Source organism: Equus asinus, chromosome 15 (genome assembly GCF_041296235.1).
Source record: "Equus asinus isolate D_3611 breed Donkey chromosome 15, EquAss-T2T_v2, whole genome shotgun sequence".
In the NCBI taxonomy this organism is placed as follows: Eukaryota; Metazoa; Chordata; class Mammalia; order Perissodactyla; family Equidae; genus Equus; species Equus asinus.
In genome coordinates this window covers 3095463-3166633 of record NC_091804.1, presented here as the reverse complement: position 1 = coordinate 3166633, position 71171 = coordinate 3095463, and the positions used below count along the sequence as shown (strand labels likewise).

Genomic DNA, 71171 nt, shown 5'->3' with positions numbered 1-71171 from the left:
CCCTGGGTTCTCAGCTCTGCTTGGCCCTTGGGGAAAAGCGAAGGGCACCTGCAGAATCATTCCACCCAGGGGAGAGGGTGCTGGGGTATTTATCCCCATCTTCTCAGGGAGGCCTGGCTTCCTGACTTCCTCTGATGGTAGAGGCTTGAGAAAGTCCTCAGGCAGGAAGGAAGCTGCTCCCAGCAGGAAGCTCTGGGTGCCTTGTGCGTGTGAAGAGAAAGTGCCAAGGGGAGACGTGTGGGGCACTGACTGACAGCATCACCTAAAAGCTGTCCGTTGAGAAGGATCTGCATGTGGAGATGCCAATATAGGCCAGAGAGAATCCAAATGTGAATTTCCGATGAGAAGTGAAGCAGCAGACGGTGATTTGGGGACTTCAACAGATTTGGCTAATATCCGCACAAGTCTTTTCAAAGTGGTTTCTTTTCCAAATAAGCCTTGCAGTGAGGACGCCTCCGTCGGAAAGAATTACTGGCATGTGCCCCGTCTGCCTTTCCCCGCAGCAGTGACCTGGCTGAGGCTGGTGTGAACTTCTGTGCCAAGTTTCTTCCCTCCATGAAAGTCCACTCTCTTGAACTAGAGGCTGTGGGATTTTGTCCCTGCCTCTTCTGAGAGGGATATTTCTCTAAGATTTCATTTCTTAAAGGCAACTTCGCTCTATTAAACAAGTGAGCAAGTCCAGCTTTCTAAAGACTAAACAATAAACTCTATCACGGACCAGTGTCATGAGCATTCCTGAATTTGAGCTGGAGTTTTAGCTTTAGAAGAAAAGCTACAGACTTGCATATAGAAAAAACAAAGAATAAAGAGAGTTGGGGAACTCCTGTGTCCTCACGGCCGGCCGGGCCAGTAGGGCAGGAGGTCTGGAAGCGGAGTCTGAGCGGAGGGAAGCATGCTTGTGTGTCTCTGGGCAGCCCCGCCTACCAGCTGCTGCCCGGAGCAGGGAGCGCTCAGAGTCTTTTAAGCATACACATTCGATTCCCAGTCTGTCTTCTGTATCCATCAGATCCCGCAGGTCTGAGAACTATTTTCCAGAGATTATGAGTAGAGCCTTGGAACTGTCTTAGACTCTGGGCTAGGTTCAAATTCCACCTCTGTCCGGTTAATAGTGGGCCCTTAAATGGGTCATTTGATCTTTCAGTCTCAACTCCCGCATCTGGGCAGTGGCGATGAGGCCCAGCTCACACATTTTTCAGGGTCAGATGGGCTAGGGAATGGGAAACTGCCCCGAGCACTGAAAAGCTCTTGATAGTGTTAGAGATTTGGTCTAGAATGACCTTCACTGTTATCACGGCTCTGGATGATTTTTAACCTTCCTGTGGCTCTGGTTGCAAAGTGTATGCCATGGCCTGAAGGCCTGCAGTAGAAGGCAGATAGCTACCCCTGGGGTCTCACGGCTCGTGGCTCAGGGTGACTTAAATGTTAGGGGCCCCACTGGATTTGGTCTTTCAAGAAAAGCACTGGACCATCAGGGGTCTTACATCTACTGGGACCTCCCACAGCCGTGCGACCCTCGGTGGCTACTTCACCCTGTGGAAGTGGGGAAGAAGTGAACAGGACAGGTCTAACTGCTCCAGCTCAGTGCTCCTAGGACCTACACTCAAGACTGGCTTTGACTCCCCCGACTCCCATTGCTCTGGTTGACTAAGGAACAGGGCGATAGATGCTTCATGAGCTGTGATCTTCCTACTACGTGCTAAGTACCCAAACTCAGAAGCCTTCCAGTTTTCTCAGCCCCTGACTCTGACACCTTCACCTCCAACCTTCCCCTTTAGGTTCTCCTGCCTGGGGGGCCCTGAAGGGGTTAGAAGAAATGGGCATCCCAATGGGAGGCTACTTCCCAATCTTGATGGGAGATCCTTTAACCTAAACAGGTTAGCTTCATTTTCAATTTAGGGTGAAATTCCAGACTGGTAAATAAAGAAAACAGGTTAGGAATGCAGCCCTTTGGTTCAGTTTGTGTCCTCGAGGGCTGCAGTGGCAAGCAGCGCACCGGCCGCTGGGAGGAGTGAACCAAGCGGGACACTATTTAATAAAGCAAAACAGGTTTTAAAAATAAACGTCATTTAGGATATGACTAATAGCCGCACACTCCCTAGATCTGTCTTTGTGTTTTTAATCATTCTGCCTTCAACTTTAAGACACATTTCCTCTGACCCACCTCCCACCTTGGCCCGGGAAAGCATCTGCCATGTGGAGTGATGGTGATTCCGGCAAGCGTGGTGAGTCAGGGACATATGGTGTCCCCAGCCTCTCTGTTTACTCTTGCACCTGGGCAGATTAGTCAGCCAGAGGCAGAGAATCAGCCTGAATGCCATCTGGCCTGTCCCTGGTGCAGCTGAAGGTGACAATCAGCCCTACATACCTTGATAGCTAGGTAAGGGCTTGGATCCTTCCAAGTGGGAACTTCAAGCCACAGCCCTGAACTGAAGGCAAGGCTTATGTTGTGTCCTTTCTCACTGAGCAAGGGGAGAGCCGCTTTCTGGAGGAAGAAGACTGGCCCTGAGTTGTTGGGGTTCTGGTTTATTCGAGGCTCCCATGCAACCTCTTCACAGCCCCGAGACACTAGCTGGCAGCCGTCACTCCTTCCCCCGCTGGGCTGCAGGTAGGCGGCCTAAGAGGCATAGGCACCCTGCATTTAAAGCTGGTGCTTTGTCAGTGGAAGATTGTAGACTTTGGCCCTGTGTCTGCCCACTTTTAACCTCAGGTTTGAAGTCTTGGGTAACTTTTTCAACCTCTCTAAGTCTTGCTTTCTTTGTTGAATGACAATGCTCACAGGCTGTTGCCGGGATGAATTTATCTGAGCTAATCTATGTAAAGCACCTGGATTTAGGAGGCGGCCATAAAAGTGAGTGCCTTCCCCTCCCCGGGCTGATCTGGCTTGACTCCCCTCTGCCAGAGATTCCTTGGTGAAGGGAAAGCTATGTCATTTGCCTCTAATCCTTGTGATGAAATAAAATTCTCATCAAAATAACGTTGATGTCCCATTGGCATGTCTGGGCCCCAGAAATCAGAATGTGGGCAAAACGAAACTGAGGCTGCTGGCTGAATGCAAGGTCAGCCAGTCTCAGTGGGCAGGGAGACAGTTTGGCACTGGGGGAGCCTGGCTTCTCCTCCCTGGAGAGTCAAATTGTCCCAGACTCTGGGATAGTGCCGGACTTCTGTGGGCCTTCAAGACAGATGCTTTCGACAAAATTCTCCTCAGTATCCAGCCTTCCAGGCTCATTTCTTGGAGGCCCCACTAATCCATAAAACTGACTGCACTCCCAGCCCTCAGCGATGGGAGGAGGCTGACTGGGCGACAGATTCCACACCTGGCCCCATATAGGGGGCTTTTCCATCATTCAGCTGAGGACAAGATATTAAGTTCCAAATTATGAAGCTATCTCCATTGGATTTCCACTGGCCCCGTGGATTTTGTTATATATAGGATTTGTATTTGTATCAGAGAAGAGTCATGTTATCTTAAAAAAAAGAAAAATTCTCCACTTGGAATAACTGTTCCATGTGCAGCCATTCGCTGCGGGTTCATGGAAGCTCCCGGGTGCACTGCTTGCTGCACAATTTCCCCGAGGCGTGATGCGGGGAACTTGTGACAACATCTGGCCAACTGCAGAGCAGTCGGTGAGGGCTGGAAGGGCGGACTTTGTTCGCCCATGGTGTTCCAATACAGATTTCCAGGCTTAAGGAACTGACTGTCCAAAAATCAAATTCATTGATTTTTCCAAAGGGCAAGTACAAGCAGATGGCCCCGCTAAAAAAGGTCTCCCTGAGGATTCCCAGCGCTCATTCTTTATTCTTTATGTTGAACAGATGCTCTTCTGGAGTCTGAAGGAAAAAAAAAAAACCCTAAGGTTGGCTACTGTGGGACATGCAGAGGGCACAGGGCATTCTTCTGTAGGAAAAGCTGACCTCTTGTTTGAGTGCTATCTCCCAAACCTCAGGGCTACGTGCGGCCATCTCGTGAGCTCCCAGGCCTGGAAGACCTTCCGGCTCTGACTTCTGGGACGTGTTTCCACAGCAGCAAAGGGTCGCCGTGACCAGGACAGCTCTGTCAATGCAAACTAGGAATGGAATCAGAGTCCAGAACAACACAAGGCTGGAGGCGTGCCCAACTGCATAAGCACAGCTTCTCCCTGTATTCACAAAGTGGGAACCATGGGCAGGAAATAACTAAAGGGCTTCAGAGTCAATAGGAGTGGGGTCCAGCCTCGCACTTAATGTTTCCCAGGCTCAGTTTCTCTATCCATAAAATGGATGCCTCTGTTGGCAGTGGGTTCTCAGTGGGTGTTAAATGTGTTGTTAGAGCAAGGATGGAGACAGCGAACTTGCTCCTATGGAGGAATAAAGAAGATGGGAAGTGTAGCCTGTGAGTTTTGGTGAGGATTCCCCCTGCCCCAAATCCTAGGGGCACTTTGCCATGTCAATGAGGGCACCAGGTCCCACCTGGTTGCATTCTTGAGCGTCGAAGCCTGCATCCCCCAGAGGGGACATTGAAACCTGGAGCACTGAGATGTTCTGGAGAAAGTACTGTCGATGGTGGAAATCCACGTTTGAGCTGTGGCCAGGGACTTGTTCTTTGCTGGTCCTGGCGTGAGACCTGGAGAGGGTGATGTTGGTGGTTACTTCTCCAGAGGGAAACCCTGGCCTCCAGAACCATCCAGACTCTTCCTGATTTCTTATCTCAAGGGGAACAACACTGCACATGTGTATAATTACTCTGGGGTCTAACTGTAGTCTAAATGAGTCCTGCTTTCACGGGAGAAGATAAACAGAGTCTTTCAAGCCGTGTTGGGATTACCTGGAGCTTTTGAATGGGAAACTGGCAGCTGCTCTTTAATCCTCACGTTGGCATTTGTGGTGGCTGGACTACTGGTGACACATGCCGCCGCCCTCATTATCCTGAAAAGACTCAAAGCCACACACAAGCAGGATCAGGGCACTGAGAAGGTCGTAGAAGGCCTATAATCAATTAATAAGTTAACTAATTAAGGGGAGACGTTTCTGCAAGAGTGTAGTTCAGCTGAGAGCTCAGCATTGGCATTACAGTGGTGCCTCTCTTGCTCTGTGGCATTAGGCAGTCCCCCTAACCTCTCTGATCATGCATTTCTTCATCTATAAATGTACAAATAACTCCTGGCAACACCTGCCTTGGCTATCTTTTGAAGATGTTGAGGATCCAGGAAGAAAATAAACCTGAAGGTATATTGGAAAATACTGAAGGCTATAAAATATTACAATAACAAATTGCCATGATTATTACATCCAAGGAACTCTTGCTGGAAGATGAGACACATCTCTCTATCTTATGGTTAAATGCTGATCATCATCTTCAAAGACATGTTTGTGCTCAAAAGTCACCCTGAATCAGCATATGGGTGTCCATTATAAAATTCTTCCAACTTTCCTGCATGTTTGAAAATTTTCACAATAAAATGTTGAGAGATCAAGAAAACCACCTTAACTGAACAGTGCGATCTCATACTTGTCTAAAGGCAGTGAATTTAGAGCATCTATTTTGGAAAAAAAGAAAAAAAATGGCAGCATTATCATCAAAATGCAAAGCAAAACAAAAAAGTCATAAATTCTGACCCAGTAAAACATGTTATAGTCCAGCAATATTCATTACAGTCTTGTTTATAATAGAATACCAATAGAATATAATTCCTCCAAAAAGAAAAATGTTTAAATTTGATATGGCACATGACTTTGAAGGAATTCTTTTTTTTTTTTTTTTGGTGAGGAAGATTGGCCCTGAGCTAACATCTGTGCCATCTTCTATTTTGGATGTGGGATGCTGCCACAGCGTGGTTGATGAGTGGTGTGTAGTTCTGTGCCAGGATCCAAGCAGCAACGCCAGGCCACTGAGGTGGAGCTCCAGAGCACGCGAATTTAACCACTGCAGCAGCAGGCTGGTCCCTGAGGGAATTCTTTACACCCTAATGGGTGTAAACAACAAGTAAAATATGATACAGTGACCTTATGTCTATTATAACGCTAAGTAAAACAAGCAACAAAGAGGCAAATTTTTGTATGCCCATTGCAATAACGTTAAATAAAAAAGAAGACAGAAAGACTTGAAGTTGAGGCACCCGAGAGATCGTGGTGAATGAATTAGGAGGTTAAGACCGCGGGAAAACTGTCTCTTTCTTTCATGTAAATTTTTCCTTTGATGTGATTATACTGCATTTATTTTTGAAAAGACAGATTTTTATTGTTTTCATTAGTGTAATTCTTTGATATCGAAAAAAATAAATGGAGGGTTTTATACTCAGGGCGCTCTGCCTGGCACTAACCTGGCTTTGAAAGAAGACCTCGCTGGGCTGCCAAATGCATTGTTAGCTGTGGCTGCAGCCGTGGCTTTGAACACAGTGGCTCCAGGTTAAGGAGCGCCCGCTGGGCAGCCCTCCCAGGCCCTGGCTCCAGTCCATTCTTGCTCCCAGTCCCGCAGGGAGCCCATGTCGGCCAGCTTCGAAGCTGGGTCCACAGAACCTGTTTTCTCAGAGTGTGAAGTTTATGTCAGAGACCACAGACTTGGGTCGGGGGAGAGAAGTTTCAAAACGACCCCAAAGATCAAAATGGTCCCCCAGAAATGTGTCAGGAAGAGCTGGAGCGCACAGGCTGGAGGCTGGGATGTTGCTGATAAGGAAACTGGCCGCAGTGAGGGCGTTTATTTCAGAAATTGAGCTAGCCATCAGGGCCCCAGCCTTTGGTGAACCAGCTCTTTGCTTCCACTTAAACACCTTCTCACAAAAGAGCCATAATTGCCCTTTGTTCCTCGGCAGCAGGAGTCAGGGTCACATCTCAGAAGCTCACATCTAAAGCTCCTGGTTTCCCAGCCAGGGTCGGGCAGGACTGAGAGGTCATAATTCAAGGGCAGCAGTGTGCTGTGCACTTCGCCAAAGCTGCAGAGCTGGAATTCTGCCTCTGCTCTGCTCCCAGGTGGCCGGTGGCCTCAGACTCCCAGAGTCTCAGCTCCTACTCCAGTCTCCCTGGGGACGGGTCCCAGGTGCCCAGTTTGTTTTGGAGAACCTTAGATCCTTTCCAGGGCACTTAGATCAGTGATTTAGCAAGGACTCTTCTTGAAGACCTTCTAGGCATAAGGAGCTAAGGCGGGAAATATAAACAGGGTACATCCTGGCCCTGAAGGGATGCACGGAGGCACAGTCTGTGCAATAAGAATAACTAAGACTTGTTGGGTCTTACTACGCACCAAGACTAGTCTGTGGGCTTTCCCTAAATTAACTCACTGAACACCCGCAGTGGCTCTGTGACACGGCTGTTACTATTACGTGCCTTTCATAGAGAAGGACACCGAGGCCCAGGGCAGCCAGCACAGGCAGCCTGGCTCCAGAGCCTGGGGTCCTAGCCGCTTGTTCCCCGGGGTGTCTCTCCTGCAGTGACAGGTGTCACCTCTGGCCCCTTGGGGCAGGGAGGGAGGGAAGCTTCCGGTGTTTTGAAGTTTGCTTTTCCACTGTGGGCTCTGCCAGTGCGGCCAGAGGAAGGGCCCCGTGGAGGCAAGGCTTCATGCATGCATTGACTCCAAAGTCTCAGATTAAATGTATATCATATTTTGTAGTATATTTTATATTAAATAGATAAAAAATATCTCTTTTTCATTATAAAAACAGCATAAGCAAACTACAAAATTTTTCTTAAAATTTTGAGAAAGGAGAAAATCTCTGCCTGTGGTCGCAGTGCCCTGACCCGATCTTAGTGATGTTGGGGGCCTTTTCTTCGCCTTCTCCCCAATATGTAACATTTGCAATAGTACAACATAGTGATTTGCCTCTATTGTGTTTGGGCCACTTAAATTTATAGCAGGTACAATGTTGCAACGTTATTTTTATATTCATCACCTTAAATGTATTCCTTCCAGTGGATATTCAATAAACTTGCCCGTTATCCTATTTTTGAGAATATTCTTTATCATAAATAACATTGTGATGTATATCTCCATGGCTAAAGTATGTTTCAGATATTATATTATTTCCCAAGCCTGAATTCTCAGAGATGGATTTACAAAATCAAACAGTGGGAACATTTTTTGATACATACAGTATATTGTTCCCCAAATTATCCTAGAATACTGAATGTTTTACTTGTCAACATTTGATCACTTGTCAGCAGAACTTTGAAGATGAGTTAAGCATATGGCGACGAGAATATTAGGAGAGTCCCAGCTGAAGGAAGGGGGATCTTGAACAGAGCAGGGAGCAGGGAGCTCCTGGGAGCCCCGCGAGGCAGGCAGCACGGCCTGGGAGAGGAAGCAGGGGAGGCAGAGGTGGATGAAAGGACTTCCTCACTCTCGATGTCGAAGGACTTGGACTCGGTTCTGGAAATATCGGGGAACCTCTCCAAAGGTGCTAACCAGAGCTGTGGGCTCAGACGTGCAGGTGGGAGAGATCCCCACGGCAGGAAGCCGCTGGGAGGCTGGAGTGGGTTGTGGTGGCCAGAAGGCAGTGCTCGCAGGAGGCAGACAGATGAGCAGGGAAGTGAGAGGATGAGGAACCATGGTGCTGGGGACAGGGACGGAGATGGCCTGGATGTGGGATTGGTAAACCTGGGCTGTAACCGGGAGGGAGGGATTCAGACATCTCCCAAGTTCCTGGACTTGATGTCGCCCAGCTTCAAAAGGGCCCAGAAAAGGGAGAGAAGGCTTGAGGAAGGGTGTGGGAGGAGGCGATAGGCTAGCCTGAACTTGAGGCACTGACACGGAGGGCAATCAGAGAACTGCGAGGAAGGATCTGAGCCCAGGAGGGACCCGGGGAGGGGCTGCACTTGAACGTCGCCACTGTTCAAGGCTAAGTTGAAGGTGTGTGAGTGAGGTAGGCAGCCAGGGAGAGGCGCCGATGTGGGCGGAAGAGAGAAGACCGACAGAAATGGGGACATTCGGGGACAACAGGTGACAAGGATTCTGAAAAGGGGGATGAGAACGAGGAGCGGTCTGGAAAATGGGAAGAGACTATGACCAGCCAAGTCCTGGGAGATTTTTTTTTTAATTTTAAAATAATTTTTAAAACATATCTCTTGCAACTGTAGGAGTGAAGAAAAAGGAAGGAAGGGTGGCGGAGGGAGGGGACGAGAGAGGGAAGGGTTAACCACATCCAGTATTGCAGAGATCAGCTACCATCCCGAGGAGAATGGTATTTGACGATGAATTCACGACTCCCTCTCAGCCTTCTCATCTGTAAAATGGAGAGTGTTACTCTGTCATTACAAAGTTTTTGTGAGGTTTGGTTAAAAAAAAAATTCAGCTGTGAAATTTCCTATGGCCAGCATCCCCCAAAGTGTCTTGTGTGGACTACTCCTCGGGATGTGAGTGGTGAGATGGACAGGCGTTTTCGAGGTCTGAGGGAAATAGGATACATGATGTGGAAGACATGAGGCAGCCTTCCTGGCTGCAACCCTCTGAGCCTTTAATGGACTCACCTGCTTAGGGAATTTGCATGCGAGAGAGGGGCACAGTGTTTCCCAAACGTAGTGGTCGCGGAACACTTTTCACAGAGCACCTTAAAGGATCCGTGCAGACAAAACTCACCTGGGGAAGGTCAGTACATTGCACCCATCTTACCAAGCTGGGAAGATTGAGTGTGACAACTGTGCAGAGTCCCTGGCAGGACGTAAGACAATAAAAGCAGGAGAATCATTCTAGAAAACTGAAGCTAAAATGCATAAAGAAAATCTTAGGAGACAATTTGGGCTCCTACGTTCTGCAGCCTCTTCTGAGGAGTCCCTGTGACATGGGTTCAGTTGCCAGGTCTACAACTTTCTGGGTGTGTGATCCGGCAGGAGTCACCCTCTCTGAGACATGATGAAATCATTTAAGCTAAGTGTATGCTATTAGTTACCTCCTGCTGTGTAATGAATTACCCCAAAATTTAGTGGCTTCATCAACACACATTTATGATCTCACAACTTCCATGGCTAAGAAACCAGGCTTAGCTGCATTCTCTGCTTCAGGGTCTGTCACAAGACCGCCATCGAGATATTGGCCAGAACCAGGGTCTCCTCCGCAAGCTCAGCTGGAAAAGGAGCTGCCTCCAAGCTGACGGCCGTCGTTGCTGGTAGGATTTTGTTTCTTGAGGGCCTCAGTTCCTCTCTGGCTGTTGGCCAGAGTCACCCTCAGTTCCTGACGGTGTGGGTCTCCCCAGTGGCAGCTTGCTCCATCAAAGCAGCAAGACAGAGAGACTGCTAGCAAGATGGAGTCCCGTCTTTGTAACTTAATCACGGAAGAACCAGCCCCTCACTGCCTATATTCTACTTGTCAGAAGCAAGTTAATCAAAGGGAGGAGATTACACAAGGCCAGAAATACCAGGAGGTGGGGTCACTGGACGTCATCTTAGAGCTGGCATGCCAAAGAGACAAGCATTTTCATTTTGTAAGTTCTCCTATAATGGTTGATTATTCTTACTTTAAAAAAAATCCTGCTAAAATTGATTAGTCAGTAATATTAGCTGATTATTACCTCGGAGAGCCAAAACATCTAGAAAATATCCCAGTGGGGGCAGAAGAAGAAAAACACAGAGCACAAGATTCATCAGGGGCTCACTGCGGTACCCCACGCCTTTAAGTGATCTCAGACCACGGAGGGTCCAGAAAGCTGCTGCCCCGTAGTGCTTACTCTCAGGAACCAAAGTTCTTAGAATTACGCCACCAGCCGCCTCTTTTTGAAAGATATAAAGATCATTCACTGTTGCACCATTTTACACATAGTCACTCATTTAATCCTCAGAACAACCTGTGAATTAGGTTCTATTATTCTCATTTACAGATGAGGAAACTGAAGCACAAACAGGACAAGGCCAATCATCCTAGGGCTAGTGAGTGGTAAGCTGGGGATCCCAACTGTCCGCGTGACCCCACACTTCCATCTTAACCTCTCCAGTGCACGGCCTTTTAAGAGTGGGGGGCATTGTCTCTGGTCCCTCACTGTGAATTAATTAAGGACAGACCAGGCTCCAGACCAACACTGGAGATTTGAGGTCGAGGAAGCGTGGGAGGTGGGAGGGCAACAGCCGGCTTCCCTCCCCCGTGGTTTTGGCGAAGTTCCCTGCATCCATCCTGCAGATCTGTGGGCAGCCGGCAGTCGGCCAAGACTGGCTGGGCTCCTGCTGACAGCCGGAGGGGATTGGAGCCCTAGGTATCCCTCTGTGCACTCCGATGAATTTCCTGGCCTTTCTGACCCCAAAGTAAAAGAAGAAGATCCTTAAACTAAAAGATCTCCATGGCCTTTGCTGTGATCAAGGGTCCACAAATGAATGGACCTGGGTGACCTCAGGCAGAGTCGGGGAACGAGCAGGGCCCCAAGCTGGAGAGATCACAATGGGCCTTTCACGGCTGGAGATTTGTGTGAGTGTAGCCCAGAGTTTGGAGATCTCACAACAGGCACGCATGTTTCTGAACTTGGGCAAGCCAGGCCCCTACCACACGAGATTTTGGGGAGATTATGAGATAAAGTACACTCACCTGGGGTATCTGGATCCACCATGGGGGACCACCGGGGTCCCCTTGCCTTCTCCACCCTCATAGAGAGAGGCTGTTTACCTCCTAGGAAAAAAGAAAAAGACTTTATCTCACAAATGAATCCTGGTGGTCACGGGAACAACCCATGGATTTACTAAGAATGTCACCGTCCTAACAGGTGAGTTTAGGCAGAGACAGAATTGAACTCATCATGTGACTGAGGAAGGAGCTTGGAAGAGGCGCTGAGAAAGTGGGACTCCGGCCCCAACCACCCACTTCCCAGAAAACGAGGGCTAGGCAGGAGAACCCCCAGCAATTCTGCCACCGTTCCTCACCCGGGGGCCTACTCACTCACCACGGAGCCAGATTAGCTCTGCCAGGAGCCCAGGTGGTGGGGGCAGGGAGTGAGGAGCAAAGCGCTCTCCAGGGACCGTGCTCGTCCCCAGGCCTGATGCTCCACCAGCCGACAGAGAGGCGCCTACAGAACCAGAACCCAGCTCCCACGAGGAGCCTGCTGAACAAGGCTCCGCGCTGGGCTCGGGAGCATTCTCCACGGCACCTTCAGGAAGAGTAACACAACATCCGCTCACACTCGCGTGTGCCACACACATCACCTTCACCACCTTCCACACTTTGAGATTGTTCCCCTCAACGATGCCAAACATCGCACTGACTTCTGAGAGTGACTCCAGTCCCATCCAGGGCTGCAGTGGGGTTATTCGCTCAGCATCTGGAAGCAAGGAGCACAATCCAATGGAGGAAATTACCTCTCCCCTCCAAATGAGCTTCCCGGCTCAAAAACGGCTGCCCTGATTCTAAATCAACATCTTCTCTTCGGTATTGATATCTCTGAGGAGGAAAGAACAATTTTAAGAAGTCTTATGACCCTGGGAGTCTGGGCTTAATTCCAAGTTCCTCGTTGCTCAGCTGTGTGATCCCAGACTAGATGCTCAACCTCTCTGGGCTTCAGTGTCATTCTGTATAAGTCAAGATCATCGCACAAGCCTGGCTGGCGTGCTTTGAGCACTGAATCATATCAAGTACGCAATGTGCCTCACTGTTGACCCTCATTTCTGGAGCATTTCTGCAATGATTCTCAAAGGCACGCTTGTCTTGCCCTGACCAGTCAGATAAGGAAGTGCTCAGGCTTCCCAAGTCCCCCTTTTTCACTTCCTCCCCAGTATCCCCAGGTGACCAACACTTCGGTTCACTCGAGATTCTTGGGGGTAACCGCTAACATGGCCCAGCCCTGTGGTTGCCAAGCTACTGGCCTGCTTACCCCACAACTGAGCCTGAGAACGTGATTGGCTCCATGTCAGCTGTCCTGTCCTGTGTCTCTGTTCCATCCTGTGACCTTCCAGTGAAGGTAGACTTTTCTAGTAAACCGTTTGTGTGCCGGGTGTCTACTTCCCCTGTCCATGCCTCCCGCAGGTTGTTGTCCTTGGACTGGACTCGTGGCCTTGGATCCTGACTCTGCTCTCCCTTATCTTGCTGGTATCCGCTTGGCTTCCATTTCCAGCCTCTGATGCTCAGAGCTGACCCCCGTGGGAGATTTCATAATTGTGGCTCAGAGGATTCAGAGACTCAGAAGAAGGAAGGGTCTCAGAGTACAGATATTGTCTCCAAGCCCTTAGTACCGGAATCCTCTCTAAAGCCAGCCGGCCAGCATACCTTTATTGAGCTCCCATTATATCCGAAACTGTAGTAAAATTAATAAAACTTCAAGAAAGTCATCCTCCAGTGAAGGATACAAACACGGAAACACATACACACATGCGAAGCAACTGTTCCCGCTGGCGGCTGTTTACCCAGGCTACGATCGAACATCCCCTCCTTGCTCTGTGATACGGTTTAGTCCATCATCAGGGGTTGGTAATTGCAAAACATTCTTTCTAATGTTAAACCCAGTCTCTTCCCTTCTATCTCCACCAACTGGATTTAGAGTTTAAGGCCAAGTCAATCTGAGATCAGACTTCGTTCTTACCAGCTGTGTGACCTTGAGCGCGTCTTTCAACCTTTCTGAGCCCCAGTCGGCTCAGCCATAAAGTGAGGACAGTGACGCCTGCCTGGAGGTGTTGCCTGCATGAGATGGCATGTTTTGCTCTGTCCAACTGCTTTTAACAGTTCTCAATACAGATGTCTTCTCTGCTGTCTTTCCTAAACTAAGTGTTCCTCTGACGGCTCCCTCAGTTCTCGCCCCCCTCCAGCCTCTGCCCCCAGCCTCCCACCCCCAGCCAAGATGCCGCTGGCCTCCTGGTTGTCTACCACAGTGGAACCTTCTCAGCTTCTCTCTGGATCTTCAGAAACAGTCCAGCACCCTTGCTTTCTTCACAGGGTCTCTTCACTTGGCCTCTCCATCACCATGTTTTGGGGATTTTCTCCTTTCTGAAAGATCCTTCCCAGTATTTCGCGTGGCCCATCTTCCTCAGCCCTTTCTCTGTCACCTGTGACCGCTCCTTGGCCCCTCCCCTCAGCCCTCTGCTCTTCTTCTTGCCAAAATGGCGGCAGTAAAGGCTGTCAAGTACTTATCTGTGCCAAGCCCTGCTCTCAGCGCTGCGCATTTAATTCCCAAATCAGACCACAGATACTTTGACTCTCCTTTCACAGAGGAGGAAACTGAGGCTCAGAGTGGTTAAGCAATGTAGCCAAGGTCAGTCAGTCAGAGAAGGCATGTGAACATAAGCTGTCCGGCTGGTGCTCAACCAGTCTGTCCCCACGGAAGCTTCTGTCCACCAGTCTGTTCACATCCGCCATGCCGGCTTCTCCAGGCAAGACCCTTCCTTTAGGCTCTAGATCTAAGTATGAACTGCCCACAGGGCTTCTCAACCTGATGGCCCACTGGAAGCTCAAGAGGAATGTGAATTCATTTTCTTTCCCTGCAAACCGGTTCCATCCTGTCTTCTCCTGTCTCACTCAAGCCCCCCACCTGGAAGCCGTCAGCCCCTCGCCTCTGGTTCGCCTGTCACAGCGACCAAGCCAGCGCTGCCTCTTGACTGCCGCCCGCCCTGCCCTCTGCCCTTTGTCCCCTCTGCCCTCACATCAGTTCCTGCAGGCTTCATCTCTTGCCTGGATTTCTGCAACTCTCCTAACTAATTCCCCTGACTCTATCAGACCGCCTGCGATTTGTTGTCCTGTCCGGCGCCCAAGTGCTTTTTCTTAACTTCTGTATTCCTTGCTTAAGACCCTTCCCTGGCTAATCATTACCTCAGAGATAACGTCCACATCCCCTAGCGAGCAACCCCAGCCCATTTACCATCTGTCCCCACGGCCTCTCAGGTCTCCTCCTCCGACATCCCCTGCTTCACCCTCTGCTCCAGACTAACTGGATCGCTTGCCTTATGAGGGTAATTGTAAAAACGATGTAGACCATTGAGTGCTCACTGGGGGCTACACAAACGTATCTTTTCATCCTAACATCTATTGGGGGTGGAGAAATTATTAATGCTTCACAGGTGAGGCAACTGCGGTTCAAAGAGCTTAAGTCATTTGCCCAGAAACTGGCTTGTTCAAGACCGGGTCTGTCGAGGAGTTCCAACACCGTGCTCCTTGCCGCTGCGCTCTGGGAAGCTGGCTGACTGCGCAGGCTGGAGCCTCGCTCACGCTGGTGACTCCTTCAGGGCTCAGCGCCGCGGTCAGCTCTCTGCAAAGCCATGGTTGGCCTCTGGCCCCCAGACTGACTCAGGTGGCTTGTTACTCTTTTATCATATTTATCAATATTTTTTATCAATATTTATCATATTTCTGTCAGTTGAAGACTCCATCATCTATAGGATGCATCCCTGGCTTACTATTATCTCTGGAGGAAAACAAAAATCCCGCCATGGTAAATGGACGCATCCTCCATCCCATCTCACACTGTCTACACCGTACACACACACACACACACACACAAGACAACTCGCACGCAGATAACTAAGCTCAGCCTCCACCAGCCTGTCCACACTGATTCAATTTCCAGCTCTCCTGGTTCACCTTCTGCGGGTTATCTCATGGGGATATTCCCAATGCCTGATATGTGCTAGAAGCTCAATGAATGAAACTGGAGAGGATAAATAATAAACAGCAAGAAGAATAACTAGCATTTTTCGAGCATATAACAAGACATCACGCACAGAGCCAGGCATTTGGCTTGGATTATCTTATTTCAATTGCTCACAAGAAAAACTATGAGATAGGAAGTTTTCTTATCCATATTTTGTGGATGTGGAAACAAAAAATCAGAGAGGTTAAGCAAGTAACTGAAAGTCCTACAGCTAGGGTGATAAAGGATTGAGATTTTAAACCAGTTTGGCTGATATCGAAGTTTGATTTCTTAACCCTAAGCTGCCTTTCCAAAGAATGAAGGCTCTTTATTGCTCCCCAGAAATGATGTTTAGTTTTTCACCTTTCTCGCCTTCTTGCCCCTACTTCTCGGCCAAACCCACCAAGATCATTGTTATCCTTCTTTCTTTTGTCAGTATCTCTTTGTAAAATCACACAAAAACTTAACCATTCAAGCACAGCTTGTCCAGTATGGAAAACTGTAGGATTAGTCCCTCCTTTGACCTGGATGCCACAATTTCAACCTATTTTAACAGCTGAGACACACTGTCCATATTTAGTGAACATATAATCCACCTTAACATCTAGATCTTTCTCACAAAAACTAAGCCAGTCTTGTATTTCTTGTACTTCTTTCAGTTAAAGACTCTATCATTTGTAAGACGCATCCTTGATTTAATATTATCTTTGCAGGAAAACAACTAAAAAAGCTCACCATGGTAAATATACACAACTTTAATCTATATCTCATACCATGTATAAAAGCAAATTCAAAATCGATCATAAACCTAAATGTAAAATTATAAAACTTCTAGAAGAAAACATAGCAGAAAATCTTTCCGACTTTGGATTAGACAAATATTCCTTAAATATGATACAAAAAATGCAACACATGAAAGAAAAAAGTTGATAAATTGGACTTCACCAAAATGAAAAACTGTTCTTAAAAAGACACTGTTAAGAAATTAAAAAGCAAGCCACATACTAGGGGACAGTATTTGCAAAACACATATCAGATAAAGAACTTATCTAGAACATGTAAAAGACTTCCAAATTAAATAAAAATAAAACAAATAATCCAATAAAAAATCTGAACAGGGCAGGCCCAGTGGTGCAGCGGTTAAGTTCGCATGTTCAGCTTTGGCAGCCCTGGGTTTGCTGGTTCGGATCCTGGGAGCAGACATGGCACCGCTTGGCAAGCCCTGCTGTGGCTTCCCACATATAAAGTAGAGGAAGATAGGCACGGATGTTAGCTCAGGGCCAGTCTTCTTCAGCAAAAAGAGGAGGATTCGCAGCAGATGTTAGCTCAGTGCTAATCTTCCTCAAAAAAAAAAAAAGTTTGAACAGGCACTTTCTCAAAGAAGACATATGAACAAATCATCATAAAAAAGGTGTTCAGCATCGTTTGTCACTAGGGAGAGGTAAGTTTAAACCAGCATGAGATACCAATATGCCCATATTTGAACAGCTAAAAATGCTGACAGTCCCACGATGCGGTGCTCTCGTGCATTGCTGCTGGGAGCGCAAGCTGGTAGGACAACTTTGGAAAACAGTTGGGCAGTTTCCTAAAAAGTTAAACATACACTTACCATGTGAGCCAGAAATCTTCCTCCTAACCATTTACCCAGGAGAAATGAACACATATGTTCACACAAAAACTTGGACGTGAATGTTTATAATGGCTTTATTCATAATAGCCCCAAACTGAAAACAACACAAATGTCTTTTAAATGATGAATGAGTAAACATTGTGTGGACATCTCTGCAGTGGAATATTACTCAGCAGTAGAAAGGAACAGACCATGAATACATGGACAACAAGGATTCATTTCAAATGCATTGGTTGAGCAAAAGAAGCCAGACACAGAGAGGCTACATAAATTTACTCCCATCTTTATTGACATTCTGGAAAAGGCAAAACTACAAGGATAGAAAACAGATCAGTGATTGCCAGCGGCTAAGCAGGAGGGTTTGACTACAAAGAGCACAAGGGAACTTTTTTGGGGGGTGAAACTGTTCTGTACCTTGATTTTGGTGTTAGTTACATGACCGTATGCATTTGTCAAACCTCCTGGAACTGTGCAATAGGAAGGACATAGTTTAGCGTATGTAAATTATACATTGATGAAAATAGATTCCTGTGTAGTGCAACCCATGGTGGAGGAGGAACAAGGCAACAATTAGTTGAACCTTTGTCTGCATACGGGTAGATTTTCTATTTACAACAACCGTACCTATTAAACAGCTAGTTGCCTTTGACACAGAGTGTAGGATGCATCCAAAGACCAGAAACAGTAAAAGGTAGAGGAAAGCCTCTTGGAACCAAGGAAATACACAAGGTCATGTGTGATGCTCAGCGTAGACTTTCATCATGGAAAGGCCCAGTGTATCAAGATCTTTTCTGACTCTGAGACTACGTAGTAGCCACTCCTCTCCACTCGGCATCCGTGACAGTGGAGAGAGCGCCCCGTCTGCTTCTTCCCCCATCAGGATACGAAAACCTCAGACAGGATGGCACCCGTGGCGAGAGAGCAGAGACATCCACCTATGCAGACATTTTCCAGCCAAAGTTCTCCTTCAGGAATTTCCCAATTGATGGAGAATAAACACAGAGTCTGGGCTTCCGTTTCCCAAACCTTAGCACCATCAGTTGGGCCTCCCTTGGTGCCTAAACCCCAGCTTGGCATGGCGTTTGCCTGTGCACGGGTCCAGACCTGGTCTTCCCTCCCGGCCTGAAGTGGAGAACCAGCAGCATCCCAAGGATCCAGGTCAGAAGCACAGTCTGCCCTCTGGACAGAGTTGCCCGGCTGTATCCCAGACGAAAACAGTCACACCCAGTATTTCCTTCTTAGAGACTGAAAGGCCACAGACTTGAACTTAGAAAATAGCTTTCAGAGAATTATATCTTCAGAGGCCTCTTCTTCTTAAGAGTTTTACAGACGTCATTGCCCTTCATGATTAACATCGACATCAGCCCCGAGAGGAAACAGACGCTGTGCGCCTGAGGCGAGGCCCTGGGCAGGATCCGGCCTCATCTGTGGATGTCGGCCGGGGAGGCGCAGCCTGGATCCACTCACGAGGAAACAGAACAAGTGACAACGAGAAACGTTATTCTTCAAAACTCTCAATATCATAAAAAACAAATAAAGGCTGTAGAAATGTTTTAGATTAAGGGAAATCAGAGAGACATGACAACACGTGCTGAGGGGGGAAAATGCTAAATAGTACGTTATTAAGTCAAAATATTGATAAAATGAGGACACTGATGGTAGATTAGAAAAAAATATTATCAATGTTAAATTTACTGAGACTGAGAACTGTACTACAGTTACATAAAAATCTCTATTCCTAGAAAACACTGAAATATTTAAGAGGAAATAGGAAATATTTAGGAGTAAAGAGCCATGATGTGTGCAACTTACTCTCAAATGGTTCAGAAAAGAAATATTATTTCTTAAAATTATTGTCATTGTCAATTATTATTATTAAATTGTAGTTATTGAAATCATTATTATTGTCAAAACTATTTCCAAATAAAAAGCTTTTAAAAATGTACTCCTTAAAGCATATCATTTTAAATGTACGTTAACACTGTGTGCATTGTTCAGTTACAGAAAATGAGGAGGAGAAAGAGTGAAAACCGTGCTTTCTGGGCCCCGCAAAACCCTCCATTGCCTGGATCCCTATGAAAATGTCAGTTCTAAATATCACTTGGCAGGTGTTTTTCCCAGGCTTTTTATTGGGACAGACGGCAGGCGCACTTTCTCCTTCACACAGTGTCTTCCGGGTGTGCTAAGCCCCTGCAGACACGTGCCTGCCGATCATTTCCAGCACGCGATCTCCATTTCCCCTAGAGCGTCCAAAGAAGCACTGAAGACTTACTGCGTTCGTGTCAACATTGCCCATTTTCCACCTTCGGGTTTGGCCAAGGCCTTTGGTATAAAGTCAGTGATCCTGTTGGTCAATGACCTGGGCAGTCCCATGACTTCCTTCTCCTCTTTCACACAGTCATTTCCCTCCTCACTGCTACTTGGAGCGGTGGGGAGGTGCACAGATCAAAAGGAGGCAGGAGAAATCACCCCTAGTCCCTTGCTTTCATCGTAGATTTGCAGTCCTGGTGGACGTGCTGTTAACACAGGAAGAATAATACTTGGGCTCAGACGAAGTTTGGGGATATGGATAAAATTCTTGTAGCAATTACCAAACCTCAGAGGATTAACACACTAAAGTTTAATTATCACACTCACGAAGGTCAGTATGGATTGGATGGTTATCCTCTAGGTGATGACTCAGGGATCCAGCCTCCTCGACTTTTGTGTCATTGTCATCTTCAACGCATATTATACACAGTTGCCACTGCACGGGAAGAAAGAGTGGGTGGCGTGTGGAGACTGATGCATAGATCAAGAAGTGGCTTATGTTGCTTTAGTCCACATTATACACTCAACAATCAATCATAGACATCGATCCTCTTCTGCCGAGAGGTGGGGCCTACATACGTTCCCTCCCTTGAACCTGGCTGGACCTTTATAACTACCTCCACCAGCAGAACGTGGTGGAAGTGCCAGTGCATGACTTCCAAGGTCAGGTTATAAAAGGCAGCATGGCTTTGGCTTGGCTCCCTCTCTCTGTGTCTCTGAATGCTCATCCTTGGACTCTAGGCCCCATGCTGTGAGGAAGCCCAGGCGACATGGAGAGGCCACATGTGTAATGTTCCAGCTGACAGCCTCAAATGGTTCCCCAGCCAACAACCAGGATCAACTGCTGGACTTGTAAGTACATGAGCTTTCAGCCTTCTAGAGGAGGTCCTAGACACGAGGGAGCATAAACAAGCTCTCTTCCTCCACCCAGTTGAATTCCTGACCTGCAAAAACAATGAGAAATAATAAATTATTGTTATTGTTTTAAGCCACTAAGTTTTGGGGTAACTCATTACACAGTTATAGATAACTAATTCAGTGAGCATCTTGCTAGCCTCTGCCACAATTCTCTAGCCTCTCTGTGTGGAGTTACTCATTAGGATTCTCAGACTACCAGCTGGGAGGAAAATCATCACAGCCACTGTCACCACCACCATCACCATCAGTCATTGAGTCCATCAGGGTCTCGGCAAGAAATGCAGACGCCATACGGAAAAGGGGAAATTGTGGAGAGTTTTGTAAAGGTGGTTAGGGCAGGGTTAAGTGGCACACACTGGGAATGGAACAAGAGAGGGTCATCAATTCTGGTCCTGAAGGGGCAAGGGGGACACTGGTTCCTGGAATCTGGTAGGAGCGCTAAGTATAGAGGAGGGGTCAGGTGAAAGGGATTATGACTTTTAGAATGCAACCACTTCAAACTGAGGCCCAGTAAAGAGAGAGCTGTGGGAATAAAGACCCAAACTCTCTCCTCTCGCTCTCTGATTTTCCACTGATATTTTCTATTGGCTGAACCCAACAGGAAGCCACAGGGCAAGGAACCTGGCTGATACAATCCATAGGGGTCAGCCTCCCAGGGGACAGAGCCCGATGAGAAAGGTGGAGAGTAGAGCTGGAGGGTGAAATGCGAATGAGTATCCTGCGCATTCACCATCATCACCACCACCGCCACCATCATCATCACCATCTTCGTCATCATCATTTTTACAGTACTTTATAGAGTATAGCGCATACTACTTCTGGATTTACAAAATAATCCCTCATTCTTTCTCTTGTAGCATCCTCAGAAGGTCACCTTGCAGGATCCCCTACATCTAGCAGAGGGCTTGGTGCATAACTGGTGCTTAGCTCAATCCCACGCATATCTTAGAATGTCCACTCTGTTGCAGGACCTGGGCTAGAATCATGCCTATGGAGGAGAAAATTCTAGGACAAATTTGTTAAGTATCATTCGAAAGACACAAAGTGTTAGGAAGTATTCATCAGAAAAGCCTCATGGAGGTGGTGGCGCCCAAGGGTGGGCTTCGGTGATGGGCAGGTCTCCACAGGTGTGCTTGGAAGGGAGAGAGCTTCCATGTCCTGGGAACCACATGAAGGAAAGGTTTAAAGGTGAGGAAAGAGAGAACATAATCTGGGAACAGGAAACATTTCCATTTTGCTGGTGCATAGAACTTACAGAGATAAGATGTAAGTCATGAAGTTGAAAAAGTAAAGCGGTCATATTGTGATAAGTGTTGAAAGCCAAGATGCATTTCAACTCAGCACGTTAGGTACACGGGAGTCCCTGATGGCTTTTGAGCAGAGGAGGAAAGTATTGTAACTTCTCTTTCCAGCAGCAAGTGGGATAAATGGGGTGAGTGCACACACAAGGTGGGGAGACTACTTATGAGACTACTGCCCTAGTTTCAGAAACCAGAATCTTGCTAGGAGAATGGGGGCAGAAACAGAGGAAACGGGTGTGGTGAGAGGTTGACACTGTGAGAACCAAGAGCATTAACAATGGCTCTTCCTACAGCCAATCACTGCTGGCCGTGGGGGGTGCCATTTCTTCAACATCACAAGTATTTATTGAGTGACTACCCTGTGCCAGGTTCTGCTCTTGACCTTGTGCACACAACAGGAAGCAAGACAGACAAAGCAGTCTCACTAACCCTCCGATTCAGTAAGAGAAGGTAGTGCCACCAGCACAAGCAGAAAATTCAGGAGTGAGAGATGGCACACAGCTTCTCCTCTGCCTGGAATTGCTTTCCACTCTTCTCCTTTGCCTAGAAAACTCCTACTTATCCTTCAAAACCACTTCTTATACCCCAAGAATTTAAACACTTATCCCTCACTTTTCCATTGTATTTTGCTCATTCCTCTGGAATCTCCCTTCAGAAACAACTAGGATTGCAAGGGTTTAAGAAAAGCTTTTATAATCACAATAGCTTGTGAAAGGTCTCTTGGAAGTTTTGTTAAAACTATTAGGTCAAACCTTTAGCAACGCTGCATTGGTAAGTCAAAATCTGCAAAACGGCAGGAATTTATTAAGGTTGAAATTCATTATTGGTCCTGACAGTTTGGAAACAAGGAGAATGCTGTGCACAGGCCACCACGCACTTCCTCATCCTTCCGGCCCATCCATCCCCCCATCCTTCCCCATCCATCGCCCCATCCCTCCCTCCCAACACTTCCCCTGGGGCGTGTTATGCAGTGCCCGGCTCGGGCTCCCTGGGTGATGCCTCTCCTTCAGTCCTCACTCACTAGCTGAAAGCAGTGGTGGGTCCAGCGCAGACAGCTTTGAGGTCAGCACGCCTTTGAGCTCAAGGTGACTTCAGCTGGAATTGAGGCTTTTCCACTTAAGGCCTTGGACAAGGATCTCAACCCTGCAGAGCCTTGACTTTCTTAGCTGTTAAGGAGGAAGAGGGTTCCTGTGAGGATTAAATGGTGCAAAAATTAGAAATCTCGGGCTCCCACACACACCACTACCCCGCACCCCCAGCAGGTGTTTAATAGGCTTTATTTTTTTATTTGGACCGAATAAGATTCACACACGAGGGCTCCTGCTGCGCTTGGCTTTGCAGTTCTTCATCCTGTGGCCGTGCGCAGGGGTGGCATTTCTTGCAGACCGTCTCTGGGGGAGACTTGAGACGGTGAACCCCAGGAGGTCCTCAGGACGACTTGAGAAGGCTCCTGCCTCATTTCCCCAGCTCCACACTCGCCCCTCTAATCCATCTTCCACACAGAAGTATCTGGGATGCACAGTTGAACTCATTATTCCCAGCTTAACTCCTTTCACTGACCCCCACGGTGCCTGCTTTAACCCTACACACTGACATCAAGGCCCCATCTCCCTGGGGTCTTTTCTCAAGACTAACCCTCCCTTCATGAAATGCTTAAAAGATGGGCTCTGCTGGGTAACTTAGGCAAGCCGTGCAGACCACTGATGCTTCGTCTTCCTCCTCTGTAAAATGGGAGTGACGACGCCTCAGAGGTTTCCATGACTTAGATTAAGTGAAAAAACAGCAGCATAATGCCTGAAACAGAGGAAACGCTCCATAAATGGCAACTATGTGACTGTTGTTGGTGCTATTGAACTGCGTGGGACCCCTGCACTGGTGGTGCCAATTCCTGCACCTGGTCATGGATCATGCCACCCATCTCTCGCCGTCACTTGCCTGGCTGTCTCACTCTTTAAAAATCACAGGCACTCTTCCAAGACCCCCTAACCTGAACTAAATGCCTCCTTTAGGTTCTCTCAGGCATCCTGTCACTCCTCTGATCTAGTACATTTCATATTATAATCAAAAATACCTGTTTGTATATCTGCACCTCTCCTCCAGACTAGAAACACCAGAAGGTGAAGGAATGTGTCTTACACATCTTGGGATCTCCATCATCCAACGAATTGACTTGTATTGAGGGATGTGGACAGACAGTTCAGATAAACAGACTGGCAGGTAGTCAGATAGATAGACAAATGGACAGATCATCAGACAGACACACAAATAGTCAGGCAGAAAGACAATCAGACAGATTCTCTTTATCTATATATCTATAGATACAGATATCTATACATATCTATAGATATATAGAATAAATAAAACGTATACATTTCCATTTTTTTCCAAATAAATCATACTACCTCCTAGGCCACAACATTTTAATAAAGATAAAATTAAGTTAAAACAGATCATTGAACTGACACGTATGCATGAATGTGTGTATGCTAAGGGCCCCATCTCTTTAACTAAGTTGGTGATACCAACAACCTCGCAAGGGAGATGTTGATATTCTGATTTTGTACTTTATGAAACAGTTCAGAGAGTTAAGGAAATGCTTAAGGCCACACAGCCTGGTACAGAACTCGAAATTAGTTTTTTAAAATTTTCTCTGTATATGGGTTGAACTGCGTCCCACTCAAAAAAGATCTGTTGAAGTCTCAAGTATCAGAACCTCAGAAGGTGACCTTATTTGACAATAGGGTCTTTACAAAGATAAGTTAAAATGAGATCATTAGGGCCCCTAACCCAGTATAACTGATGTCCAATGGAAAGCGGAAAATTGGACAGAGAGCACAATGTGAAGAGACAGAGACACAAAGAGAAAGCCACATGAAGAGTGATGCATCTACAAGCCAAAGGTTGCCAGCAAACCACCAGAAGCCAGGAGAGCGGCAGGGGACAGATTCTCTCTCGCAGCCTCAGAAGGAACCAACCCTGCCCACACCTGGATTTTAGACTTCTAGCCTCCAGAACCGTGACACAGTAAACTGATGCTACCTTAAGCCATCCAGATTGTGAGACTTTGTCACGGCAGCCCTAGGAAATTAACATGATGAGTTTCCAAAGATGCCATTCTCATCTGTTGATTACACATGAACCAACAAATGTGGAAAAACGAGGACCCAAGTCACTTTCTGCGGGCTTGTCTTCCTCTCCCCGAGTCAGGAACTCTGTAGGGAGAAACATCCTCCAAGTCATAGCACAGTTGCTGACACAGTGTCCAAATATGTTTGATAAATGAAAAAATGTTGGAGTAGTAAAATTTTTCTTTCAGTTTTAACGTTTGGAACATATAAAAAGTAAGTTTAGAAATTACCTTTCGGAGCAGATTTGACAAGGGGAAAGACAGCTTAAGTGAGTGTGTTGGAGAAGTGGGGGGTGGAGGGCTCAGACTTGGGTAATTATGTGCAATGAGCCACTTGTCTTCCCAGCACCCACCCACCCAGTCCTCCCTGTGGGTCCCCACACCCACCCCAAGTTGCCTAGGCCAGTGAGCAACGTCATCTAGAAAGTTCCAGTACATGCAAACCAAAAGTGTGCCCCAGTTATTGATACTTTTTAAGCCAGGAAATGCAAGTACCCAATCTGACAAGTACGCTTACTGCGAAAAAATGGCTGAGTGTTTGAAAGTGGGCATCTCCCAGGAAATCTGCTGACGTGTGTGAGCATGCAGGCATCTCCACACCTGTGACTGAGGGGGAGCCGGGTGCGGTTTAGGACAGGGTGGGGAGAAGAAGATCACAAATGATCCATTTACTCAACAATCTTTACTGAACACTTTCTGTTCTCAACACTGAGCTGGGGACTGAGAGCCATGAGGTAAGTGAGACAGCCCCAACCCTAAAATGCTTATATTCTCATCCAAGAGAGAGGAAAACCCTATAGATGAAATTAACAAGTTAATTGTTATGGGCTCCAATGGCCAAGCATATTCAGATTTATCCAGCCAGAGTGCACATCTGCGTTGGTTTTATCTCCATTTTAAAATGCACAAGAGAGGTTGAACAGTGGTTTAAAGCCACACACCTTACAGGGCTAGCCAGCTCAGAGTCGTCTTTCCACTATGTGCCAAGCTAACAACATCAGACAATGGAGTCTCCATCCGTGACTTCCAGTGAGCTGGGTCCTGAAACATAGGTAGGCCTTGCCTCATCCGCGTGAGGAGGGAAGTAGGAAGATTCAGAACTTTGGGGGAAGATGTTGGCAGTGAGGAGGTTAGTGCACAGTTTGCGTGGCAAGAAATGAGACTGAAATAGTAGTTTGAGATCAGATGGGGGATAGTGGAGAAATAAGTCTAGAATTTCGTCTTGCAGGAAACAGAAGGAGTGAGCACAGGGACAGAGCAGCTCCAGGATACTTTCCGGATACCAGTCCACAGAGCAAAATATGCTGGGAAACACTGCAAGATGGTGAGACGGAGGGGCCTGAGTGAGAGTGTTGGAGGTGAGGAGGCAAAACGGAGACATTATGAAAGAAGAGCTGACAGTAAATATGGTGCCTCAGGAAATATAAAAGGGGAGGGGGAGGGAAAGGCTTCCTTTCTTAGAAACACTGGATATGAGGTAATGATGGAACCTCGAGGTAGAGATATCTGGCAAGCAGCTGAAGAAGCAAGACTAAAGCGCTTAGGAGGAAGACGAGGCTAGATGCTGAGCAGAGAGTCCACACAAAGATGATGGCTGCAGTTAGCAGATGAAGCCTCTCAGATGGAATAGTCAAGAGAAAGGCAGAGCAAAGAGCTGAACTCTGGATGCACAGAGTGGCTTCTCGCGGATGAACAGAAGGAGCGTGAGCAGTTAGTTAAGGATGTGGTTACAAAATCAGAAGCAAGTCAGTAGTTGCATCATCATGAAAGAGGAGGGAAAAGAGAATTTCAAGAAGGAAAGGCTGATGAATGCTATCTACCACTGCCACGGTCACAGAGAGATGGCCATCGGGTTTGTGATTGCGAGTCCAACCTCTGCGAGTGCTCTGTCAGCAAACAAAAGAGCAGGGAGTTGGGAAGGGCATAAGTCACAAGGCAGTTGCAGCATCACCTAGAGAGGACTTCTTCAACTGGGTTGGCAGTCGCCACTAGGAGGGAACCTGTGGAGAGAAGAGGAGCAGAGCCTGTGGCTCGAGTGGATGAGAAGGTGCCACTCCAGACTCCAGTCTCTCTCTAACATTCTAGTCCTGAGAGATTTGTAATGACTGGAAGCCCCAATTCTTTTACTTTTTATTTTGGAAATTTTCAAACATAGCAGAAAGAATAGTATCCACATCCCTCCGCTCCTGCAATTACCACCCATGATCAATCCCGAGTCACTTTTTCCTCCACCCATTTTATTGCTCAACTGGCTCATTAGGATGGTAGTTCTAGACATTAAATCACTCCTTCCTTCACTGATTCCTTGAACGCTACTTCAAAAGATAAAGACTTTCAAAAGTATAGCCACATCCCACTGCCACGTCTGAAAAGTTAACAGTAACTCCTGAATAGCCCACGAGTGTCTAAACTTCTTCGATTATCTCGCACTATTGGTGGGGGAGAGGGAGTTGCTTTATTGAAACCAAGATCTAAACAAGGTCCACACATGGCATTCAGCTAACGTACACTTTCAGTCTCTTTTAACCTCCAAGTTTTCCCTCTTTCTTTTTCTTCTTGGGGATTATTTGTTGAAGAAACAAGGTAATGAGTCCCGTTCCCCACCCTCTGGATTTTACTGATGGTGCCCAAATGGTGCCTTTTGATAGGTTCCTCTATCCTGTCGACTACGAGTTAGTTCCAGAGACTTGATGTAATTCGCGTTTTATTTTTGCCGAGAAACGTTGTGTTTCCTATTGCATCACATGAGTAGGTATAAATGTCTTTTGGCCTCTCTTTTTGTGACGTTCAGATTGACGTGTGGGTTCAGAGGGGGTCTACCTCATGCATCCACTGTAAATTCCTAGTACCTTTCACCGCGTTGGCAAGAAAATACAAGTTCTTTCTAACAGAAAAATCTAACTTATTTTGATCAGCAGAAAAATTAAAGACTCTATACACAGTAGAGCAATACATATAAAACATTAATATTTCTTAAATATAAAAGCTATGTGTCCACATCCGTGATAAACTACAGTTGCTTTTCTAAAATGAAAACAATGTTCAAAATGTTGTCCGTCACTGACACTGAAACGGCAGGTATGGAGTGCCTCCTAAAAAGCACATTGACAACTGAGGGCAAGGGGACTTGTGCGAACTGCCACCTCTGCGGACACTGACACAGACTTCTAGAAACCAGCCATTGGTAACAAGACAGGTAGTGCTGGAAGCTGATTTTCCTCATCATAAAGATTTTCCTTGTCATAAAGGCCATACACTAGGGTGCTGGCAGAGAGAATGGAAAGTAGTGATAAATGTGACATTTCGAAAGAAGAATTAACAGGATTTGGTAAATAATTAAAGAAAGAGAGAGTTGAGGTATTGCCAACACCTTGACCAACTGACTCGTAAGAAACAAAAGAATGTGGATTGGAAATTTCACAAGAACATGAAAAATGTCCTGCTGGTTTAGGCCATTGGACATCCCAGCTGGTATTGCTTTAACTTCACAGATAACTCGTGTGTTCAGATAACCCCAGAAACATCCCTAAGCCACCAGAATCCACCCTTTCATCTCTAGATATTTCTTAGAAAACTGCTAATAAATAATAAGGAGACCCATTGCTAGAGAATGTTCTAAAACACTGAGTCAAGTGCCAAACGGCATTTTAAGGGAATAAAATATTAACCTACTTATCTGAAAAGTACCCAAATGCTTCAGTTCCTGCGTAATGAATTGGTTAAGTAAATACACTGGGGAGGGAGGGAGATGTCAACCCCCCTGCACATATAAAGAATTCTGTAGAATAAGTAAAAATTGTGGGTTCTTCCATGCAGTCAATGTTATTAATGATTCAGCATATGGCAGAGCCTGGGGGGCTGGAAGCTTGAGGACAGACAAAAGAGGCAGGGGGTACACCCAGCAGCCCACATCTGGGCCCTGGAAGGGAAGGAGAGGTAAGGGGAGGAGGCGGTGAAGCCCAGAAATGAAGGTCTAAGAACCACTCAGTCCTGGGACGGGCCCCAGAAATGCTTATGAGAAGCAGTATACCAGAATAAAGCACGCAAATCTCAGCAACTTAGTTTAGGATTTCAATGGAGAATCCCCTCCAGCCCATCACTAAACCTATTTATCAGCGGACATTCCCAGACCAAAAAAAACTAAAACCTATCTGCCAACCCGTCTTCATACAAAATTACCTTTGATGCAGGACAAGGGTCTCGCCACTCCCAGCTACCTCCCTAAGAAGAGACCCAACCACAGACACCGGCATTTGACAAGGGACAGCCCACACAGGAATGCAGAATTAGGTGTCAGCTGGGATGATTGTGCGGGACTGCTGGTGCCTGGAAAGAGCCTTCCCCAGACAACCTAGCCTTCTCAGCGGCCTGCCGGCTATCGAGGGGCCATGGGCTTGGTCCAGGAGGTCCTCGGGGTGTGATGCGGAAAGAGCCAATATTTCCTGTGAACAGGGAATGCTTTAAAGTGATGAGAAGAATTTAGTCATCTCTTCTCTGTTCAAGAGGAAATCAGCTGAGGTCTCTGGGGCCAGAGTTACAGGGCAGAAGATCTTGGTTCTTGTAGGAAAGCAGGCTTTGCCCAGGAGAGGCGGCGTTTCCAATGCAGAGACGGGATGGAAGAAATGTGTGCTGAGCCGAGAGCAGCGGGCGAACAGACGGGGATCCTGGCACCTTCCCCTGGCGATGCGTGAGTCTCACTTGAGACAAACTCCTGAGATAATCATAAAAAACCGCAGCAACCTTGTTGATGTTGGGATTTGCACTGAGATTCCAAATCGAGAGGTAGGGCAGGAGAAACAGGTTTGGATTTCTTTCACAGAGCAGGCAAAAGAATGCGAGGACTTCTCGACCAATTTTGAGAGCTAACTGCTGACTGCTTATTGGCTTTGCTCACACCCTATTCTGCCCCATGTTTCTATAACAAGAAAGGAGCCCAGAGCACTTCACTGGCATCATTCATTTCCAGGAAAGCTTTGCAAAGTGAATTACATTGTTTTTTGCTTTGTTTATTTTTTTTTTACAATGGTCTGTGAAATTGTTCAGTTTTACCCTCTGATAGAGAGAGAGAGACTGAGGCCAAAAAAGATGAGTTGGCACCTCGAAGCCTTTCATCCGCGTTAGAGGGCAGCAAGGATGAAAATGCAACCGCCTCGAGTCAATTCTGCATCAGTGTATCGATCAGCGCAAGAAATAAGAAGATGCTTTGGAGAACACGTAACAAGCAATCTTAGAGGCATGAGGTCTTCAGAATTATGATTTGAACAATACAATGAAGGAGACAGCTAAATGGTTCTCCTGTGTTGCTTCTCAAACATGGACTGACTGGACAGTACCGGCGGGCACATGGAGATGGGTGGAGGTCACCTCCCTCAGCTGGAAACAGGAAGGGGTGTGTGTGTGGGGGGGGGCGGTCTCAGCAAGCAGGAGTGAGGCACAGGGAAAGACGTGGCAGGGAGGAGGAAACACTGACTCAGGGAAGTACCATTGGGCTGGCCACTACCATGGGCAGCAAGGGCTCCCGCCTGCCAGGACCACATGGAAAGCTGAGTGGAATGCCTATCAGAAGAGTCCTCAGATGAGAAGCATGTCCCCCTGACCCCCGGGCTTGGGAATTGCCGTGAGCAGTGATCTGACACATTCAGGCTTGCACACCCAGGCCAGGTGGGGTGGCACCTCCCACAGGCAGAAATCAACATTCTGTGTCAATGTCAAGTGCATCATGGCCCTTGGGGACTCTCCATGGTCACAGCAGGGATCAGAAGTGAGGTGAAGAAGCCATGAGACAGGGCTCAAGAGGAGCCCAATACATCCCCAAACCCAGGAGGCCCCCTAAGTCTTCACCCAACAAATTGTTTCACCTTCTTACATCATTCTGGAAGGCACTGACATGCCAAGTTTGCCCTGCACTCTTCCCGCCTCCCATCCCACCTTCCTGCCCTGCTCTTTGTTGCTCTTCGCCTAGCAGAAAGCAGGGAGGGCCTGCAGGCGTGTCCAGCTTGTGGACCTCAGCCAGGCAGGCTCTCAGGCACCTCCGAATTGGTCTCCAAAGATGTCCGTCTCCTCTCACCCCTGACAGTGAAGCCCAGTGTTAGGATGCCAGAGTCTGTCTTTTTTGGACACAGCAATATGGACTCAGTATTTTCAGAATCGCTGTCCTTGCGGCTGTGATTCACACAGACACATTTCCAGTTCATTTTCTCTGACTCCAGAGGGATGGGCATTACCAAATTTCCCTTCTCCTCTCAGACATATTTGGAGGAAGGGAGTTTGAGCCGTCGGTTTCCCTCAGGTAATTCCCCTGAAGTGGAATCTCCCTAAAACAGCACTGGTGGTCCACTGACCGACCCCACAGGAAAGGATGCGGGAGAGAGGACAGCAGCTCTTTCCTAAGAGGACGTGTCCTCGTGGGGCCGAGGCAAAGGGCAGAGGACACCGGCTCCAGGATAGGAGCAGGTTGGCTCTGCTCTCACAGCCCGTGCCGCCTCAGGACCATGACTCAACTGTTTCTTCGTGCATGAGGCTTGTTACCATGTTGGGGGGGGCCAGGGTCAAGATAAATGTTCCCCAAAGTATGTCAGCGTTCACATTTCACTCCTAGGTTCCATAAGGTGGGTGACGGTGACAGTCACTGCGGGGAGGGTTTTCAAAGAGCTTCCCACTTAATCCTTTTTTTTTTTCAAATCGTTTTTGGCCCTTTCTTGGGAAAGGAATTAAGAACGCATCTCTTTGCAAAACTCTCCTTCCCCAAAAGATACATCACTAACGTGATCTGGGACAGTCAGATCCCAATTCAGAGAATTTAGGGTTCCCTCACCTTCCTACTCCTTTGCCAGCAGTAAAGTTGGGAGCCCCTCGGAGATGCCAGCCTTCACTGTTTTTCCTTCTGAGAGCAGTGACAGATTAAGTTGCTATTTTGTTTTGTTTCGTTTCCCATACACAGGCCTCTGGGGCCCTGGAACCTGGGCTGCTGGCATTTTAATTAACATTAATGCCTGGGCTGACCCCTCATCCCGCCCCCAATGATTTTTAGTAGGGAAAGAAACTAGCAAACCCCAGAGAAGCCGCATACGACTGTGTGAGTACCTCCTGGAAAAGCTAACTCTCAGGACGTTAGCCCAGCTCCCTAAGCAGGACTGTCCCCACCCCACCACCCCCAGCCAATTTGGAAATTTTCAAATAGAAATCAGTTGGGGAGGGGGGGATGACACAGTATTTCTCTTTTTAATAAAAAAAATAAATACTTCTGGGGCCTCTGAATGAGCTCAGAGTCTCCATTTTCTCATTACCAGGGTTATTTCTATTCTGAGATCAGTATGACCAGGATATGTTAAACCGTAATTTCACAACAACAAAAAAGCTACACAGCAAATGCCTTCGAATTCCCAGAATTTGGCAGTGAAATCAACCTGATATTTAAATCAACATGGATATCCTTCTGTCCATCAAAGCAGAGTCATAGTTTCCCTAGAGATATTGTGTTTCTTTTTTCTCTTCTAGTAAATTTCTATTTTTTTCCCCAACCTTCATGACTTTAAGCATTTTATCCGGTTTAAACGATGGGGATTTAAATTGCTATTTTAGTAGAAGAGGCTTGATGAAAACCCGTGTCCTCATCAAATTACTGGACGGTGGTTCCTGGCCTCTGTTTACATTAGCGTCAAACTTAATTTGAATTCTGCATAACTATATCTGCTTCACTAAATGCATTCACCGGGAACACACCACAAATTACTTTGCATTACGGGCAGAGTCTCTTTGTCTATTGCAAAGTGTTTTGAAATTAGCACCATAAGTAACTAGCTGTAAGTGTCACTCGATCTCCTTAATGCCTCATTAATCAAACCCGGTGGCAGCTGGTGTGATGTCCAAGCCCTCTCATATAAGATTGTATCACTTACTCCTTGCTTCTGACCACAGTCTTTTGAACCTGTTTCATTTTTTGTGCATGTGCCCTCACTGCAGCATTCCTCCTGCCTCTGAGGCCTCCCAGCTCACGCGGCTGTGCATTGCCTAGTGTTACATGGGCATTCTTGGCAGAAATTGACAATAAAAGGACATTTCCTGTCTTGGGGAAAAATCTATGATCTTGAGATGAGGAAATTCAGTTCTGAGTTATCCACAATGATTCAACATGATTTTCAGATCACTCTTAAAATGCCAAGCTGGAAAAATTTCCCTGGATAAGTTTTTCTTTATGTCAAGAGTAAGAGAGAGAAAAGAAACACATTTATCCAAGCAAACTACAGTTTTCCCACTTGGCCCTCAATTTTCATAAAGATGGGATCCATTTAGTCTAAGCACTTCATCAGGGGAATAAAAGTGTCCTTTATTATGCGATAATATTTCTGTACTAAATGCAAAATGTTAAAATCTGTGCTTGCAAAAGAAATGCAGAACAACTGTACTTGATAGTTTTATTGCAATCTTTATAGAAAAAAGGGTTATCGTCCAACCATACATGTTTACATAAAGTCATAGCAAAAATGACATATTTTTGGTGGGGTGATTTTTCATGGTGCCATAAAATATTTGCCAACGTCTAAATAGCACTGTTCCCCCATATTCCATGCCCTCTCCCTGTGTCACACATAGGCCAGAACACACACACACCTACACACATGCATCCACACTCACACACCCAAACCCTTTAAACTGAATTTAATACTCACTGGCATTAAAACTACATAGCAGCTCTACCGGACAATGGCCACAGGGACAGTCACAGGATGTCTTGAGCCCGGCGCAGGCATGACGGCTGGACGATTCCGGGCAGGGAGCCCCTGTCCCGGCCGTGCGGCGGGCGCGTGGCCAGCCCCCGCGCGCAGAGTCAGCAGAGTCGCTGCCTAGCGAGCCCGGAGACCGACAGGTGCTCTTATCTCCCGCGGCGGCGGCACGTGAGGTCGGCTCCTTGCAGAGCAGGGTCTCAATGGGAGGCCTTTAGCTTCGTGGCCTTTCCTTCTGACCACCCAGCAGGAAAATATACAGAAGGGTTTTTTTCTGCGAGTTTGTCATTGTTAAAAAACCCACAACAGCATTGAAACTGTGTATTTCGCTCAGGTGGGCTTCTGGCCTCTGAATGTCTAATGCAATCATAGTAAACCATTAATTTTCTTTGGTGTTAAACTTTTTGCCTTTTCACCTTATAAAACCATTCAGGCTAAATAAACCTTATTACAATGGAATTAAGCATTGTAGCCTGGTTCCCGAAACTGACATTGGTGGCAAAACCCGCTGAATTGGAACACACACCAGGCAGTACAAACTTGTGCTAGATTTTGACTTTAAAATCAACTTAATGAAAACTGTACTTTGTGCTGATTTTTACCTTATTATCGCATCTACTTTCTCTTATGGCGTTTAAAATAGGCCCTGACTGCAAAAGAACAAATGTGAAAGAACATTTTGGTTACAATTCAGGTGACATTTACTCTGATTGGGGGTGTAATTTACGGCAATTATGCAAGTACCTTTTATGTCCCACTTCCAGTTCATCCTGTTTTGCTCTGATTTCAGCAACCTCTCTTGATTAGGATTCTGAACAAAATAAGTATAGAAAGGAGGAGTCCAGGATGACTTTCAAAAGTGACAAATCATCATTGAACACAGTTTTTAAATTGCTAATTGAAAACATTTCCCTCTTTTCAGCCGCCAGAGAGGCCTGATTATTTAAGCGACGAATTCTGCCTTAGCCACCCCCCTTGCCCGAACCACATAGCACTCCTCCTTTCCCTCCTTTCCCCAAAAGGCAACATTTTGGCCTGGCAACCAGTACGAATCGCTGAGCCCTTCCATTTAAATGCCCCACAAAGATTGTGTCTGATCACTGCCTGGGTTTAAGAAAGAAAGAAAGAAAATCAGGAATCAGACAGAGGCGATGTCCCAGTCCTCTCTCCCCTGCCCCCTCCATTCTTCCATTCTCTCCCCCACCATCCGCACATGAAATAAAAGAGAGCTGAGCCAAACTGGTTACAGTAAAGGCACCCCGAGATCTGGGGGATAAGTCTGCCCTTACTTAGCTCACGCTGCAGCTGTGCTCTTATCTGGCCAAAAGAGACAGGGGACAACAAAAGACCCCAAAGAACGGACGGTGGATGCATGGGAAAACCACTGCCTCGGCATTGTGGTGCCCTTCTGCTGAGCAAATAGTTCAAACTGTTCATTCCCATCTTCTATTCTCTCCCTGGTACATTGTTTGTGCCCTTGCATTTCATTCTGCAAGGAAGGTTGCCTTCTGGGCCTATAAGCAAACAGTCCAGAAAAGAGCTAGCCATCCTCTTCCCTTCCCCGGAGAACTAGCATTTTTATTTCGGCTCCAAGCTGTCAAAGACCTGGAGAGTTTATGTCAGTGTCCTGAATTAATTGCTTTAAGCTGGAGCAAGCGCACGGGCTACCAAATGTCCAGAAGATGTTTATTAATAACGTTTCCTCCAGGATTCTGGCTCGGAGCTGTCCCTTGATGGTGGCCTTTATCCGGCTGCTACCCCGTCACCCCTGGCCTCTTGGTGTTCAGGGGGGGTCACTTCTTTCATTCATCGTGAAAAAATTTAGAATTGCCCGGGGTGAAAAAAATATCCACCTCTGTAAGAGGCGGTGTGTGATGGACATCTTTGTTCTGGCCCAGGGAAGTCCCAGAGTTAGAGAAACCACGTGGTGACACTGAAGCGCGCTGGGGGAAAGAAAGCCGCAGGGACCCTCCTCTGTGGAAGCATATTTAGTCGATACAATTAGCAAAGGGACAGAGGGAATCTGCCCAGTCCGCTCCCCCTCCCACCGCCTCTCCCAAAAGAAAATTCAGTAAGGCTGACAGCATGTTGTATTTGGAAGTTTTCCTGGTACCAAAAAAAAAAAAAAAAAAAAAAGCCTCTTTAATAGAATGAAATAATAAACCAATTTATATACCGATATAAGACCAGGATCGTGAGTGCCATTGTGTAATTTTCCACTTGACTTTTCATTATCTACCTGAACAAAATCAATCTATATGTATGGGATCAACATACAATTCCGGAGATAAAAGCTGAAAATAAATGTGCTTTGCATATCCTGGAGATAAAAGACACAGTCCTCGTACTGCCTTTTCTTCTCTGGCAGATGCATTTATAAAAGTGTGTCAAGGAAAAAACAAGACATAGTGGTGGCTCTTGAGCGTTGACTCCTTTGCTGGAAATATTGATCCCACAAACGAGCAGTGGTTAATAAGCGCCCTGAAGACCAGAGAGGTCTTTTGCCCTGGTTTATCTAGAGTGCAGGCTGGGTCAAGGCTTCTCCCAGCCAAACCTCCCCACCCTGCAAAAAAAGCCTCCCCCTGTTAACATGGATTTAAGGCTGAGGACTTCAAGGGCCTTCTGAAGCCTCTCCACGGAGACAAAGCACACTGAAAAATCACATTTTGTTAGAAACCCCGTGCAGCAAATGGCCAGCTTGTGAAGGACACTCAGTCTCAAAAAGGGAGGGAGAGGTGCCCTGCGCCCTTTGGGGTTGACATTTCTTACTTTAAACGAGTTGAGTTCCATCCCTTTTAGCCTCTTCCTCACCCCAAGAATGAGGAATGGTACTCAGAACAGCACTGCTCTCTGCATGCTGGCCATGCTGGTCCTGGGGACTCCCTTCCTTTTGGAATGTCAGTCAGCACTGCACATGTGTGCCAATGTGGGCAGATGGCAGAGGCATTGGTGGGTGTGCCTTGGGCTGTTCGTGTCCTGTTACGTTCAGGGCTCCTTGGGGGAAAAGTGAGCCTGCTCTGCCCATTCGGGGGCTCACAGCCGTTTAAACGTCGGCCACTACTCTCCTTTCCATGAGGCAGGGGCTCATCTCCCATGTTTTATCAGCCAGCAAAGAAAGCCCTACAAAGGGTGGGTACTGGATCATCTTTTGCCCCAAACAATCACTCTGAATTAGTGGACTTTTCCTCATCATTGAAAAGTAATGATGTCTTAGGCCAGTTGCTTACTCTTAGTTGAGAGATTCATAAGAATTCACCATTCACCATTATTCATTCATGGTAAGCTTTGGTAACTTCAGGGGAGGTTAAATGTCCACTTGGGCAATGTAACTGTTACAACCTCAATTTGTCCAGCAGGACAAGTCAACACTTTTATATTTAAATGTCTTTGTGTTGACAAATTCTAATAGTTGGTGGCCTGGTGGTTTGGTACAAGTCTGCGCATCTCAACTCTTATGCGCCCTCTTTCCTTATCCTGAGAACTCCATGTTCTCGCCCAGCACACATCTGGACGTGGACCATTGCCTCTCTGTTAACGGGCTGCTTTTGTGTCTCATTCCTCAGTTGATATTCATAGGAAACTCTGAGGAAAGCATCCAGGAGCAATCTGGCAGCAGGGGTATGCCCTTTTGGGACACTCGTGATGGTCAAGGGTCAGCGTGGAGAGAAGCTCATGCACTTTCAGTCACATGGGGCCTTAGGAAAACAAATGTCCTGCCTCCATCTCATCTTTTTGTTCCAGCAGCTGTGAATAAGCAAATTTAGAGAAAACATAAGAATGCAGTCAAGAAGAGTTAGGCAGTCATTAGAATTTTGTTGGAAAATTGAACTATATCCTGATGGCATGTTTTGAAAAGTCCCTGTATTCCTCATGACAAAATTGACACCTCCTATGCTTAGAGCACCAGCCTCAGTGAACTCAAGGTATGTTTTATCCATGGTTTAATTACTCCATGATTTAAACACTTAATTAGCATCCTAGAGAACCAGTACGATAACACATCAGCTTCATCCATCACACAGAAAATCCTTTAGGAGTTCTGTACCCCCTGCACTCCATGAGGGAAGAGAACACGCCAGAAAAGGGTGTTTCTACTTCCACAGACACATTTGCTCATGCTGGGAAATGTCATTGTTGAGAGACATTAGAACCATCTTCTTAGTCAGGGACACCATTCCATGCCTAAGCAGAATGCTGACACAGAATCAGACTGCAACCCATGTTCATAAAATAAATATTCACTAAACAGAAGAAATTGAGGTTTTTTAAAAAGTATTTTTAGTAATTATGTCAAAGTTGAGGTATCTTTATGTCATTTCCCACGGAAGAAAAATGGACAGTCAGAAGTCCAGTAAATGTATTTAGGTGCATGCATTCAGATAAACAGAATAAGATGGAAAGTTATCGTCAACTTTTGTTAGTGCTGGCATTTTAAAAAACATATATCAGCAGTTCAAAATCTTTAAAGAAGGAGACAAAGGGTGTGAATGAATTCAGGAATGAGAGTGAAAATATGCACCTATTGGTCTTCTTGGCTGGGGATAAAGTAATGGACTAAGAAGCTGTTGGCTTACTGCAGTGTCGACTACCTCCGAGAACCTGGAAAACTGAAGGAATTATATATGAGTAAGTACAAGTTGGCCTGATAATGTTTATCCACCTGGGTATGCTAAGCTTACTTTCCTCTCGAAAATTGCTTCATTCTTCCCTAAAGGCGCACAGCATCTTTAAAAATAACCAAAGTGCAGAGTGTTCTTGATCTCCATCAATACCAAAAGACACAACTGCAAAGCCCGGGTGCGTCCTTTCACACCAGGCCTGATGGAGAAATAAGGGACTCATTTTACAGAGGGAGAACTGACATGTCATCCCTGCCCCACGGGATAGTTTGCCCTTTCATAAAGGCCAAATGGGAATACTTTTCACAGTTGTTTATTTATTTATTTTTTGGAGGGTGGAGAGAGCTGGGATGGCAACTGGATGAAACAGGGCTCTAATCAGAATCTCTTGCACACCCTTCTAGAACCATCCACTCAAGCGCAGTGAAGATAAAATTCCTCATTCTGGCTCTCTGAATTGTCAACACAAATCCTTTCAGAAGAGGGTGAGAGCTAGAAATGGGTCAAGAGAGGGCTTTGCTTTGCCTTTAAAGACGCCACAAACTTTCCACAGCGCTCAAAATGTCCTTCGAGTGGTCCTAGATCAAGAGAGTTATTTTTTAAGATGAAAAGAAAAATAACCATAACTTATTATCCATGGTGACAGTTTGAAAGGTGAATGAAATTTTCATTTTGAATGCATACTGTCACCATGGAAAAATGCCTGGCTGATAATACCATAGAATGCTAGAGAGAGTATAGCCATGCTGTGAGAGGCACATACAGTTTCTTCTATGTTCTGTAGTCCACAGCAAGTGGTTGAAAACATTTTAAATGTGGAGAACTAAGTGAAAAGTCTCTAAAACTAAATTAACATTTCATCCGTAAAATGCTGCTTTTATCACAGGAAACACGCAAGAAGATGGATCCCCACTCATTCCACACGCGTTCCAACTTTTCGTGACATGAAAATGTTTTCAAATATGTTTCTTAAGTATATCCTTATTATTTAACACTAAGAACTATGTGTTTTTATCCAATTTTTTCTGTCATGCTATTCTACACAAAGAGCATCAAATACCAAGGAGGGACACAGGTTTCTTTGAAAGAAACATGAAAACAGTTGCTCTGTTACCAAATTAGGTCATGACGGGTTTATGACAACCTCCTTTAAAATAGCACGTACTATGCTTCCATGGATGGAGGGTTGGGCATTCTGTTCTGCAAGTGACTCCAGCTGCAACAGTGGCAATTGTGTCAAACATGTGGGTATAAGGTAGGACTCTTTAGAATACAGTTAGGGTTCAAATGTACTTTATCTTCTTTTCTAGAAATGCTACCAGACAGAGATGAGGACTCACAGCCTAACAGAGGATGTTCATTCTCAGTGAAGCCAGGGTGTTTGCTGAGAGTGTCATTTGAAAGGAACTGTCTGTTCTCTGCAGAAATGACGATTTCATGTCTCAAGCATCACTTAAATGTTCAAAAGAAGTATGTGGAGCCCAGCACAGGAAAGTGCTTTTCTTTCCCAATCCTCTCACACTTTTAAAACGGTTACCATTGGCTGTGGACTTAAGAAAATCAGGAAAAGCCTCAGAGCATCTTTGTACACTGACAGGTGAATTTACGAAGCCAAAGAACTTTGCTAGAAGCCCATTTTTCTTTCCTTTCTCCTTCTTCCAGGGGCCAGGGAAAGAGTGAAAGGACAGTAGCAAGTACCCTGGGAGTCTTTTCACTCTGAGGAAAGATAAGCATCCATTTTCAAGTAATTTGAAGAGTGAGAATTCTGGTACTGAAGAATTTCAATGGTGGCTTTTCTGGAAACTCAAGACATTCGAACAGCAAAGACTGAGATGCCATTTCTCTACAGTTGTGTTTCTTTTTCCTGTTGAGTAAAAAAGTAAAGAAAAGCCAAAAAAAGAGAAGGCGGCGAGCAGATTATTAGATATTTTGCTTGACATTACACAAAGTAATTTCACATTAATGAAGAAATACTGAATTTCAATATTTTGTGTTCCTTTCCTAACTAAAAAGTTATGTCATGCCCCCAAAACAGGCCTGAGTTGATGTGAGATTTTATACAGATTTTAGGTCAAGTAAGAGAAGTCTGTAGAAATATACATCATGGCTTGGGGTGGAATGAATTAATACGTCGATTCCAGTGTGTGTGCAGCTCATTTCTGTTTCCGTCTTTCTCTTGGTTTGTGCCTCTGCAGCTCCTGTATCCACACAGAGATGGCTACATTCTCATAGTGGGCGCCAGAGAAGGTCACACGCTTTACATCAATGGCAATTAGTTCCCTTCTTAAAATGGAAAAAGTCATTAAGTTCTTGAATAATTCAAGAGTAGAGGTCACAATACAGTGTCCCTTTTGGGGGTCTTTATGGTGCAAATGGCAAAACAAGGCGATCCTATCAGTGAGACTAGATCTAAGGTTTACAATGTAGCTCTATTTAGTGTGACAGGAAAATTAAATTACACGAGACACTCATTCATTGTCACCCGTTAACAGGCTTGGGAAAATTGTGGATCCCCGGGGGCAAATCACTGACAACGTGCGAGGCAAATAAAAATATTTCATTTTAATTGACTGCTATTTCCTTTGCTTGTTTTTGAAATAAATATAAACATGCCCCTCACAACTCGCCTTGGAAATAGGGTTCCCAATCTCCAAAACACGACCACAGCTAATGGGCAAGTTAAAAACTCTGGGGAACATGGGTTTGTTTTCCCAGCCACAGTTGAGCTGGTCTTGATCCAGGGGTTCCTGGAAAGGAAATACAGGGGCAGGTTTCAAATAAAAATCGGCTTCCGCTACTCCTCTCCCTGCCCCGATCCGGGTTGGCTGGACGCAAGATACTGCGTTTCTGGGAACAGGGGCTGTCCCTCAAATCTACGAGCACTGAGGAGGAGGCCAGGAGGGTGGACCAAGTGACACAGAGGCCACCCATTGTCTTCCCTCCCTGGAGGAGAAAAAGCCAGACCGCCCTGGGAGATCCGGGCCTGACACCCAGCTCTTGGGATGGGATAGGGTGGATGGGTTTTAGAACGGGAGGAAGGGCAGGCTGCGGGGCGATATGAAAATCCTCAGAGGTCACCGAATGAGATGCAAGTTGTTCCAAGGCCACGCCAGCACATCCTAGCTATTGCTGGCTTCCCCAACGCCCCCCACAGTCCCAGTTAAGGCTGGTGGGCGTGGCCGCCTCTGTCGGGCTCCCACCCCAGCTGGGTCCTGCTCCCACTCCTGACGGCAGGCCAGGTCCGCTCAGAGCGCCGCCAGGCCGGTCCACCCGTATGTCCTGCTGTCGCCGCCTCCGGGTAGTGCGGGCTCTCTCCCAACGTGACGCCTTGGCATCTGCGGGACCACCCGGGCGCCCTTGTTTGCTCCGAGGCGGGAGGGAGACGAGGGAGGGGAGAGAGTGGAATAAAGTTTGCAGCGCGCAGGTGACGGGGGTGGGATTGGCCCCGTCCGGTGGGTTGGCCGCCTAGGGTCGCTTCCCTGCGCTTTAGAACTTGGAAAAAGGCGAGAATGACCTTTCCTCTACCTATTGCTTTTTAAGTTTTTTTTTCTTTCTCTCTAAAGAATATTTATCTGGCATTTCCCTTTTTGGGCCTCCTCCACTAAGACCCTGGAAAGTTAGCGTAGTGAGCATGGGAGGGGGCGAGGTGGAGCCCCCCACGGCGCGCCGCCGCCTCTCCGAGTTTCGCGCGTCTCCGCCGCCTGTGCTGGCCGACATGGGAAAGCCCGACGACGCGCCGGGAGGCTCAGCTGCCCCAGCCGGCCGACACGCGCCCCTGCGGGGCGGAGCGGCCGGGGCTGCGCCCACCCCGGGCTGGGGGCCGAGCAGGCGGCCGGGGCTCGAGCGCGCCGCCTGGGTGGCTGCGGCTTCGGCAGACAGAGGGTCTCCGCGGGGAGCACAAGCGAGTGCAGCAGCCAGCGGCTTGGGGCTCATTTCGGGATGAAGCAAGCGGCTGCCGCTCGGTTGCTGAAACAGGTCCGACTTTAGTAAGACTTAGGTAAAGGGAGACATTTAATTTTTAAGAAAAAGTTATATTCCAAAGTGATTGATGCCTAGGGCGCGTGTTTGATGCCTGAGCCTGGATACAACTCTAGCAGAATTAAGAAACAAATTTCCACCTAGCTGGGGTGGGGGAGCGGGTAATAGAGGGGGGCAATTTAGAGGTTTTTCATTTTCTAAATGCTTCAATTTAAGCAAACACTTGGGGGCTCCAGGCCGCTGTAATTCCAAAGACAATTTTCTCTGGTTTTAATTTGATTTGCATTTTTTCAACTTTGATAATATTCAATTTCATGGCTGAATACACATGTAAACACTGTTAGGTCCTGTTTTTCACCCCTTGCACCAAACAATGTCGCTTGTCTCACAGTGCCGTGGGAGGTTCCATCCTGTGTCCCAATAATACCTGCAGGTTTCTCCTGAATTATTTTTCAAAACTTATCTCGACTTTGCCTGGGCTCCAGAGGTGGTGAACTATTAAAAAATATCTAAACTACTCCCAGGTGTGGGGAAACCTGCACAAACATTGCACACAGGAAAGGGGGAAAGAAAATAAATTCTTATTCTACATAGAATCTATTCTATTTTTACCAAGAAACATGTTCTATATTTTATTAAAAGTTTTAAATGGTCCAAAAAATGATCAGTATGTTCATTTCCCTCAAAAACATGTTTTAATATGTTTCATATCTAGAAAGACAAACATTGAGAAATACAAAGAAATCGTCTTTGTAAGTAGAGGTTTAATTAACACCATTGAGCTATTTTATAAAACACATTAATTTAGAGGAAAATATGAAGTGAAATTGGATAATTAGGTTTCATCATATCAAAGCTGCTATTTAACAAAATAGCACTGTCAATAACAATGGAGTGAGGATGCTGTGAGCTGCCTGTGAACAGCTGCACCAAAGACCAAGCCACGAGGATGGCGATATGTTCTTCTTTCCTTTCCTCAGGACACAGCATGGACTGCACACTGTGCAAAGATATAGTTGAACTCCATCAAATATACAGATAGGTTGGCACATAATAAATACATCAAGTCCCCAATGCATTTATACTCCATTATAAATTGTACTGGAAGAGGGAACGAGCAAAGAAATGATACGCTTTGTTGGTTTGTCCCAGTGTACCTCGTATAATAAAAGTTATGTAGTGTCAGGAATTATCCCTCATTAAAAAAGAATATTCATTTCCTTAACGTCCATTACTGTGGAATACTCGATACTGTGAACGAGATTTCCATTTGAAATCCTAAGAATTTATAAATTACAATGTTTGTTTTATTTTATAGGATTTTTTTTACCCTGCAGAGCTCATGGACAGAAGTAGCTATTTAAGAAATTAAAAGATAGTAGAGATTTGGCATCTTGGGAAGAATGGATCCAAAAATTAGATTTGTGAGACTTAAAAAACGTTCTTGCTTGAGGCTGGCTGATATTGGAGAACTGTATTTTAAGTTGAGGTGATCTAATTTGAAAAATATTTTTTATCATGTGAAAAGTGTTTAAGCAAACAAGAGAATTCCATTTGAAATAATACAGGCTTTGAAAAAGAAACTTCTTAATTTTTTGAAAATATACTCATTACAGGCTGATTGCGTCGAAAGTGTTCAGGAAAACTCTTCTTTATAATTTGACTTTTTAAATTGAATTTTAAATAATCAATCAGGATTTGTACTAATCTTTTATATTGTGGATGACTGGCACTTATGTCTTTCTATTTATTTCACACAAACAGATGGCAGAACCTGCACGTTCGAGACGATCACTTCAGGGCGAACCTATTTCGAGAGAGAAAGCTAAAGGAGGGGACCTGATTAAAACAGGCGGTCTCTTCACAGACCCGCAAATTATGGACCCTGGGAACCGTCTTCTCCTTTTACTATACGTAAATGGGGATCTTGCTAAGAATCTTAAAAGTGTGATCATCGGAGTAAGTTTGCCAATTTAATTCGCTTTTACCTCCAAAGAGACCTGTCTCGGGGCGCGAGCGGCCGCGTCCAGAGCTGGCGAGCGCCGCCCCAGCCCCGGCCCGGCCCGCGGGCTCAGCCGCCAGGCGTCCCGGTGGCCAGGGCGCTGGCAGGGGCTGGGGCGGACGGCCCGGAAAAGCCCTTGGCCTGTGTTTTAGCCAGGTGGGGACTTTCAGAGGTGGCCCAAAGGGACAACCATTTCTCAGGAGCTTTCCCTACAGATTTAGGAACTTGGGAGGCTATGTCCTTTGCGGGAGACGTGAGTCCTCCCCGGAAGGCGTAGCGCCCCCAAAAGACGCGGCTGCTGGGGGGCGCGGGCGTGGGGGGAGGTTAGCCGAGGGCATTAGAAACAGACCACGGTCTCACTGACCCTTCGTGATTAATAGGAGCCTGAGGGAGGGAAGGAAGGATGTGTGTGTGTGTGTGAGAGAGAGAGAGAGAGAGAGAGAGAGAAAGAGAGAGAGAAAGAGAGAGCGCTGAATGCAAGGGAGAAATCCCTCAGTTACTTTTAGTTGTTTACTGAGCAGAAGCAAAATCTAAACAGCACTTTCCACAATCAATGAAAGGATCGCCTCGGTTCTGCAGTTGAGCTCCCTAAATGAGTCTGGCATTCTGATAACTGCAGGTTAGCACCTGAGATCAGCTCCTTCCCACTGCTCGATGCCGGAAGGAGATAGGGAGGCAGCTTGTTCCTGAGCTCTGGGAAGGGAGAGGCCAGAGGGGGATTTCATTGTCTGCCTGGGTGAATCGAAATGTCCTTTTAAAGCAAAGAAATCAAGAGAGATTGGCCTTTAATTGGCAAACTCTGCTGGTGGGAGGAAAATGGTAATTAAAATGCAGAGTGAACAAAATATAGATTGCATACCTGCCCCCAACTTGCCCCCATAAACGGTCCTAAGATTGCATTCTCCCCTTCTCTTGCAGTCTTTAGACGGCCCAGCACCTAATCTGAGTGTGGGTAACTGTGGCATTCTGGAGGCATTCTCCCCACCTTAGTCTAATGCCTCCATTGTCCAGTTTGGAGTGGGGAGTATGGTTTAATCCAGAACTCCATCCCATCTGAGAGCGTGCCCTAGACATCATCGTGGGTGGAGCTGGCCTTTAGTTGTCCAGAGCCTCCCCCAAAATCCCAAAATGGGAGATGCTAATAAGTCTGCAGGAAATCCCACACCAATAAAAACGGACAGTCCAGGGAACGTATCTTCCAGTATGTTGAAAAGGGGACCTCCACACCAAGTCTGAATCCCTGTTATCAGGAGGGCCAGCGCTCAGTCCCAGGGCCAAATGGCCCCAGAGCCTGGTGCAAGCCAGTGTCAGCAATCATTTGTTTGCACGTCCATGTGCTCGTGTGTAGCTTAGCAGTGAGCACTCAGCTGGGATGGCACTCTTCTCCCAGACTGCAGGCCTGCTGAGTGCTGGGCCACATCTTCCCTCTGTGATGGAGGCAGGCCAGTCTTCCTGGGCCAGCATCCTCTTCAAGGGCAAAGCTCCAGCAGGTGTTTATCCAGATCTGCATTTGTATATAGGTGGAGGGAGGCGAGCTGTGGGGGCTGGCACCTTGCTGTTCCTGCAGCTGGGGTGGGGGCAAGGAGCCCAGCTGTGGGCGGTAGGTGAATTCCAGCTGTGCTGTCACCTGTGCTTCAGGCCACCAGGTGCAGGTCAGGGGGAGGTCAGAGGCAAGACTCTCTCAGGGAAACTCCTGGCCCCTGCTCCAGAATCCCCATTAAGCAACAAGGCTGACAGGCTGCATCACAAGAAATAATTCGGCTATGTGGATTGTTTTAAGCCCATGTCAAGGCATTGTTTCTACCCCCGACATTTTTCTCTTCTCGGGCATTTTCTCTCTCTAATCACAATGCAAGAGCCATCTAGCTGCTCATTCTCTCCCGGTCACCTCCTTCCAGCATTAGCCAGCTGGCCCCTGAAGCTTCAGTGGGGAGGAGTCAGCCCCAGGCCTGACTGAACCTCTGGCCAGCTCTGGAAATTCTGTGTTGTTCCAAAAGAGAAAATAAGAATCCAGCCCGATCCCAGATATGACCCATCCTAACCCCTTCTAGGACAGCGGGTGGGGTCTCTGCCATCCTTCCAAGAAGGACCCTCCCCCCCTACTCTTCTTGAGATTTTCCCATTTCTCTCCAGCCTTCTGCTAACATTGCAGGCTTCCCCCTCCACCAACAGCAGCTCACTTGGAAAACTCGAGGATTCTGGCAAAGGCAGTTCCTACTGCATTGGAATTGGAGAGGTCTGTGCCCAGGGCCATATGAAGCCGAGAGAAGCTGAAAGCATGGTTGAAAGACTTAAGTTCAATGCTGAGTTCTGAAATTGGAGCAGGTTCCCTAGTTTCTCTCGGGCCCAGGCCCATCACCCATAAATTCTGACATTTATGGGGGGTGTTGGGAAGCTTCAACGAGGAGGTCATGTCCATGAAGAACCCCTCACAGGGCCTGGCACATAGGGAACCCCACTCAGTGGTGGTTGAATTGAATACAGTTGTGATAAAGAAAAGAGAGGGAGGGGCCTATCTGGGGGGTGGGAGATGAGGAACACTAAGATGGTAGAAAGAAGGGCAAATTTTTCCAAGAAACAGACTCACTTTTCTGGGTGGAGGGTAAGTTTTCTCAGTCGCCACGTAGTTGAAGTTACAACTTCTGTCTGTGTGTGAACAGCTCAGTTTAACATAGCTCAGAATCACAGACTAAATGGAATATATATGGAGGAATTGGCCTCCTTTATTTTAAATTTCTTAGGTTGGGATTTAGAAAGTAAGGCAAGCAGAGTGGGTCATACATTTTATAGCAGAGCACACACATGTGGACATCCTGATTTCTTTGCTAAAGATGTCTGAGGCCTCCATACAGAGTTCCCTATGACTCAAGTCCTGCCCTGGCTGACGCTTCACCCTGTTCCCTCCCAGAAAATGTCATATAATTATCATTTCCATTCTCCAGTTCTCCAGCCACCCACTTCATGCCTTAGCTCCTCCCGAGGCCCCTTCTCCAATCACTTCCCAAGATCATATTTTTCTACTTTCAAGTAATGCACTTTTAACATTTGTGTTTTCACATTAGGCGCTGTATGCTTTTCTTTATGTGAGCAAAATTTTCCCAATAAAATCCATTGTATAATTATGTCTGCTTTGTGAAAAGACAAGGAATAATGATTTGAGATCATATTTCTAATGAAATAGCAAGTCAAAATTGACATGCATGCAATCAAAGTTCCCTGGGGTCATTACCAACCAACCCTAGTCCAAAAACACTCCTGCTTATCCTTGAAACCTACGTTTTATTCTTTTCAAATAAATGAAACAATGGACAAGCTGATTTACCTATGCAGAAAATCTAGTCGTCTACCATTTAAACAAGCAGAAGTGGAACAGCTTAAGCAAGTCGAACTAGAAAACAGCAAACAGTTCTCCTTCCAAAATTTTAATGTGAATAACACTCCAGTATTTCTCCCTCACACACGTATGTTTGTGATTCTGAAATTTTCCCTCTCAGTTAATTTGATGTGTATAAGTTAAATAAATATGGCATTGCTGGCATGGTCTCCTGGCAGCACAGGGAGTATTACTGCCTGCAATTAGCTTCAGGAGAGAGTTAAACTCCAGGCCCTTGCCCTAATGAGAACCTGAGACCTCTAGTTTGCCGTGAATGAATGTAACTTAATTTGTGTTGCTTCTTTCAGCACTCCCAGCTATCGGTTGTGGTATCTGGCAGTAAAATACCCCCTTCTTTTGAGAGAGGTGTAAAGGGTAAGTCAATGTCTTTTATAGGAACCTGGGAAGGGGGGTGACAGTGACATCTGACCAGTCCATGTCTCATTGGCAGTGAGCTTGGAGCTCTGAGGAACAGCCGCTAATGTGAAAAAGAAGCATACTGTTGTAAAGATGTGCTTGTAACACACCCCTGCCCTCTCTATCTGTCCACGAGAGGAACTTTGGGGGCAGCTTCTTCTGCAGAGGATGTACAAAGAATCTGGAACAGTCTGCAAGGGTGCCGGAGCTGAGGGGGAAGGGAGAATAGGAATCACCTCCAGTCTGGCAATAGGGACCACGCTGGAATGACAGCTTGTAAAAGAAGCCTCCATCAGTCTCCCAGGAGACAGCCGGCCTCAACTTGGGTGTTCCCCGCTTGTTAGCCTCAATCATAATTGGTCTCTCCTCCCATCCCACGTTGTTGGTTTTCTGTGTGTGGCTTTTGGTGTGAGCGTGTTAGGTCATCAACAAACACAATAGCGGGAGGGGGCAAGGGGGGACACACATGATTGTTTTAAAGAAGAAAGGAGAAAAAGGATAAGAGAGTGGGCAGGAAGGCTCTGAACAGAATGGGGAAGATGCCCCAGGATTTAGGCTTCCGAGGCAACCCCTGGTGTGCTGGGGGTGGGTAGAGTGCTCCCTGGGAGTTTTGTCAAAGGAAGAAGCCCACCAGGAGCTGAGGCCCCTGCTGTGCGCCACTGGGGACACGCATCTATTCCGTGCAATGTCTGTTTGCTGGTCTCTGGAGCTGCCTGTAGCCTCCTGCCCACGTCCCGTGCATCTCAGCAAAAAGAATCCCAATCAGTGTGGTGTGCCCCAGAGAGGGTGTGAGTCTGGGCTGAAGGCCTAAAGAGCAGCCCGGAACCCCAGGCGGGGCAGTGTGTGTGTAGGGGGGACACACCAGCACCTTCCGGTCAGCCTTTCTTCATTCATTTTTAAAATCATTTCTCCCGCTGGCCCCATAATTTTTTTCTCCATCCTCATGTTTTCTTTTCTCCTCTTCTCAGAGGAAAACCAGTCCTGGGGGTAGAGGCTATAAGAACTTTGTGACCTCAGCCTGCTGTAAAGCTGAGAAGAGAGATGTCTTTGCACTCAAGGAGGGTGGTAGTACAGCACGTTGTTTTTGCTCAAAAGGGGGCATTTAAAGCTCTGAGACTCTCAGATATTTATTTACCATAAAAAGAACATTTGATGGGGAAGGAAGAAGCAGAAGTGTAATTAAATCAATTAAATCGAGTTGCAAACTTTTGGGGAGTTTTTTCTTGTCTTTTTAAAATTTCACTCACCAACCCTTGGCTGGCCTTGGTTGCCATGGTGCTGCCGCCAGGGTTGGTGTCCAGGTGTCCCTGACCCAGGACACACATTGAGGGTCTCAAATCTTGCTGTTTTGCTACAGCAGAGACAGCGAATTGGGGCTGGTGGTGCTAAGGTGTGTGTCGAGGACTTGGTGCCGACAAGTCTGTGGGCATTAGCTGGCACTTGCTGTTCTGCAACACCGGGGTTGTGGTGACTGGGGGACCCAGAGAAGGTTCCCTTTGCTCGCGGCCTCTTGCAGGGTGCAGATTCACCACCAGAAATGGCCCTGCCAGTTTCCCTGGACAGTTCTGGTCTACACATTCAAGATCTTGTCTTAGAGAGGCGCCCCTCCTAAGCCCAGAAGAACTCCAGACCCCCATGCTCAGAAGGATGAGAAAACCAGTTACCGGAGGTACCTTCAGGTGCCTTCTTGAGCAAACACGTGCCCCTATGCCCTATTAAACCTTTTCTCTTCCTTCTCCTCGCCCCACCCCCACAGTAAAAGGACCCCCAAGCACTGAGGACCAGCTTCTTTTTATAAAGCCAGAGAAGGCGGGCGATAAAGATCAGGCGTTTAAATTGGCCATTTGGAAGATAACATTTTTTCAGCGTGGGTCTTTCAAAACTCGCGCTGATTTAAGGGCCGCGGCTACTCCCACCCAGCTTTCAAAGGCCGGGCACCTTTTAATTGTGCTGGGGAGTGGGCTAGAGTAGGTGACGGCGCCATCAAAGGCCCGAGGGAAGGCTGTGGGGTGACACTGGTCTAATGACAAGTAATTGACGGATTCGAGGCCGCGCATTACCAGCGGAACGGGGAGGTATTAATTATTTAAAAACGATTAGCCTCGCCGTGTGTCCTGCAGGTGTTCCATCTTGTTCAGGGAAGATAACCAGCCACGCGAGCCGGAGCCCGGGCTCGGAGGGCGTCGGGCGCGCTCCTCAGCCGGCCTTGGGCGCGGTGGACAAAGGCGCGCGGCCGGGGGCGCCAGCGAAGGAGGGGAGAGGGCGCCCAGGGTCTTTACACCTGGAGGTGCCCATATAACTGACCCTGTCAATCACCGGGACCGATTTTTGCCCTTTGGGTTCGAGATCTGGTGACTGTGGCACAGATGGGAATAGCTTTCCAGTTGTGGTGGCAGGCAATTTCGAGCCGCGTACTTAGCCGCATCTCCCTGCCTGGCAAAATACCCAGAATGACCCGGCGGACGCGGGCCTCTCATAAGGCCAGTTATCCAGCCTGTAGAGGGAAATCCCCAGTGGGGATGCAGATTTCGGGGGGTGGGGTACCTGGGAAACCTCAGAGGAAAGATACCTTTTTCGCACCCTTCCCTCAGAAGCCGGGGGTCCTGCAGTTTCAACTAGCAGCGTGCAACTACTAGTTTTCCGAGCCGGCGCCTTCCTGCAGGCGGCGGAAGGATGAGGTCGGCTCTGTTCAGTCCTCCAAACTCACGTCCTCCAACACCGCGGCGCGCCCTGCTCCGGGCCAACGCGGCGAGACCGGGGTGATAAACGGCCCCTGGCCGCTTTCTGTCTCTTCCTACCGGACCCAGCCTGTAACCCCAGAACCTCCCGAACCTGCCTGCAGCCAGGCGCGCCTGTACAGAATGGCTAAAAGCCGCCTGTTGCGGTGAGAATGAAAAGTTCCCTCGCTTCTCCACGAGGCGCTGCCCCTCTCCTGCCCCCGAGGGGCGCCCGCCGCAGCGCTGCCCGGGCCTGCGGGCGTCCTGGGGACCGCTGAGACTGGCCTCTGAACCCACGCTCCGGGCTCTGCCTCTGAAGCCGCCCGGTATCAGCACGCCGTTTCCCGCTGACCCGCACTCCAGACTCTGAGGCCAAGGGCGTTCCCCCACCCTCCACCTCCCCACTGTCTTTGGGAAACCCGCGGCCCTGGGATCCAATCCCCAGCTCGGAGGGCTGCAGGGGCCTGTCTTGGCTTCCATTAGCTTAGGGGCCCCACCGAACTCTCCAACTGTGCTCAGAGCCCAGATTCAGTCTGAGTTTGTGCCTCCTCGACCCCTCGTCTTCCCACGCTGTGCCTTCTCAGAAATCGCCCGCACAAAAGGCCACCTCCCAAAGCCCAGGGTCTTCACCAACTTCCCTCCCTCCTCTGCCCGCGTCTAGGCGCCGAAGCCCTCGGAGCGGAGCCGGACTGGCCGGGGGAGGGGAGGCGCGCGGACAGGAGCAGCCCGAGGGACCGGGCGCGGCCCTTGAGCGGACGCACTCCCTACCTGCGGGCGGCCGGCGGCGGAGCGTCCAGCGCGCGGAGGGAGGCGGCCGACTGCTCCGAGCCGAGGCATCCCCGCATTTATTTGAGCTCGAACCAGCGACTGTTGACTTTAGCACACAAAGCAAAGACTTCACTGCCCGCTAGTTTAAAAATGAATATTTTACCAAGATATCGATCAGCGTTATAAAATTCAGTTAAGTACAATGGGATCCTGGCAAAAAAAAAAAAAAAGAAGAATAAAGGAGGGGGGAGGCAATATAATATCTGTGCAAATTTGCTGAAGTGTGACGTGGCATGGAAAGTTTACCCTCCTGGAATTCGGATCTAGAATGTTTTTTTCGGTTGTTTACTGACTTTGTTTATTCACAGATCACGGTTGCTTAAACCGGCGCGCGGACAGCGCGGGGAAAAGGAAGAGAGAGAGAGAGAGAGAAAGGAAAAAAGAAACGCTGCACCCTACAATCCTTAGAATCGGGCAGGCGGGCGGAGGGCGAGCCGGAGCTAGTAAGCTGGGAGCCGGGGCAGGGGGAGGGGCTGAGGACGGAGGGTGAGGGGTGTGTGAAAGACACAAGAAGCGCCGAAAAGCCCCCGAAAGCGCCCCGCTCCCCGACATCCTTTTTATGTATTCGGACAGAACTATATCTTATCGGCCGGGATCAGTGGAGGGGGGCGCGCTAAGTAGTTTAAAACGACCCTCGCACAATGGGCGTGCGATAGGAAACATAGCAGGTTAGGGCAGCGCTTTCTGCCTCCATTGTCCCCCACTCGGCCCCCGGCCCTGCCTCTCGGCTCCTTCGCCACGGGAGCCTTTTATGTGATAATGAAACACATTTCAGGCTGGGCTCACGACGTGTGTGTCCTTGCCAGGGGGAGAGACGGGCCCTGATTGCTGGCTGCGGCCTCCGGATTCCCCCAACCCCCACCCCGCCCCAATTTCTCTTCCTTGTGTTCTTCGGGACAATGTGGCATTTTAAAAAAGGGATTTGGAGGCAGGAGGCGGAGGCGAGGGCAAACCCCCCTCAAGCGCGTGGGAAGACCAGGGTTTGAGGGGACAGAGACCACGCAAGGTGGCAGAGGGCGCACAGAGAGGCGGTCTCCAGGGTTGGGGCGAAGCTGGGACACTCCAGGTCGAGAAGCCCAAGATCTAGTCCCGGAAACAGAAGCCTGGATTTAGGAACCTGAGGCAAAAAGTCCTGGCCTCGGAGGCTGCCGAGGTTCTTATCCACCGAAAGCTAGCTGCGCGCGAAGGGCCCCAAGTGTGTGGGGCCCAGGAGGACAGTGGCTCCTGCCCTCACTCGGCCAGCTTACAGGCCGGCAGATGCCCCCGGCAAAGCAAAAGCCGAGCACCCTTTGCGCACCCGGGCCGGCTTCGCTTCCAGGGTTTCCTGTGTGGCTGGCCACCGATTTAGAGCGGTTAGGCCGTCTGTGGGGAGAGACAGCACGATCTGTAAAAATTTATTCTGGGTCTCTCTTTACACTTTTGGATTTTCCTTTAAAGCCCACAAAATACCCCCTCATCCCCTGGGTCTGCAGCCCTGGCTTGCCAACCTGGGCTAACAGGAGGCAGTGCAAGGACGTCGGTGTTGGGGGAAGGGAGAAGGGAGCAAGTCTGCAGAACTTGAGACCTCACCACCAGCCACCACCACCTGGCCAGCGTGCAAGACACCCCCTTACCTCCTCCTCATCCCCAAATAAGCCTTATTTTTACAAGGAGATTTGGATCATCAACCTGATCGATCCCAATTACAGGAGAAAGCGTTCTAACTGTTCCTCCAGACTGAGTGTCAGAAGGGGTGGTCCCAGGAGCCTCACTTACTCCTGGGCTACAGCTAGATCTACCAAGGTTGTGCGGAACCCCGAAGTGAAGGAGGAGGGTGTGGCAGGGTCCCGAAGTGTAGACAGAGGCCTGCGGCTATAGGATCCAGGCAGAGCTCCAGTTCCACAGGAGGGGAAGGGGTTCCAGAGAAGCAGTGAGGAAGGCAAAGCCTGCACCTGGAATTTGCAAATTCCCTCTGGGCTCAGTGACATGAAGGGAGGCCTGTAATTGGAAATACAGCAAAACTCGCAAGAGTTAGGCTTCTCCGAGAAGCCAGCCCTAGGACCTAACAGATGTCAACATCGCACCTTCACACGGCCCAGGTAGAAAATTAAGATATGTGGTTTTTTCCCCTGGCTTTAAAGATACGTCGGCATCAAACCTATGGAGTGGTCCACTTAGGACTTGTGTGTTTCACTGCACGTAAGATAAACTCAGAATTCAAAAAGTAACCATAAACAATAATGAGATCTGTTTAATGGTGTGATTGCTGAAGAGTTTAGGAGAAGTGTACTAATGTCTGAAATTTACTTTGAAATCCATTTAGAAAAATAAGGTGAATCGACCAGTTGAGGTGTACATAGATTCACAGATATGCGATAGAACAAATACAGTGAAATGATAACTGTAGGATCTGGGCAATGGGTACAGGTGTGTTTTCTGTAAAATGTGTTCAACTTCAGTATGTCTAAAAATTTTAATAATAAAATGTTGGTAAACAGCAACCACCACCCGTCCCCAAAATAAAATAAAACCTGCAACCACCCAGGATCTCCCTCCCTCCATTTTTGAATAATTTCCAGAGCTGTTCATTTTTTAACTCAGACAAAGGGAAAACATTTTGAAGATTCAAGGGATAAAACCGGCAATAACACTTTAATATAGATTTGTGGAACTCTGGTCCTTGCAGCCAGAACACACATTTATAAGCCATAAATAAAGCACACAGAAACCATAAGTTAATCAGACCCCAGGCCTGCACGTCACCGTGTCGAGAATGGGAATGCACTGTGTTTCTTTTTCTTGGTCATTTACAACAGACCCTTACATCATTTGTTTTTCTCTTTTTATACAATAGTACAACTTTCTGGTTCTCCGTTAAAACTACATTGCTTTACACTGAGTCACAAAAGTTTGTGGGGTTATTGTGTTTGTTTGTTTTAATAAAGTAAGACTTCTCTGCAACAGCAGTAATGGAGAACAAGAAGAACGAAAATCAGAATTCGCAGATGCTTAAAGAAGCAGGTGTCTACACAGTAGTGGAAACCGAAGGCTTTTTTCTTTTTTTGATTTTATCTTTTTTCCCTTTCCCTCCTTATATAGAATGATAGATATCAGTGTGGCCCATCTGTTAGGGAGGGAAAAGCTGCAGAGAGTGAGGGAGACAGCTGTCCTGGGGAGAGGGGTGTAATGGATTTCTTCTCCCTTGCGTGTCTCCAACACCCCTTCCTTGAAGTCTCCAGCCTACTGCTTCTCTCTCTTGTCCTTGTCCCAGGCTAGCAGGGCGCCTGTCTTCTTAAGAAGAGTTCATAATGGGCCGGGAGTACACCCCCTGGTAGTAGGAGGTGTCTGCGGCCAGGGGCGAGGCGTCCAGGCCTGCTTTGTTCGTGACCGGGCCCATGGCCAGGCTTCCCGGCATGGGGGAACCGTAGCCCGGGTAGTGCATCACCTGTTCGTAGGCCTTGAGGTCCATTTTGTGGGGCTGGTGGTGGTGGTGGCTGTGGTGGTGCTGCTGCTCCGAGGACATGAGGTTGTTGATGGAGAAGGGGTGGTTGAAGGCGTAGTGGTGCTCCGGCTTAAGGTGGGCCTCAGGCGGCAGGCCAGGGTGATGGGGAGGGCCCAGCAGGTGGGCCGCGGCCTGCTGCTGCTGCCCCGGCGACGGCGCCGGCTCCGGGGGGCTCAGCGTCGCGGCCGGGGTCGCCTTCAGCTCCCCGAGGCCTCCTCGCTTGTGCTCCTGGCACGGAGAGGAGCTCGAGTGGGGCGACTCGGCGCCCCCCGGAGTCTCGGAACCCGGCCCGGCGGCCTCCCCGAGCTGACCCTGCGAGGCCTGGGCCCCCGAGGCCGCCTTCTTGCCACCGCCCGTGGCGCCCGCGGCTTCCTTCAGGGCCAGCTGCTTCTCGCACTTGAAGCGCTTCTGGCGGCGCAAGTAGCAGCCGTTCTCAAACATGTTGCCCGAGTCGGGATGCAGGGTCCAGAAGGAGCCCTTGCCGGGCTTGTCGGGCGAACGGGGCACCTTGAGGAAGCAGTCGTTGAAGGAGAGCGAGTGGCGGATGGAGTTCTGCCAGCGCTGCTGGTTCTGCCGGTAGAAGGGGAAGAGGTCCATGATCCACTGGTAGATCTCGCTCAGCGTCAGCATCTTGTTGGGGCTCTGCTGGATGGCCATGGTGATGAGCGAGATGTACGAGTAGGGAGGCTTGGCGTGCGTGTAGCTGCGCCGGTACGTCTTGGGGTCGCGCGCGCGGCTCAGACCCGCCTGCCCGTACATGGGGCTCATGGAGTTCATGTTGGCGTAGGGGGCCAGGCCGCCCATGGCCCCGGCCGCCTGCCCCCCGAGCGGGCTCAGGCTCGGACTCAGGTGCGGCCCCATGCCCGCCACGCCAGCCGCCCCGGCCGAGCCGCCCATGCTGGCCATGGCGCCCGCCCCGGGGGACATGCCGGCCAGGGACGGGCTCATGCCCGCGCCCACGTACGACGACATGTTCATGGAGCCGGCGCTCATGTTGCCCGAGCCGCTGCCCATGGCGGCCGCCGACATACTCATGTACGTGTTCATGCCGTTCATCCCCAGGCCGGCGTTCATGTTGCTCACCGAGGAGTAGCCCTGCGGACAGAGCCCCGGGAGGGAGGCGCACAGCGTTAGCACCGCGGCTTGAGCCGGTCCTGACCTCCCACCCACCGGGCTAGCCCAGGCCCCCGCCTCCGGGGGGGCCTCTGGAGAATCCTTCCCTTGCCCGGCCCCGGCCGGGACAGAGTCCCTTTTCCCCAGAGCGCGCTGTGATCGCCCTTGGGGAGGTGGCGACCGGGCTGCTGCTCTGTGCATGCGGCAGGTTCCTAGCCTGTCTGCGCCTCGCTCAGATTCTAAAACAGGGTGCCCTGGAGCACCCCCAAGCCAGACACCTCAAATGCATCTCCCCTTCCCAGAGTCTCCCCAACTCTCTGGCCGCATACTGAGTCGGCGCCACGGCCCGGCCGAGACGCCACATCCGACCCTAGCGAGCAACCTGTGGGACACCGCGTAGGGCGCCCCAGGCGGCCTCAAGCGGAGAGGGTCCTTCTCGGTTCAGCCTTCCTCCCGGGACCCCACCCTTGGCCTCAGGGGAACCGAAACCCAGTGCCTGCGCAGAGTCTGGGGCCAGCCGGAGGCAGTGAATGGAAGGATAAGGAGGGGACCGCGAACTGAACTACACGCGGCTGGGCTTTGCAGCCACAAACTTTCTTCCTCTTTGTCCCTAGTCTCTGACTCTTTGCCTCTACCTCTGCCCCCAACTCCTAACCACCTTCTCCTCTCCAGCTCCCCACCCCCTCGCCGGCCGACCTCCCACCCCTCCCCAGCCGCGCGCTGCCAAACATAACTCTGTTAGGATAGTGCGTGGCTCGGCCACGAAGAGGATTTGGAGGCGCCGCAAGTCAATATTTGATCACAAAGTTAATATTATCTCAAGGCTAACAGTGTGTCGTATAAAAAAGAGACCCATTTGAATCGAAGGAGGGTGGAAAAGGCGGCTGCCCAGAGCGGCTAGGGGTGGGGGGGCGGGTGCCGGCGAGGGAAGCAGTCGAGGTTGGGGAAAAGAGCGGACGCCGCCACCCCGCTTCCCCCTGGAAAAGGCGAGTGCCTACCTCGGGCTCGGCATAGTAGCTGCTCCAGTCGGACGGCTCGTGCCCTTCCATCTTCACCGCTCCCAGCATACTGGAAGCCGAGTGCATGGCAGTTTAAAATTTAACAGCCACAACAAACGACCAGCAATCACCCCCCACCCCCACCCTCTTTAAAAAAAAAAAAAAGTCAGCCAAGGCACCGTCCCCTCCCTCCCTCTCTCCCGCTCCCTCTCTCGGCTCCACTCCCTCTCTCTCCTTCGGCCGGTCAGAGGCGGTAGTTGGAAGTGGGCGGGAGGGGTGAATCTCGGGAGGAGGGGGCCGGGGACGGGAGGAGGCCGAGCCCCGAGCCCCGCTGCAGGGAGCGCCCGTCGCCGCCGCCGGCGCGCTCGCGGGCTGCACGGTGGAGGCCGAGGCTGGCAGTGCCGAGCTGCCCGGAGGCGGCGGGAAGCGCGCGGCGCGGGGGCGGGTGGGGGGGTGGAGAGAAGGAGGAGGAGGTGGAGGAGGAGGTGTGGACCGCGGAGCGGACAAGTGCCGCAGTGACGTGGGCGGCTGGTGATATAGCGCGGCGCGCCGGCGCGGGCCTCCAATCCCCAGACCCGGGCAGCCCATTTGAATAATCAGCTCACACCTAGGTGAGAGGGAGCCTCGCCGGCGCCCGCACCTGCCCGCCGCCGCGCCCGCGCGCAGCGCCGCACCACCGAGCGGGCAGTGGGCGCGCGCTCCCGGGTGGAGCCCCCTTTCCTCCCGCGCCCGCGGGGAGTCCCCGGGGGAGGAGGGACCTGGGAGGAAGGCAGTCCCGGGAGCGCCTCAGGGTTTTGACCCCCCCGCCCTGTGCCATAGCGCCGGGCGCCTGGTGCGCCTATCCGAGGGGGCGTTCGGCCTCCGGCCCCCTTTCTCCTCTGCAGAGTCTTATAAAAGACGTGTTTATCCCGAGTTTCTTCTTTCTCAGCGCTCATTCCCTGTCAAAACAACAGGACGGTGACAGCCAATTTGCAAAGCGCTGCCGTATTTAGAAAAACTGTGTACACACCTTTAACTCGCCCGCCGCGGCTCCTGGGAGGCTCCTCCCTGTCACAGTTACGGCCCGGAGCGGCTCCGGAAGGCGCGGGGCGCCTGGTCTGGCCGCCTCGGCTTTGTGCCTCCTCGGAGCCCGGCCTCCGGCGACCGCCGAGGGGCCGGCCGGCTGGCAGGAGGAGCAGCGTCCCGGCGCCCGGCGCAGGGCGCACGCGGCCCCGCCGGCTGCAGCCGACGGTTGGGAGCCTGCTATTTGTCTCTGCCATTCAGACCTGCCTGTTTCAAGGTTACTTTTCAGTCACAACCGAGGTGCCCACAGCATTTCGTAACTAAAACAAACAGGGCAGGAGATGGGGCGGGGGGGGGGGGGGGGGGGGTGAGGCGGGAGGAGAGAGAGGAATAAAAGAATCAATAATGGGGCACATGGAATCCACTTCAGGAGGGTCTCTGCCCCCTCCGCTTTCGTGAGGGGCTGTTTTGTAAGAATTAGAAACCCTAGCAACTATACACTCCCTTTTTATTTTCACTCTAGCTTCTGGGTGCAAATTATTGTCTGTCCGGGGCCAACCACCAAGACTCCAGTGAGCCCTGATTTTGGGGGAGAGTGGTATTTCAGGTGTTTGGATGTGGACGCCCTTTCTTGGTTCTAAAAACCCAGCTGGGCCGTGAGGATCCAGCCCTGAGCCCTCCACCTCAGAGACAGAGAAAAAATAGAAAATAGTGGGTATCTGGCCCACCTGCTCAGAGTTGTGGGTAATGGTGGCGGAAGAGAGAGGCGAGGCGACAGGCGCGGAGCTGAGTATGGAGAAAGGAAGGACTGGGTGGGGGTCAGGCTGCAAGGCCAGCGGGGAGGGGCAGCAAATGCAGGGGAACTGCCCACCCCTTCTTCTAGGCGGGGTCTCTGGGGCCTGCACCGCTGTGAACCAAAGATGCAGCCGCTCGCAGCGCCCTTCGCGCCGAAAGGCGGGTGGTCTCACCGATTCCTAGTGAGGGCGTTAATGAACCCGCAGAGCGAGTGCCAGGGCAGGATCCCCCAAAGCCAAGATCTGCGTCGCCTCGAACGCCGTGCACATCGCTGAGAGCTCCCAGGAGGGTCAGGCAGGCCCAGTGGATCCAGGAGGTGTGTCGTGAGGTGTATGCACACATAGCGTAGGTGTGCGCAGGGGAGCCAAAGGGACCAGATCCCCAGCATCTCTCACCAGGTCCCAGAGCAGGGCTGGGAATAGTTTCACCGCTCTCCCCGAGGACTTGGGAGAGACGGGTGCAGATTGGCGCTGAAAAGAGGAGTTGCTTGTTTTTCAAACACACACACACACACACACACACACTCACACACACACGAGACGTCCAAACAGATAAACCTGAGAAACAACGACAGACAGCTTTCTGGTGTGTAAGGAATTGAAACTCTAAAGAATATTCTGGTTAACCCAGTCTGTGAGTGTGCGTATGTGTCCACTTCCCTTTCTCTTTTTGCTTCTCGTCGAAAATATGGTTCTAGAAATTATTCCACGAGCAAAAGGAAGGAGCCGGGCCGGGAAAAGAGGTCCGCGGAGGAGGGGGCGCTCTCTTCCTAAAGAACCCTGCAAGTCCCCCAACCATTGGTGGCGGGGATCCCGGGACACCCGCGGAGCGCTCGACTCCGGCTTCCGCAGGGATAGGGCGCCCCCTGTCGGCCGCGCGGCTCTCGGCACTGACCCGAGCCCTCCTTTACCCCCGCGCTCTTAACCCCGCAACCCCGGACGCCCGGGCACCTTCTCCCGGCCTCTCCGAGGCTCCCGGAAAACGCCTCCAGGGGGCTGGCATTTCTTTGGAGTCCCCCCAAGTTCTGTGCAAACCCAAACCGGCCTCCTGCTTCCTTGGGAGGCGCCGAGGGCTAGGGAAGGATCAGGCTGCGTGTGATGCCGCCTGGAGTCTCCGAGCCGAGCCGTCGGTCCGGACCCTCCCGGCGCGCCGCAGGCAGCTCGGGGGAAGGCGAGGGCGGCCCGGGGTCGCTTCGGGCAGCGCGGAGCGGGGCGCCGCCGGCGGCGAAGGAAGCAGGAACGTCCGCACAGCCTGGGGTCCGCTTTCCTTCCCCAGCGCGGAGGTCTTTGGGGGCTCTCCCTCCCCCTGCACACTCCTGGTCCTTCCCGGCAGCTTCGGTTTCTAAAGGTTTATTCAGAGCGTCTGGCACGAAAGCCTCGGGCTGGAATGCTGTAAATTGCTCCGAGAGCTTCTCTCCAGGAAAAAGTTCGCGGGTAACTCGAGCTGAAAACAGATGTTTCCCCTGGTCCCCCTTAGTTTGAACTCCGCCTAAGACTGAGACCTACAGAGCTTTTCTTTGCCTGTGTCCTCCCTCTTTTCCTTTGGTGCTGCCCGCTCTTCATATCAAGCCTCGTGCTTAACCGACGACTGTGCTTGGATTTGTTCTGGATGCTGCCCTAGCAGGTCTGACTCGGCCTCGAATCTGGGCCTCCTCTGCCCTTCCTGGGAAGAGGCTGGCACGACCCTGGGTCCTCCAGCAAAACGTCTTTCTCCCCGGAGCTCTTTCTCTCATAGGAAGCTCGCCCGTGCAGAAAGAGCCCTCAACAGACAGAACTCAACTTCCCTAAATGATAACCAGCAAAATACCAAGGCGGGGGTTGCATTGGTCTGATCAATACTCCAGTTCTTGAAGGCCTTGGAGAATGAATACGGGACAGACCTTGCTTTGGACCTTGCTTTAGGGCATTAGGCAGGTCTGCAGGTGACATTCAGACAGGGGAGATGGAAAGGTGACTTAGCAAAGTCTTGTGAAAATATACATTTTACTTTCAAATGAGCTTTTGGGTTGGCAGAAATCAGAGATACACGCCTCCCCTATTCACAGGGTGTAATTCTCAGGGTGAATCCCAAGTCTTAATAAAGAAAAGGCATATAGTTGTGTCAAAGGCTATAATCAACATTTCACTTTCTGTGGGTGGGTTGTTATTTCTGAAATTTAGTTTTAAAAAATCAGAACATCAAAATTAGTCTACTTGGCGTTGAGCACACCTTCAGACTCTCTTACTGGCTTTCGTAGTTCTTTGATGGACAAAACACTAGTTGTTTATGGAGAGGGCGATTGAAACAGTAATTACAAAGAACATCTCAACAAAGGAGATTTGTGTGAAAGAAAAGACTCAACATGTCACAGTCTTCTGCAAAAACACAGGAAAGTACTGATAAAAGTGGGGGGAGGGGCCAGGCTGGTGGCATAGTGGTTAAGTTCCTGGGCTCTGCTTTGGGGTCCTGAGGTTTGTGGCTCCCATCCCAGGCACGGACATACACACTACTCATTAGCCAAGCTGTGGCAGAGTCCCACATACAAAATAGAGGAAGACTGGCTCAGACGTTAGCTCAGAGACCGTCTTCCTCACACACGCACAAAGTGGGGGGAAGCAAGATACAACATTATAAGTTTAATATACAATGCACCTGCATATAATCTCTCTCTCCTGGGCAGGATGCATAGGAAAAGATGAGAAATAAGTAATAATAAATAATGATAAAATGAAATAAATACAGTGCTAATAGCCCTGATTGTGTTTGATTATATCTTCAACTGACATTTTTTCTGCACTATAGTTGTATCATTTTATGCCATTATTACATTCTTTTCTATTATTTTGTGGTGAACTATGTAATGAGAAAATTAGATCTGATGTCATGGAAACTTTGGCACAATAACATGTACAGATATTTACTCAGTTCTCACTCTCGAAAGCAGAGTAGTGAAGTCACCATCCAAATGGATGAAGGGTTTGAGTTGTGAAAAACAAGCCGATATTATTTTTTCTTACTTGTGTCAGAGGGTGGACTGAGCTCTTCCTTGAGCTGCGGGAGGAAGAGAAGTAATATTCATGCCAACCACAGAGGGTGACTTCCCAGCAGGGCACAGGGGAGGAGGAAGATGCTGTCCCTGGGGCACTGTTCAGATGACTTTGCACACAGATTCTTTCTGTGTACATGTAGGATTTGCTTGCTGTTTGGAAGGTTGAGTGTGGCTATGGACGGCTCATCTTTTACGGGATTGTCCATGGCTGGGTGGAGCAGTTGTGGACTCTACTCCCATCTGTGTGGGTCTGTGGAGAAGAGCAATGCTCTGCCCATTCAGGTCCATTGACAAATATTTCTGGTATACACCTGGCATTCTGTCTGCCATTCTTGAGTTTTTAGCACATTTCTGGTATGTGGGACTATTATAGCAGGTAATTAAAATAATTGGAAGAGATAAAAATAAAGAGATGACAACTTTGAGTCGCAATAATAATAGGCCACCGAGAGTGAGAATAAACCCCTCTTTGAGGGACGCCCAAATTAGATGCCTCTGCATTTGTGGCCCAATGTATTTCATACATTGGGATGTTATTCTTGGAGGAAATCTCGGTTATTCCTGCCAAATAGGCAAGCAGTAAAGTTCATGAAGGACAGAAGTCATGGAGAGTCCGTCACAGACCTAGAGAATCAGACCCCAGCATTCCTTCTTAGGAACACGGGGAGATAATTAAGAAGCGGCCCCATTAGATCTAGGAGCTAGTGATTACTTACTTGGGTGAACAAATGTACTTTCTATAAGTGTGAAAGGACAAAGCATGTGTCAGATGTGGAGGTCAGAAAGGTTAGCAAGGCCTGGATTTGGTGTCGTGTGCTTATGAAGCAGCTGTTTGCGTCTTATTTCCATCTTGAAGTCATCCAAGGGTTCTGTATAAACAGACAAGAGCTATACATAACCTGCTCTAATATTAAGCAGTGACGGTAAAGAGGAGTTTATATATTTTTGGTCCATTCAGCAACTCTTTAATAAGTACTGACTATATTCTGGATGGCAAGGAGACAGCCCTGAACAAGGTGGGCCAAGTCGTGTGCTTACAGAGATTCAGTGTTTCCATCTTCTGCTTCCTCCCCTTCCTCCTTCTTCTGCCACAGGTTCCAGAAGAACTTGTTTTCTCTCTGTTTTGAAGTCTCCTTTCAACCCTGACCCAGGAATTTCCAAGCTCTAAAATCCCATTCCAAAGGCGAATTTACATGTCACCGTTCAGAAACAATCTACTGGAAGGGATGGGCTAAAACCCAAGGGGAAGTGTTCTGCCTGCACTGACCCAGAATTGATAAGAAAACCAAGAGCTCGGTCCTCTGAAGTACTCATCATGATGTCAGCAGAATGGATCTAGCCAGCATGCAGCCAGACCAGAGCACTGTGGTGACCCAGTCCTGTCTTACCGCCATTTGTAGTCTCTCTCGAGAGTGTCAGTTTTCCATCAAATGCGTACTAGGGGGTTCTGGCTTTCGAAAGAAGGAAGAAGGCAGCAGGGAAGTGCTCCTGCTGGTGGCGTACTGGCTTGAGAACCTTGTCCCGTGTGTGTGTGTGTGTGTGTGTGTGTGTGTGTGTGTGTCTGTGTGTCTGTGTGTCTGTGTCTGTGTGTCTGTGTGAACAGCAGTTGGCGCACAGGGAACACTCACTCAGCCCTCAAGTGTTTGTAATATACTTGTCTGTATTCACTCTTTGTCGATTTTACCTTCAACAGTAATTCCGGAGGAAGGCTTGTGGAGCTTCTTGAAAAATGGGATCTTCATTTGACAGGCAGGGGTAGCACTTTGCAGCAACAGTGACCCACTGGGACGGGGTAATTAACCAGGTCCGGGACTGTCCCTTAAATGTTTATGTGCATAGGAATCCCCCGGGGATCTTGTTAAAATGCAGATTCTGATTCAGCACGTCTGGGGAGGGGCATTCTAACAAGCTGCCTGGGGATGCTGCTGCTGCTGCTCCACTGACCACAGGTGGAATAGCGGGCTTCCTAAAGGCTGTTTCTCTCACTCATCTTGCCATTGCCCCGAGCTGCATGATGGGATGTGACTTGATAAGATGAGAAGTCCATCTTCACCCTCTGTTGGTTCTCCCCTCCCACTAGCCCCCAGCCGCACTGACCCTCCCCACAGCCAGGTTTCGCCTTCCCAGTTCATGGGATTCAGAACCTGTCCGCAGCCCACAGCCCAAGTAGCGTGGTATGTGAGCTCCAAGAAGACCCCGCCCCCCACCGCACATTGTTAGCTCCCTCACACTTCCCACACCTCCCCACCCAGCTGGATTTTGCAGACAGGGACCTCCCTGCTTGACTAGGGAGGAGAGGGAACCTGTGGCAATTATCAGTTTGCAGTGTGGAAACTGTCATTTTCCAATCATGGAAAAATGGCCAAGGAAAGTTTCAGCTGCAATCACACTGCATCAGCAAATGCCCACTGAGGCGCTGTAACTTTTCTCCCTAAGGAAGAAGTCCCAGGGAGCCCAGACTGATCCTGCGAACCTCTGGTGCTGCGCTCGCCCTGAAAGTGAAAAGGGGCAGGAATTACCGTCTCCTAAGCACCCTTCAGCCTCCTTGCTGGTCCCATTACCCATTTGTAGGAAGAAAAATGAAAAAGAAGAGAAAGTGGCGAGGAGACTCCTGCTTATTGAGTTTCCAGTGGGGATTGTATGTGTTCCTCCTCAAGGAGACCTGGGCCTCATGATGGCTGCTGGGAAGGGGAATTTTCCTCCACAGAGTTGGACCTGCTACTGAACTGCCTGTCAGGGCACGAGAAAAAGAACATGATCGGGGCAATGGAAAGAGACCCCCGACAGCACCCAAATTAACATCCTGTTAAGAAACACACTGCTCCCCTTGCTTTGCCACCCAAACATTTTCCAATATATATAATAGGAAATGTTTAGGAATTAAAATTTGAGTCTAAAAGGTGAGAAGAACTTAAAAATTCAGGATGTTTCCTTAATGCTTATTCTATTTGCAATATGCTCTCTTAATTAGCGCTAGGACCGTCTTCCCTGGGCCTTTCATTCTGAAGAGGCTCCTTCCTTCCAGGTAAGAACTGCTGAAAGGCAGGGAACGCCTTTTTTCCTTTGGGCAGATTCTTCTCATTTCTACCATCTTTACAAAAACACACGGAGAATGAATGCAAACACAATAAGAATTTTAGGCCAAGTACTTAATCTCTGTTTGATTTTAAGGCAGTGTGGTTTGGGGATACTAATTTAGGGAGGAAACTATATTGAGCTGCTTTGAGATTCCTGGATAGAACTGAATAGAAAATACAAACTTATTTTGCAATTGCTCCTTTCCTACCCGGCTGCTCCATCATCCGTAGGCTGCCTCTGTCAGACTAAAGGATTGAAACATGTGAGGCTGACTTTGGATGTATTGTTTTATATCATATGAAAACCTGTAAGTGCTGCAGAATATTCTCCAGAGTAGTCTACATAAATATGTCTGCATCTTTCAAAATCCAGAGAATTTAGGTCTTCCCTTTCAAGGTGAAACCTGGAAAATTCATTCCTCTAATTCTTCAAAATAAAGTGCTAAGTAGATGCTAATGATGTGGGACATCTGGTCTTGGTGGGAGTTCTTTGTCTCTGGCTTGAGCCCCACTCCCCAGTCCCCAGAGTTAGGAGAAACTGGAAAGAGAAGGCTTATCTCCACTTCCCTGTTTCTTTCATTCTTTTCTCCCTTTTAACATGTTGAATTTCGAAATACCGATTTTTTTTATGTCCATTCCTCGCCCTCCAAAGGACTTGGATCTTGGAGACTAAAGAGATGTTTAGTATCAGACTCCTGTTTGTATCAGACTCGGTGGTCCATGCAGGCCTTTCTCCTATGGGAGCTCGATTTGCTGCAAGGGAGCGGGAGGGAGAGACGTTGAGGGCCTGCCTCAGATCACCCAGCCCTTCCATCCCAACCCAGGTCCTCTGGCCCAAATCTTGGCCTGTTTCCATGTTATAATGTGCTCTTCCTTCCCAATAGACATTCCTTTAGTGAGAAGGAAAAGTTATCACACGCTTGGGAGAAAAGCAAGTGCTCATGGGTAGAGTTTTCAGTTATTGGTATAGCGTGTGTGGGCAGTTTATCTAGAATGTGCCCAAGATGATAACTCTAGAAGAATACAGTTAAAGAAACAATAACCCAACTTCAGTGTGGAAAATTATGCAGCTTTATAAAGAATAATATAAATCTCTGTGAAATGATATAGAAAGTGTATCTGTTTTACGATGAAGGGTTAAATAGTTGGAGGATATGGGTAATTTAACTTAATTTTTGTAAAAATAAACCCTGACTCTGTTTGTGCATAGAAAGTACTTGAAGGTCACACACAAAACTGTTCACAATGATGCCCACAGGGCCTGGGACCTGGGGGGGTGGGAACAGACTTTCATTTTTCACTTGATATATTCCTCAGTTTTTACAATTGTCTCTTCTGGTTTTATCATTAAATAATATTAAATAAACAAACATTGAAAACTGTGGTCTTTGCCACTGGATAGCTGGCAGGCTGATCACAAATATTTCTGGTCCTTATTAATTAAAACATACACTTTCTTGTATCTTGTTTTAGAGAAAATGAGCAGGGCCACTGGAGGAGCGCAGATCACATTTGCAAGAAGAGAATCAAATTGGGGATACCCACAGGCCAGGAGAAGTTAGGTAGGAAAAAGAAACCACTAGGATTTAATAAATCTGACCTAATTTAAAAATTTGAAAAGTGGCTGTCACAGGGCAGACTTGAAGAGCTGGCCAGTACTTAAATTGCTCTGGATCTTAATTGCTTATGGTCCTCAGGAAGGGAAAGGATTGAAATGCAGGCTCTCTGTGGTTTAGCTTAATTAATATTTATGACTGCAGAAGAAAATTAAATAAGGCAAACAGTGTAATTTTAAACAGCCTGTGGCCACGGTTAGCAGGACTCACAGCAAATGCAGAAGCAAGAAGTGAGAGTGCTGTGGGAATGGCATGATTTCAGTCTTCTCCATTTCCCCAATCCATTTTTTATGCTGCGTGAGATCTCCACTACTGACATCTTGGAATGATACAGCGACTCACTGTTTCACTTATCTTTTTTGCATGTTTTCTTTGTCTTTGTGACTGATTGTGTGAGGGAAGATTTTTTTGGTTTTGGCAGGGGGTGTTGTGCCCAAAGATGTTAGCCCTGAAACCATCCATAATTGCTCCACTGGGCATTTCTTGGGTGTGTATCTATCATTTTCTGATTCTTTGCATGGTTTGACGATTTGAGTGCTTCCATCCTGCGAGCTAAGAGTTGATGAGATAACATCAGTGCCTGTAATGGGGAATCCAGAAATTGGTTCAACTTCTGCATGCTAGTAAATGTTTATTGAATGGATGGATGGATGGATGGATGGATAGCTGGATGGAAGAATAGAGGACAGATACTATACGACTTTGAATTAAAAACTCATAGTTTACCTGTGAGGACTAGTTCTGGAGGGATAAAATCAGATTACAACAAATCCTAAGTGAGTGCTTTTTAAATGTTGATTGATGGCTCATTAATGTGTTGTGACAGCTATTTACTTCATTGAAACTATCATTAAATAAAGGAAAGGAATAGAATAGAATCTCTCAGTGCATCTCACGCAGTAAAGGCATGTGTGGTTTTGAAAACCTCTCTTTCCTTTATAAATGTGTGTGTATCTGCATGAGGATGGAAAATGCGTTCCTTACTGTAGGTTCTCATCCCAAAAGACTGGCACACTGGGGGCTGAGGGCTCGTTAGCTCTCTGTGCAAAGAAGCTTCAGGTTTGTCATCTGTAAAACGGGAATAATAGCAGAGCCATCTCCATGGACAGGGTGAGGATGAACTGAGCTGAGGCGTGTGAGAGTGGCTTAGCCCGGTGCCTGGCATGTGGAGAACATCCAATCAATGATGCTTTTCCTCGCCTGCATCCTGTGCACTTTCTCAGAATGACACTGAAGGAACATGTCAACATTTTACAGAGATGCATTATACTACGTTTCTCCTCTCAGTTCTAAGCCAAAACAACTCTCTTAAAAGACAACTACATTTGCTCCAGACGACGCCACACATATGAAGAGGTCATTCTGATGTGAGAGCTGCACTGAGCTCGGGCCAAGGACTGCCCCAGGATTAGCATGCGTTCTACTTGCTTGTGCCTCTTCTTGGCAAGGAGCTGAAGAGTCTGCTGCAGTCGACAAGCAGTCTGAGGCTTCAGTCCCATGGTTTTCCCTCCCTTTAAAGGCTAAATTCAGCATTTCATTTTTCGTGCTAACAACCACCCCCAATCTCTCCCGGTTTCCAATTCTTTCTCAACATTTTTGCACGTGCTAAAACCATCCTCTTTTTTTCCTGTCCTCTTCCTGAAGTCAGTTGGTCCAGAAAGCCTCAGCTTGCAATGGTTTTGCAGGTCCCCTCTTTCTCCTTCTTGGGAATGTGGTGTTCTCATTCCTTTCCTGTTCTCTCTCACCCGTAAAGCCATGTTCTACTCAAGTGATGGTCTCTAGGGGACCCAAATCTGCCAGAAGCCTCCTTCATCCATCTTTCCAGAAGGATCCTCAGCTGCTTGCAGCCACCCTTCTCCCACTGACTGCTTCAGATGAGCCTGGGGGACTCGCGCTGAGTGGAACATTTGCCACGTTTCACCCATTAGATAAAAAATAAACAAACTTCTGCTTCAGTTCATTTCAGGTAACTTGGAAGATCTCATTCTCCTAAGCTGACCAATATACTCACCTGTTCTATAAGAAAATGGGAACCTTGTTCTTAGTGATGGAAAATACTCCCATTTTCCAGGGGACCTGGTTGGTTGGCGAGTGTGAGGAAAGGTCCCCAAGATCAGCAGCCGCTTTGCTCATTGTTGGGAAAAACAGAAGTCAGGCTGGTAAAAAGACAGCAGGAGCACATGGCGTGGGGTGTGGGGAGAAGTATGCATTTCTTAACTTTCCAAAAGCGTTGTTCGGTGTTATTCTTTTCCGTAAATGATGTTTTAGCACACATATCCATATCATATTTTAATTTACTTTTCTCAAACAAAGGTATATCTTGGGGTCTTCCCATGTTAACACGTGCAGAATGACTTCTTATTCCTTATTGCAGTGCAATCTGCATGTCCCACTGTTCTTTAGTCAGTCTGCTACTTCTGGTGTCTCAGGTGAGCTTCCCAGAAGCAGAACCTGGGGGCCTCATGTGTATGTGATTTATTAAGGTAGTGGTCCCAGGAGAAGTCAGTAAGGGAGTGGGGGAAGGTGGGAGAGCCAAGCAAGTCACCATCTTGGGGAAAGCCCCACAGAGAGGAGCGGCAGCCTGACCCATAGGGGACTATGGAGTGAGTGAGGCCTCACTCTTACACTCATCATTGGTTACGGCCCTCCTGGGGCTGGGCCGCACATTTCCAGGTGCTTTGACCTCTCTATGGGAGCGTACCAAGTGGCTCCCAGAGGCCAAGGGAAGGCTGTCACAGAGCAGCAGTTTCAAAAACTTACTGAAAGCCCCATACGAAATGGCAAAAATGGAACAGAGGGACGTTGGGTGGTGTACCAACATTATGTGTTACAGGAGGATTGCAAATTTTGCTATTATAAAGAGTACTACAATGAATATTTATGCCTGTGTATGCTTGTTACTGGGTTTCTCTAGTGCATGGAGGGTCTGGCAAGATCCATACCATACCCTGTAGTAGTTATCTCTGGGGAGGAAAGGGGGTGTGCTGGGGTGAGGGGGTTTGAAAGGGGACCTTGCTCTTATCTGTAATGTTTTAATTTTTGTGCAAAGAGAATGTATCTACATGTTGGTTTGTATTAAAGTTATGCTAAAATATTTCCAAGAGCAGCAACTAATTCAAATACTAGTACTTCTAGTCAAGAGGCTAGTGAAGTGTCTCTTTGTTCCGAGCCTCTTCCTTGTGGGTTACAGCCAGCGGTAGTGGTGACGAGACCTGATCCTCCCTTGCTTGCCACCTCAAGAATTAGGAATTCTGTGATCCTGAAGCTCCTGATGTGGCCCTCACTCTTTTCAATTCCTGTCGCAGATGTGACAGGAGGTGTAAACGTGTCTGGATTTTAGCTCTCATTTATTTTATTTGTTCATTTTTTTCCAACTCATTTTGTTGGGATTATAAATGTTTATAACATTGTGTAATTTTGGGTGTACATTATTATTTATCAATTTCTGAATACGCTTCATCATGCTCATCCCCAGTAGTCTAATTTTTATCCCTCACCATGCATATGTGCCCCTTAACCCTTTTGCCTACCCTCCAACCCTCTTCCCCTCTGGTAACCACTAATCTGTTCTCTTTGTCCATGTGTTTGTTATCTTGCACATATGAGTGAAATCATGCAGTATTTGTCTTCATGTCTGGCTTGTTTCACTGAACATCATACCCTCGAGGTCTATCCATGTTGTTGCAAATGGGACAGTTTTGTCTTTTTTTATGACTGAGTAGTATTCCATTGTATATATACACCACATCTTCTTTATCCATTCATCTGTAGAAGGGCACTTGGGTTGCTTCCACATCTTGGCTATTGTGAATTGTGCTGCATGAACATAGGAGTGCATAAATCTCTTTGGATCATTGATTTCAAGTTCTTTGGATAAATACCCAATAGTGTGATAGCTGGATCATATTGTATTTCTATTCTTAATTTTTTGAGAAATCTCCATACTGTTTTCGATAGTGGCTGCACTGGTCTGCATTCCCACCAGCAGTGTATGAGCATTCACTTTTCTCCACATCCTCTCCAACATTTGTTGTTTTTTGTCCTGGTAATTTTAGCCATTCTGACTGGTGTAAAGTGATATCTCATTGTAGTTTTGATTTGCATTTCCCTAATAATTAGTGATGTTGAGCATCGCTTCATGTGTCTGTTGGCCATCCGTATATCTTCCTTGGAAAAATATCTGTTCATATCTTCTGCCCATTTTTTGACTGGGTTGTTTGTTGTCTTTTTTTGTTCAGTTGTATGAGTTCTTTCTATGTTTTGGAGATCAACCCCTTGTCTTAGCTCTCATTTAAAGGCACATTTATCCATGCTCCTGGAGCGACTCAGCCACTATGTATTCAACAAACATTTGTTGAATCCCACTATGCTCCGTGGGCTCATTGCTCATGGGGCACCACAATGTCTTCAAGGAGTTTACAGGGTTGGGAGCAGAGCAAAACCAAAATAAACACAATGCAATGTGTTACTGCAGCAGCAGGTCATGCATCCCCGAGATAGCAGCAATACTCAATTCCTTGGATGGGAGGGTTGGTGACTCCTGTTGGAAGGGGTGATGTTTAAGTCAAACCCTGGGGGAAGAGGAAGAGTTCCCCAGGCTGAAAGAGAACAAGGGCTCCTCTAGCGGAGG

General features: G+C 48.2%; 1 protein-coding gene across 14 annotated transcripts; it reads right to left on the bottom strand.

Moving 5' to 3' along the window:
* Positions 1 to 17385: 17385 nt before the first annotated feature.
* On the bottom strand, positions 17386 to 58313 carry FOXA2 (forkhead box A2). Of its 14 annotated transcripts, none has more exons than XM_070485487.1 (6): positions 58033 to 58313; positions 57024 to 57093; positions 51372 to 56007; positions 25716 to 39980; positions 22669 to 22835; positions 17386 to 20372 (listed from the first exon to the last, which is right to left on the bottom strand). In XM_070485487.1, exons 2-3 carry the CDS (start codon positions 57090 to 57092, stop codon positions 54703 to 54705), a joined length of 1374 nt encoding a protein of 457 aa, XP_070341588.1. In that variant the 5' UTR covers position 57093; positions 58033 to 58313; the 3' UTR covers positions 17386 to 20372; positions 22669 to 22835; positions 25716 to 39980; positions 51372 to 54702. The 14 variants fall into 14 exon arrangements, with proteins under 14 accessions (XP_070341588.1, XP_070341587.1, XP_070341577.1 ...); XM_070485486.1 differs by lacking the exon at positions 58033 to 58313 and having other exon boundaries at positions 17386 to 18580; positions 19391 to 20372; positions 57024 to 57179; XM_070485476.1 differs by lacking the exon at positions 58033 to 58313 and having other exon boundaries at positions 25716 to 25815; positions 26595 to 39980; positions 57024 to 57179.
* Positions 58314 to 71171: the final 12858 nt, after the last annotated feature.

Bases quoted from the DNA above. Each gene is read 5' to 3' on its own strand.
- FOXA2 (XM_070485473.1), bottom strand. From the start codon at position 57,110: ATGCACTCGGCTTCCAGTATGCTGGGAGCGGTGAAGATGGAAGGGCAC. The intron at 56,008-57,023 runs GTAGGCACTCGC...CTCTGTCCGCAG, and splicing joins GCTACTATGCCGAGCCCGAG to GGCTACTCCTCGGTGAGCAA.